Source organism: Triticum urartu, chromosome 3, assembly GCF_003073215.2.
Source record: "Triticum urartu cultivar G1812 chromosome 3, Tu2.1, whole genome shotgun sequence".
Classification (NCBI taxonomy): Eukaryota; Viridiplantae; Streptophyta; class Magnoliopsida; order Poales; family Poaceae; genus Triticum; species Triticum urartu.
In genome coordinates, this window is record NC_053024.1 from 673,293,274 (window position 1) to 673,365,362 (window position 72,089).

The window sequence follows — 72,089 nt, forward strand, 5'->3', positions numbered from 1 at the left end:
GGATCTATCGTAGTCCTTTCGATAAGTAAGAGTGTCGAATCCAACGAGGAGCAGAGGGAAATGATAAGCGGTTTTCAGCAAGGTATTCTCTGCAAGTACTGAAATAAGTGGTAATAGATAGTTTTGTGATAAGATAAATTGTAACGAGCAACAAGTAACAAAAGTAAATAAAGTGCAGCAAGGTGGCCCAATCCTTTTGTAGCAAAGGACAAGCCGGAACAAACTCTTATAATAGGAAAAGCGCTCCCGAGGACACATGGGAATATCGTTAAGCTAGTTTTCATCATGTTCATATGATTCACGTTTGATACTTTGATAATTTGATATGTGGGTGGACCGGTGCTTGGGTGCTGTTCTTACTTGAACAAGCATCCCACTTATGATTAACCTCTATTGCAAGCATCCGCAACTACAACAAAAGTATTAAGGTAAACCTAACCATAGCATGAAACATGTGGATCCAAATCAGCCCCTTACGAAGCAACGCATAAACTAGGGTTTAAGCTTCTGTCACTCTAGCAACCCATCATCTACTTATTACTTCCCAATGCCTTCCTCTAGGCCCAAATAATGGTGAAGTGTTATGTAGTCGACGTTCACATAACACCACTAGAGGCTAGACAACATACATCTTATCAAAATATCAAACGAATACCAAATTCACATGACTACTAATAGCAAGACTTCTCCCTTGTCCTCAGGAACAAACGTAATTACTCACAAAGCATATTCATGTTCATAATCAGAGGGGTAATAATATGCATATAGGATCTGAACATATGATCTTCCACCAAATAAACCAACTAGCATCAACTACAAGGAGTAATCAACACTACTAGCAACCTACTAGCACCAATCCCGGACTTTGAGACAAGAATTGGATACAAGAGATGAACTAGGGTTTGGAGATGAGATGGTGCTGGTGAAGATGTTGATGGAGATTGCCCTCTCCCGGTGAGAGGAGCGTGGTGATGACGATGGTGATGATTTCCCCCTCCCGGAGGGAAGTTTCCCCGGCAGAACAGCTCTGCCGGAGCTCTAGATTGGATCCGCCAAGGTTCCGCCTCGTGGCGGCGGAGTCTCATCCCGAAAAGTTCCTCCTTATTTTTTTCTCATCGAAAGACTTCATATAGGAGAAGATGGACGTCGGAGAGCCACCAGGGGGCCCACGAGGTAGGGGGCGCGCCCTAGGGGGGGCGCCCCCCACCCTCGTGAGGAGGGTGTGGGCCCCCTGGCCTTCATCTTTGGCAAGGATTTTTCTTTATTTATTCTAAGATGTTCCGTGGAGTTTCAAGACTTTTGGAGTTGCGCAGAATAGGTCTCTAATATTTGCTCCTTTTCCAGCCCAGAATTCCAGCTGCCGGCATTCTCCCTCCTTATGTAATCCTTGTAAAATAAGAGAGAATAGCCATACACTACTAGGGAAAACCCTAGCAGTAGCGCTGGTTTTGTGCTCACTAGTAGCGCGGGTAGGCGCGCTACTAATAAGGCGCTACAGCTATTGCTTAGCAGTAACACGTGCCGCGCGCGCTACTGCTAGGACAAATAGCTGCAGCGCTTGTTCACTCCCACGCTGCTGCTAATGTAACTACTGGCAGCATGTTTTCTTTCCATCGCTACTAGTATTGTTTTTTTTATTTTTTTATTTTTTTATTTTTAGTGTATTTATGCGCCATCGTACAAATATTGGTACAATACCAGTTATGAGGTTTACATCATTATGTCCATAACAGTGTGTCAAATGAAGGTGGATTAGGTTCAAGTGGAGGCAATATGTGGTGCATGTCAAAAGTATACTACTAATCCAAACTTGATCTAGTTTGGACTAGTAGTACTTTCGATGTGCACCACGTGTTGCCTCCACTTGAATCTAATCCGCCAGCACAAGCTATTTAATCATCATCATAATCATTATCACCAACAATATTTATTTAATCACCACTAACACTAGCTAATAATAATCATCAGTCATTACCACCAACACTAGCTATTTTATCATCATAGTAATAGTGTAGCACATCATCATCCTCAAACTCATTTCTAGCTAATCACTCCTGCTACTCTCTCTTAGGTAAAACAACATAAAACATGTGTAGCTCTCCTCCTTGATCAAGTTGGAGCATGCAGATGAACCTGTCTCCTAATTTTGGGTAGCACATCTGTTTGTTGCCCCCTAGTACTTGTCTGCGCTCCCCCATCACATATCTGGTCCAGTCTTGCACTATTAAGCATTCATCGCTGATCTTGAATGCACTAAAGTAACATGTAGGATATCTTGGCCGTAAGCTAATAATACTCATGGTACCTTTAGTCTCGATCCCATAAGGCACAACATTCATCGGGAGTCCCTGTTGAAGAACATCATATGGTCACATACTTAGCAATGAAGTTTAGCTTCACAAATAATGTATGGAAAAGATGCACTGAGGACAAATAGTAAAAATCTTACCATCCTTCCTAAATAGATGTGACCGTAGTTCATGACGAACACTATTGGTCGCACGTTTTCAGTACTAAGATTTCTAAGTCCAGGAACAAAATTTGTCTTGACGGTATCAAGATCCTCAAGCCATGAAACATAATGACTTAGCTCCTCGCAGTTTAGTTCAGCCCCGGGACAGTAGTAGGTCCTGTCTACCAAGCACTGGACATGTTTGCTTGCACCGAAATAAGCTGACAATACAAATTAGTTGTTAACTATTTTTGAATAAACAATATCAAAGACATAAATATGGTTGAGAAACTTACATTTTGGTGTAACTGGAGGCGTCTGCACATCGACCCAGATGTCGGTATTACCTTCAATATCATCTTCCGGACGAATATCAAAGGTGATAACCATATCAGGCTCAAATGCATAAGTCTTGCATAGTGCTCGCCATGTTTTGCATCCAAAATAGGTGTAGTCGTCTGAATTGTATAATTTTGCATGGAAAATATAACCATGTTCGGTCTTCAAATAAACTTTCTTTACCTCCATAGTATGACTGAGACCTATCTTATCCAATACAAAAACTCTTGCATGGCAGGGGATACGCTAGTAGAATAGTAAAAAAATATAAGTTGAAGCAAATGAAGCAGATGTCATGCTTAATTATGAAAAAAGACTTGTCGTTGTGACTTACTGTATCCACTTCGAAGTTCTCGTCCAGCTTGATGCTGAAGCGCCTATCATCATCTAGGAAGATTCCGTCGCACAGGCCGCGCTCGTCTTCGCAGTATTTGCAAATACCGAAATCCTTTTTGTCGTCAGACATTTCCTATGTTCATAGTTAAAACATTAATTGAAAATCGATAAAAGACAACTACCAGGATACTCAACACACAAATCCGGGGCACTCGATATTTCCTACATATTCTGGCAAAAGTCATGCCAAAATTCACGGAAAAAATCCGGCATGACCTTTGCTAAAATAGTATATATCGAGCGCCTGAAATTTGCCGGAACGGAAATGAATCAACACTCCGGCAAAACATAGGCCACTCGGAGGTGTAACCTGCAAACATGACCGACCACTTGGATATTGAGCAACACAAGATATACATTTCAAAATATCTTATAAGACTCAAATTAGCATGCATTCAATAAGCAAAAGTAAATCATCTCATGCGTCCGTACATCGTCGAATAATATCACTAATACATCCCGAATAGTGTCATACATATAACATCACTAGTACAACTAAAACCCTAGCACACGACGGGTATCGGCGCGGGCGGTGGACACCCACAGAGAAGGAACCATCACGGGATCATAGCTCCAGTGAGATCCCTGGAGAACCTGCCAGGTATTGGAGAACCTGTGCTCCAACGCAAACAAGTAGCGACGGACGTGCGCGTCCTCCTCACTGACACGGTGACGCACCACCTCCGCGGAGTCCTCGAGCCTCTGGATCGTCACTGGCCCACGCGACCGCCACCAAAGAAGGTTCGGGTCAATGACAGGCTGGCTCCTCACCAACCTGCGCCCCCCGGTAGGTAGCGCCTCCCAGTACCACCCCGGCGGAGCCCAGTCCCGGACATGGCCCATCTGGTCAAGCAGGTGTCGTCCTCCGCCGACTCGACGACGAGGATGCGGGATAGGCATCGTCCACGTCGATGCGGGAAAATTGCTTTAACTAAAAAAATAGCAACAAGTTCTTACTAACTAGTTCTATTAATTCAACTAGTTCTTACTAAAAATAAACTTACTATAAATAAAAATATTCTAGTACCTAGTTCTTACTAACTAATTAGTACCTAAGAACTACTGCCCTAATTACCATCTAATTTGATGAACCTATAGGGGTGGAAAGTGGTAGAAACCCTAACTAATTTGATGGAGGTAGAAACCCTAGGCAGAGGTAGGGGAGAGGGAGGAGCAGGCGTGCTCACCTCGGGTGCTTGCGACGAGGGAGGGGCAGGCGGCGTCGAGGTCGTGATCGGGGCTCCGGGGCGGCGTTGAGGTCGGGGGGGCGGGGGCGGCGTCCGGGGCGGCATTGAGGTCGGGGGCGGGGCCGGCGTTGAATCTGGGATCGGGGGCAGCGTGGGGAGAGCGCGCGGCGGCCGAGGGGCGACGGCGGCGGCGAGAGTGGAGTTGATTTGGGGGATGAAGTGGCCGGGGAAGGACGAACCGCGTGGTTAAGTCAGGAGTACCAGCAGCGCGTTCCAGAAAGGGTGCTACTGCTACGTTAGCTACAACGCGTTCTGGAATACACGTTGCAGCTAAGGAGATTAGCAGTAGCGCTGGGCCATTATACGCGCTACTGCTAGGTTGGGCTAGGCATGTGCGCGCAGTTCAAACGTAGCAGCAGCGCTTTTCGCTAGTACGCGCTACTACTAAAGTCATAGCAGTAGCGCGGTTTATTTACGCGCGCTGCTACTAAGTAGCAGCAGCGCTTGATTTTGTACAGTGCTACTGGTAAAATTTTGTGTATAGGCTTTTCCCTAGTAGTGATAAGTATTGTGACATAAAGTGAAATAACAGTCCATAATGCAATAAATATTGATATAAAAGCATGATGCAAAATGGACGTATCACATGTCAGATATTGTACACAGTTATGCTGAACATGTAGAGAAAAAGAGAAGAGTTTTGCGCGGCAATACAATGTCATGCAGACATCGCTCCATGGTGGGTTCAATGGCAAACCCTCCCCACCCCTCTCCAGATTGTAATCTAGAGGAAGATATCTGTTCTGAGGCGGATTCGGATGCCGCTGACCACTCCTTTTTACCCCCCAAGGTGTTTGCTCTACCTTGGCATGATGATGTTAGTCATATCATGCATATGTTGCCTTGCAGTGCCTACTTTTGACATCATATATGTCATCTGCTTAGTTTAGACATGTTCTGTAATGCCACCTGTTTAGTTTCTATATCATATATGGGAATTATGCAGTCTCATGTCTTTTAGCCAGCCATAATATATGTGAAATGTGCAATGCCATCCTGTTTAACCAGGCATCATATATTTGAATGATATCTTGCCCATCCTTTTCTTCATTACATTTCCATTTGTCGACAATGTTTGTACATTAAACTACTCTTCCTATGAATCAGCCATTTGGGTGGGAGATGGAAAAATCTGGAGTGAAAACAAGGCCTTCAGAGCAGACAGTGCTACCTGTCGAAGCAGATCTCTTGTTGGGTCCTGATAGCTCCTCAGAGATGGATTCAGAGACAGATGGCCAGTCCTATTCCCCCACTGAGGTGTATGCTCTAACTTGGCACGGTTATACTGCTCATATCATGCATACGGTGTCTTGCATTGCATAGTTTAGACATCATATACACAATATTCAACACCATGTTCTTAGTTCAGACATCATATCGAATGCCCTCTGTTTAGCATATAAATCACATATGTGAATTAAATGATGTGATCCTGATTACTTAGATAACATGTAGGTGAATTATGTCATGCGATCCTGTTTAGTTATTCATCATATCTTTGAATTATGTTATGCTATGCTATCCAATTTAGATAGACATCATATATGTGAAATTATGTCATGATATCCGTTTTAGTTAAACAATATACATGTCAACTATTTCATGCCCTCTTTTTTTCACACTATCTATTGCATCTGTCTCTCATACAATGTTTGTACATTCAACTATGTTTCCTGTTTATCAGCCATTTGAATTGAAGCGGCTGATGCCAGTATCTAGCGGACTAAAAACACGGTCTTCAAATAAAACAGTGCTACCTCTTGGTGGAGATAGCACCCCGGTTGTACATGCACAAGAACCAGCCCTACACACATAACCCAAACTCTCGCAGATTGTACCCCTACTACGATGGACAGAGAACCAGCTTCACCCAATCTAACCCCAACCCCAGCCGATAGTAACCCAGTTCCTGTTGACACAGCACCATCTCCACCACAGAGCTCCCAAACAAGAGTAGTTAGTACGGCAGCTCCAGTGCCCAAAGGGCCAGTACTATCACGGCGAACCCCAACTCCACCGGTTAGTACGCCTATTCCTGTGGAGGAAGCACAACCAGCTAGTCGTAGTTTAGCATCTATCGCATTTGATGTTGTTAAATCGTATGTGTGTATCTTCCCATCTTGGAAATATTATACTGAAGATGAAGGAAAATGCCAGTTGCAGGTGTTTGTCCAGGAGTTATGTGTAAGTAATGTTATTCATGGCAATTACTTTGCTTCGTCACATACATCCTACCTCCATGATGGTTATAATACAGCAAATTTCCCATTTTTCTCTATAGAGAAGGACCGATTTGGAAACTCAGGATGAGGTAACCTGTGCTAATACCTCTGCTATCTTCAAGAATGCTTGGTGGTAGTATCGGGATTACCTGAAGAAAACGTACTTCACCGGCAAAGAAACTCATCAAATTCCCTTACGTTCTCCTGAGACACATTTACTGGACGATGACTGGGGATGCCTTGTTCTGTACTGGTCCCGAACCAAGAATGTGGTAAGGTCTATGAGCTCATTTTTTATTTTTTAAGTATTATATTCTTGCGTCTTACTGTACTCTGTTCATGTAGAACAAGTGCCTAAACCTGAAGAACAACTGTTCTAATTTAAGATTCCATTGCTACCATAGGACATAGATATATGTTTGTTTGATGCTTTTATTATGTACTAGTACTTGGCAATAGAAGACTTGGTAGTTTAATCCTGTCCACCTTACTAATGAACTGGTTCACCGAAATGAGTTTCATATACTAGTACATGCTAAACTTGTTATGTGTCTGCTTGTTTCTTCTTTTAGAATGCTGACAGAATATTGGGGAAGAGTGCCTTATTAAGCAACGGTAAAGGAAGTAATGCAAATAAGGTTCAGGATAGTGACACATCCTGTCTTGGTTTAGTGTTGGAGTTACTGGCCACTACCGCTTGCACAAGCTATTCAAACTCACTGTCTGAATCAGTTCGGTTTCTTGAGTCTCAACTACAAGCTGAAAGACATCGATCAGCTGTGCTGCGACAAGAAGCGGAAGGACTGCGGAAGTCCCTGGAGCATTCAGATGCATACTTTCTGGTGCAACAGCAAGCGTTGGAGGATTTTAGCGCCAAACAGGACAAAGCTAATCAGCTTGTTAAGCTTATTGCCAGCATGGTGGATACCCAGGATAACGTTTCTTGAGCTCTTCTGAAGTTGTTTCAGTTATGCTCTTGTTTTGCTGCCGCGTTTATTTGCACTGGTGGCCAATTTTGACGGCCAGTGTATATGATATGCTGCTTTGTTCCCTATATTTGCACTGGTGGCAAACTTTGATGCCCAGTGGACGTAATATGTGTAATAGCCGTGATAGCCTAGCGTTAGTTGCTTGCTTATTTATTTCCTTGTTGTCTTGTTTATTTGTTTGCTTGTAGTCATTGCAGTTATTTTTCACGGTTAACTAGTGGCTGCAATAACCTATTTTTTAAAACTAGGCCACAATAACCATGGGCTAATATTTACTGTAGTGACACTGGGCCTCCTATGGGCCGTAGAAACAGTGGGCCTTCTACGGGCCGTAGAAACAGTAGGCCTTCTATGGGCCGTAGAAACAATGGGCCTTCTACGGGCCGTATCATCAATGGGCCTTATACGGGTCGTATGATCGATTGGCCAAACATGGGCCAATAACAGGCCGCATTATGGCCGTAAATGGGCTAGAGTTGGAATCGTCCGTTCATGGGCCGACCGTAATGGGCCATCGTTAATAGGCCGTATTTGATGATGCTATGAAAACGGCCCAACGTATTAACGGACCACAAATGGGCCGACTGTAACCACGGGCTGAATTTGGCCCACAAGCAGAAAATGACAGTAACGGGCCGTAAGTAAACGAATGCTGGAAATGAGCCCAAGAACAAATGGGCTCTGAGAAGGCCGAAAGATAACATGGGTTGGAAACGGCCCAACGGAATAACGGGTCGTTAATGAGTATAAAGTGATACACTGTTCATTACAGGCCAGTTTCACCACGGGCCGTTAATGGGTGTAAAGTGATACACTGTTCATTACAGGCCAGTTTCACCACGGGCCGTTAATAGGCCAAGAGTTACATAGGGCCTCATATGGGCCGAAAGACGTCATGGGCCATACATGGCCCAGATGACGCTACTGAGCCTAATTCGGATAGGGCGTAACGGGCCTTGGGTTAGTGGGCTGTAAATGGGCTATATGCGAACAGGCCGTTAACAGGCTTTACATGGGCCGACCCGCCACCTTTTGACCAAGTCAAATGGGTCGGCCTTTTCACAGGAATGGGCCTCTATTGGGCCATGCCACGTGTCGACGTATCATAGGCGCCTATCTGACCCACTGACGAGCTGACACGTGTTTCGTCCGGCCAATAAGAATTTTACACGTGGAAATTTCCCATTGGTCGGGGCTGTTAACGGGTTATCGGATCCAAAACCCGACCCGATAGCTTAACGGCGTTCCGTTACGGTGGATGCCACGTGTCGGTCACCCTTGACGAAAGCACTTCTGTGATGCGCGATTTATCGTCATGGAAGTGGACACTTCCGTGATGATAATTTTGGTAATGTCATGGAACACTTCTACGACAGCACATGTATGACTATCTTGATTCTGTCATAAATTTATCATGGATGTACATGCATGACAAAAAACGCGACCTACTGTGACAAACACGTATCATCACGGAAGTGTATTTTTTGTAGTGGATGATATGAAAGGGATAAATCCTGCTGTCTGCTCTCACAGGATTTATTTGAAAGGAAGCAGTGTGCCAATTAGAGAAAGTCAAAGAAGGTTAAATCCCCATTTACAAGAGGTTGTCAAAAAGGAGATTCTTAAATTGCTCTCTCCTAATATCATATACCCAATTTCAGACAACGAGTGGGTGAGCCTGATACGTCTCCAACGTATCTATAATTTTTGATTGCTCCATGCTATATTACCTACTGTTTTGGACTATATTGGGCTTTATTTTCCACTTTTATATTATTTTTGGGACTAACCTATTAACCGGAGGCCCGGCCCAGAATTGCTGTTTTTTGCCTATTTCAGTGTTTCAGAGAAACAGAATATCAAACGGAGTCCAAACAGAATGAAACCTTCGGGAACGTGATTTTCTCATCAGATAAGACCCAGGAGACTTGGACCCTCCGTCAAGAAAGCCACGAGGCGGTCACGAGGGTGGAGGGCGCCCCCCCCAGGGCACGCCCCCTGCCTCGTGGGCCCCTCGAAGCTCCACCGACGTACTCCTTCCTCCTATATATACCTACGTACCCCAAAACGATCAGATACGGAGCCAAAAACCTAATTCCACCGCTGCAACTTTCTGTATCCATGAGATCCCTTCTTGGGGCCTGTTCCGGAGCTCCGCCGGAGGGGGCATCGATCACGGAGGGCTTCTACATCATCATCCAAGCCCCTCCGATGAAGTGTGAGTAGTTTACTTCAGACCTACGGGTCCATAGTTAGTAGCTAGATGGCTTCTTCTCTCTTTTTGGATCTCAATACAATGTTCTCCCCCTCTCTCGTGGAGATCTATTCGATGTAATCTTCTTTTTGCGGTGTGTTTGTTGAGACCGATGAATTGTGGGTTTATGATCCAGTCTATCTATGAATAATATTTGAATCTTCTCTGAATTCTTTTATGTATGTGGTTATCTTTGCAAGTCTCTTCGAATTATCAGTTTGGTTTGGCCTACTAGATTGGATTTTCTTGCCATGGGAGAAGTGCTTAGCTTTGGCTTCGATCTTGCGGTGTCCTTTCCCAGTGACAGAAGGGGCAGCAAGGCACGTATTGTATTGTTGCCATCGAGGATAACAAGATGGGGTTTTTATCATATTGCCTGAAACTATCCCTCTACATCATGTCATCTTGCTTAAGGCGTTACTCTGTTTTTAAGTTAATACTCTAGATGCATGCTGGATAGCGGTCGATGAGTGGAGTAATAGTAGTAGATGCAGGCAGGAGTCGGTCTACTTGTCTCGGACGTGATGCCTATATACATGATCATACCTAGATATTCTCATAACTATGCTCAATTCTGTCAATTGCTCAACAGTAATTTGTTCACCCACCGTAGAATACTTATGCTCTTGAGAGAAGCCACTAGTGAAACCTATGGCCCCCGGGTCTCTTTCTCATCATATCAATCTCCATCACTTTATTATTGCTTTGCCTTTTACTTTTCACTTTGCATCTCTATACCAAAAATACCAAAAATATTATTTATCATCTCTATCAGATCTCACTTTCGTAAGTGACCGTGAAGGGATTGATAACCCCTAAGCGTGTTGGTTGCGTTGAGCTATTGTTTTTGTGTAGGTATGAGGGACTCGCGCGTAGCCTCCTACTGGATTGATACCTTGGTTCTCAAAAACTGAGGGAAATACTTACGCTACTTTGCTGCATCATCCTCTCCTCTTCGGGGAAATCCAACGCAGTGCTCAAGAGGTAGCAGAGCCCCATTCATATGGTGCCCAAAAAAGGAGGAATAACTGTCATTGAAAACGAACAAGGGCAAACGATTCCTAGTAGGACTGTCACCATCATTTTCCTTTACTTGAGGACAAGCAAAGATCTGGGTGTGGGGGAAATTGGTAGCACATTTATGCATATAGTATTTTAAGCCCTTTTTGCATCTCAAATTAAACATATGATCACAGTAATTACTTATAAAGTACTCATGCTTGTAGAAATATTCATATTATGATATTTCTTACAACACTTCTTCATATTTTGCAGAACCGGTGCGTTTAGGCACCCAAACTTCTTCGAAAGTGGTCTCCACACTTAACCAGGGATCAACTTGGAGAAGAATTCAGCTCTGGAGGGGGCAAACTGAAAAGTGCTAGAAGAGGTCTTGCGCACTCTGTCAGACAGAGTGGAGGGAGCGTCTGATTGCGTGCGTGAGAAGGGGCTGGTCTGGTGCGACCAACCAGACTCCTGTCTGATCCCACGCACGAGGCCACGAGAGAGCAGAGGAGTAGAGGGGGTCGAAGGAAAGAAAACCAGGATTGCCGACTGCCTTTTTCTCCCCTCCTCCTCTCTATCCACCACCAGATCGACCAAGGGGATTGAGGGGAACTAACAGAAGAACAAGATCGAAGGGGAGAGAGAGGTGAGAAGAGGGCACCGGGAGGCTAGCGGTGGCGCCAGATCCACCATGAAGCTGCCTCTTCCTCACGGAGTGCTCTACTTCCCTGCCGCTCTTGACCGGTGATCCACTGCTCCTCTTCAACGACGACATCGACCTGTTGCACTTCTTCATCACCAACCTCAAGAAACGGCGGCTGATCTAGCGCGAGGCCCTCCTCCCCGACCGACGACCTCTACCACTCCTTCCCTCTTCCTCTTCGCTGCTGAGAGGGAGAGGATCGACCAGAGGCCAGGGGCGTCGGGCTTTCTGGTGCTCCACGCGAGATTCTCTGCTGCTGATCTTCACCAAGTCTTCTTCACCTCGCTGCAGCTCTACCCCAAGGATCCTATGCTACTACCCTTCTTTGTCTGCAACATCTACAGCTTCGAATCGAAGATCATCAAGACCCATAGGCTCTGAACCTCTCCCTTCTCTTGGTCCTGTTCTCTGAATATATGCACGGTTGGATCTGAAAAGTACTCTGTTATCTTCGTACCTTTGCTGAAACCTCATGTATCCTTGCTGAATTCTTGTGACACTTCCTGGATATTAAGTTAGTAGCTATTCTCCTGTGATATGTTGTCACTTAAATTGGTTGCATGAGTTGTGTTTGATGTCTGAGCCATCCACCATGTGCTAGTTTTACTTGTCTGTTTGATTACAAGCAAACCACTAAAAAAGAGACAGTCCTATTTCTGAACCCTTTACCTTTGCTGCAAATTATTTTGTTTTACCTTGTGTCGGTGTCAAAACCGGTGGATCTCGAGTAGGGGGTCCCGAACTGTGCGTCTAGGCCGGATGGTAATAGGAGACAAGGGACACAATGTTTTACCCAGGTTCGGGCCCTCTTGATGGAGGTAAAACCCTACGTCCTGCTTGATTAATATTGATGATATGGGTAGTACAAGAGTAGATCTACCACGAGATCGAGGAGGATAAACCCTAAAAGCTAGCCTATGGTATGATTGTTGTATGATGAAGTTGTCCTACGGACTAAAACCCTCCGGTTTATATAGACATCGGAGAGGGTTAGGGTTACACAAAGTCGGTTACAATGGTAGGAGATCTTGAATATCCACGTCGCCAAGCTTGCCTTCCACGCCAAGGAAAGTCCCATCCGGACACGGGACGGAGTCTTCAATCTTGTATCTTCATAGTCCTGGAGTTCGGCTGGAGGTATAGTCCGGCTACCCGAACACCCCCTAATCCAGGACTCCCTCAGTAGCCCCCGAACCAGGCTTCAATGACGACGAGTCCGGCGCGCAAATTGTCTTCGGCATTGCAAGGCGGGTTCTCCTCCAAATTCCGTGTACCTGCTGAATAATGTCCGATTTTCGTAATGTAGCGCACTTTGGCTTCCACGCCCAATAATGGCCGTCTTCCACGTGCCAAACGAATGTGGAAAGTCGGGGTGTTTTTACATTCACACCCCTAGCCGCATAAATAAGCCACCTATTTAATGGGATGGGGATTCAGATCCAAACCACACCTTCTCCTCTCCGCGAGTAATCATCAGAGCGCCTCCAGCAAAGGTTCATTCCAACATGGCCAGCCGTCGCAGCTCCTCCTCTCGCCCTTCCAGTCCTAAACCTGGAGACTGGGAGAGGTGCTCCATCCCGCACAGCAAGCTAGTGTCGCTTTAGGCCAAGGGATTTCTTCCTCAGGCCTATATGGTCCCGGTCCGAGCCGGACTCGCCACCTATAATGGCGGAGAGCAAGCGGAGAGCACCCCCAGTCCCTCCAAAGGAGAGCGGGTGTGCCTCGTCCCTTATCTAGTAAGAGGACTTGGATTTCCAATCCATCCATTTCTCCGTGGGCTTCTGGAGTTCTACGGCCTCCAGCTGCACGATCTCACGCCCGCCTCTATATTGCATATCACGGGCTTCGTCGCTCTTTGCGAGCTATTCTTGGGTGTTGAGGCTCATTTCGCGTTGTGGAAGAGATTATTCTGTCTGGTGCCCCGCTCTCAAGAGGGGTCTATATATCAAGTGGGCGGAGCCGAAGTGTGGCGTATCGCCGGGACCAGATATCTATCCGGAACCCCAAAGAAGGCGTCCGAGGACTGGCCTTCGGAATGGTTTTATATAGATGATGTCCCACTACCGGACCCTATCCGGGTCGGTCTCCCCGAATTCAACAGTGCTCCCTTAAAGAAACGCCTAAGCTGGCGTCCGCGGAGCTCCCAGAGAGAAAGCGACAGGGACGTCCTTCACCTGATGGGCCGAATAAGACTATTGGCTCATTCCGGACTAACCATGTTTGGAGTCATGGCCGCATGCATTATGCGGGGGGTGCAGCCGCTTCAATATAGAGGCCACCCCATGTGGGATTTTAACGGGGAGGATGACACCACTCGTTACGGTCATAAGGGGTCAGCCTCAGCTGCCGCTCTAGTAAAGATCTTATCCTCTTTGTACAAGGGAGAAGAGGAGGAATTCCTCTGCGTCAACCCGCAGGGCGGATTTAGTATGTACAACCCTCCGAGTTGGGTAAGTGAACAATTGTGCCTGCCCATCCGCTTTATATTCCCATGATTAAATATGTAGTCCAACGATTTCAACGCAGGAACTGCGTCAGGAAGTAAAGGATATAAACAGCCGTCCCCCACAACCCGAGGATCCAGAACGGTCCCTCGATCCGGACTTCGAAGAGGATCCAGATATATCGGTGGAGTTGATTGACGGGGTGTTTCATCAGTTAAGCAAGGACAATACCTTGGTGGCCATTACGGCTGATTACCCAGGGTTAATTCCGGCCTCCCAGGTAACAGAGAGCTGAGTCTCATCCCTTTGAGAAGGAATTCATTCTCACGCATTTCAGTTTTCCTGACAACGACCATGTTTTGCAGGGGAGGTTTCCAAGGCGGGAGGCCGAACCTGCGGCGGCTAGCAAACGAGGGGCCACAGGGCCCCGTGGGGCAAAAAGGAATGTAGTCCGGACTGGGATGCCGGCGCAAAGGTATAGCGCATCCTCTTTTTCCCTGGTGTTATTTCTTCAGGGCATATTAACGTTCACGCTATCTTCAGGACGAAGAGACCTCGCCGGACTACATCCGGAGAGGTTGCCAACCACGCCTCCACCAGCCAGGCTCCAACGCCTGGCCCGGAAGCGGGAGCGAACACGAGGCGCGCACTGGACGCTCCTCCGACAAAGGATGTGGACAGGCTGTCTGCCACCAATTCCGAGGTGGAGAGTGCCATGAACCACAGGCGTCGCCGGACAGTTCTTCGCGATGCTTGTTTCTCCCGAGAGGCATTAGATGCCTTCAATTCGGGAGATGCGTACCTCCGTGCCGCTCAAAATGGTTTAACCAGAGCCACGGAGCAATATGTAAAAGACATACGGGTAAGAAAATTTTGGTAAATATATATGTATATACCAGTAGCCCCCGAGACTTGAAACAGTTAGAGTAACTGGTTTAAGGATCATTTGTTATGCAGGTTCTTACAGAGAAGAATACCGCACTGTCCCAGGAGCTAAAAAAGTGCAAAGCCCAACTGGAGGCCGCACTTGTTGGGTTTCGTAGTAATTTCAAAAAAATTCCTACGCACACGCAAGATCATGTGATGCATAGCAACGAGGGGGGGAGTGTGATCTACATACCTAGTAGATCGACAACGGAAGCGTTTGGTTGATGTAGTCGTACGTCTTCACGATCCGACCGATCAAGCACCGAAACTACGGCACCTCCGAGTTCTAGCACATGTTCAGCTCGATGACGATCCCCGGACTCCGATCCAGCAAAGTGTCGGGGAAGAGTTCCGTCAGCACGACGGCGTGGTGACGATCTTGATGCACTACAGCAACAGGGCTTCGCCTAAACTCCGCTATAGTATTATCGAGGACTATGGTGGCTGGGGGCGCCGCACACGGCTAAGGAATAGATCACGTGGATCAACTTGTGTGTTCTAGGGTGCCTCTGCCTCAGTATATAAAGGACCAAAGGGGGGAGGCTGGCCGGCCACATAGGGCGCGCCAGGAGAGTCCTACTCCATCTGGGAGTAGGATCCCCCCCCAATCCTAGTTGGAATAGGACTTGTGGAGGGGGAAAAGAGAGAGAGAGGGGCCGCCCCCCTCTCCTTGTCCAATTCGGACCAAGGGAGGGGAGGGGCACGCGGCCCATGTAGGGCTGCCTCTTCTCTTTTCCACTAAGGCCCATCATGGCCCATTTAGCTCCCGGGGGGTTCCGGTAACCTCCCGGTACTCCGGTAAAATCCCGATTTCACCCGGAACACTTCCGATATCCAAACATAGGCTTCCAATATATCAATCTTTATGTCTCGACCATTTCGAGACTCCTCGTCATGTCCGTGATCATATCCGGGACTCCAAACAACCTTCGGTACATCAAAATGCATAAACTCATAATAAAACTGTCATCGTAACCTTAAGCGTGCGGACCCTATGGGTTCGAGGACAATGTAGACATGACCGAGACATGTCTCCAGTCAATAACCAATAGCGGGACCTGGATGCCCATATTGGCTCCTACATATTCTACGAAGATCTTTATCGGTCAGACCGCATAACAACATACGTCGTTCCCTTTGTCATCGGTATGTTACTTGCCCGAGATTCGATCGTCGGTATTCCAATACCTAGTTCAATCTCGTTGCCGGCAAGTCTCTTTACTCATTCTGTAATACATCATCCCGCAACTAACTCATTTAATTGCAATGCTTGCAAGGCTTAAGTGATGTGCATTACCGAGAGGGCCCAGAGATACCTCTCCGACAATCGGAGTGACAAAACCTAATCTCGAAATACGCCAACCCAACATGTACCTTTGGAGACACCTGTAGTACTCCTTTATAATCACCCAGTTACGTTGTGACGTTTGGTAGTACCCAAAGTGTTCCTCCGGGAAACGGGAGTTGCATAATCTCATAGTTATAGGAACATGTATAAGTCATGAAGAAAGCAATAGCAACATACTAAACGATCGGGTGCTAAGCTAATGGAATGGGTCATGTCAATTAGATCATTCTCTTAATGATGTGATCCCGTTAATCAAATAACAACTCATTGTTCATGGTTAGGAAACATAACCATCTTTGATTAACGAGCTAGTCAAGTAGAGGCATACTAGTGAGGCTTTGTTTGTCTATGTATTCACACATGTATTATGTTTCCGGTTAATACAATTCTAGCATGAATAATAAACATTTATCATGATTATAAGGAAATAAATAATAACTTTATTATTGCCTCTAGGGCATATTTCCTTCAGCACTAGCCGCGACAGGGGAGCCTAAAGAGACCCCCTCTGGTAAGATACACTTCGAAAGATTAATATCTTGCGAAGTGCGGCGTGGGTATGAATCTGCCAAATCATATTGCAGATGGCGCCGGACTGGATCCGGAGAGGCAACAACTCTTACGCCGGCTAAAGGCCGGTGAGAGTATGTTGACAAGGGTGAGGCGGGAGAAGAATGAGCTTCAGGATGCCAACACCAAGCTGGACGTTGAACTTAAAGATGTTCGTGGCCAGCTGTCGGACTCTACTAAGGAGAATCAGCGGCTTCGACGTGGCATATTTAGTAAGTGCTTAAGAGAATCTTTGAAAGAAAAAGAGTTCGGCGAGGAAGTCGACTAACAGAGTAATGTCTGTAGGTATGCTAACGGGTCGTCCTGCAGAGGAGATGCCCAGTTCTACGGGTGACCTTCTTCCCGAGCTCTCGCAACTGCACGAGCGAGTTCGACAGGCGATGCGAGGCGTTACCCAAGTGTAATGGCCTTCCCACTCCATGCCCGAGGGCCTTGGAGAGCTTTCGGAGAAGCTTAAGGGAGCTCGGCGACGCTTCCGGTTGTGGAAGATATCGGCCTGCCGACAAGGCGCTAGGGAGGCCTGGGCCATGGTGAAGACGCGGTACACGAAGTCTGACCCAAACCACATGGCCGAGGTCGGACCTGTGGGGCCTGACGGGAAGGAGATCCCTGTAAGCTTAGTGTACGGCCAAGTAGAATTGGCCGCAAAGTATTCCCAGCAGGACTGTAAGTTAGACAGCCTGTTAGATGGTATTGAAGAGGAATACAATCAGTCAGAGTGACTATGTAATTTTTAATTGACATGTGTAATGCCTTCTAGCCGGATTGTAGATCATTTGTCGTTGCCGACCTTTTCGCTTCAACCTCAGGACCTGACGGTCCGGAGTGTGTCCGAATACCCTACCGGTTATGTAAGAACTGGGGTATGCATGGAGACCAGGCGTAGGGGTCATTAGTGCTTTATCAGACAAGTGCCCAACTAGTTATGTTATATTACATGGTTAGTAAGAAACATCTTCCAGAGAGAATAGTTCCGTTAGGGGTTCCTTTCTCTGGGAGGCATGCCCTAAAGTGCATGTCCGGACTGCAAACGCAGGAAAATCATCTGGGGGCATATACGTAAATAAGTAAAAAAGGTCATCTTTTAGTTCACCGACCGAATATTCCCTTAAGAACGCTAGCTTTTGGCTTCACCCAGTCTGAGGTACACATCCGGCTGATCCGGCAATAACAATCGCAGAGGTGCTCCCTTTACCACCTAGCCGAACAATCGGGAACGTAGGGGTAAGCACAGGAGCCAGGCAACCCAGCTTGGCCAAAACTTAAGTCATATCGATGCATATAATGGTGAAGAAAAGGTACATGCGAAAGTTTGACACATGTGGTGGGCGTGAAGCCCGTATAAATAAGCTTCTGTTAAAGAAGCCCCCAGGTTTAATGAGCGCGAGTAGCACTTCACTTGAGGAGCCTTTAAGGGCTATAAAAGAGAAGAGGGGAAGGAGAGAAATGTAAGACAGAAAATGTAAAAAATGGACAGAGGAAGGAGACAAACACAGAGTCTGGCGCTAGGCATAGAATCTTCGGAGACGGGCTGCGTTCCATGGGTTCGGCTCGAGTCGGTTATCCGACGCATCTCGCAGGCGGTATGCTCCACCAGTCAGGACTTGGTCGATTATGAAGGGACCTTCCCACTTGGGCTTCAGCTTGTCCTTTTTCTTGTTCGGCAGGTGTAGAACTAATTCGCCAACGTTGTAGCTTTTGGCCCGCACTTCTCTGCTTTGATATCTTCGAGCCTGCTGTTGATAGAATGCGGAACGGGCTTTTGCCATGTCGCGCTCCTCCTCTAAGGCGTCCAAACTGTCCTGCTGATCGAGCTCGGCCTCCCTTTCTTCGTACATGCGCACTCGAGGTGAGTCATGAATTATGTCGCAGGGCAAGACTGCCTCTGCGCCGTACACCATAAAAAATGGTGTGTATCCGGTGGTGCGGTTCGGCGTGGTCCGCAGCCCCCAGAGTACGGAGTTGAGCTCCTCTACCCAGTGCATGTTAGATTCCTTGAGGGACCGCACTAATCTGGGTTTGATGCCGCTCATGATGAGACCATTTGCATGTTCGACCTGACCGTTAGTTTGTGGGTGATAGACGGAAGCATAATCGAGCTTGATGCCCATGTTTTTGCACTAGAGTTTTACCTCATCGGCCGTAAAGTTCATGCCGTTATCGGTGATGATGCTGTGGGGGATGCCATAATGGTGTACGACCCCGGATATAAAGTCTATCACAGGTCCGGATTCGGCCGTCTTAACAGGCTTGGCTTCTATCCATTTGGTGAACTTATCCACCATGACCAGTAAGTATTTTTTCTTGTGGGTTCCGCCTTTAAGGGGTCCCACCATGTCAAGCCCCCAGACCGCGAAAGGCCAAGTGATGGGGATAGTTTGGAGGGCGGTGGGTGGCATATGGCTTTGGTTTGCAAAAAGCTGGCAACCGACGCATTTATGGACCAAGTCCTGAGCGTCCGCCCGGGCCGTCGGCCAATAAAAGCCTGTATAGAAAGCCTTGCTTACAAGGGTTCGGGCTGCTGCGTGATGTCCACCAAGTCCGGCATGAATTTCAGTCAGCAGGTTCCGCCCTTCCTCTTCGGATATGCACCTTTGAAGGACTCCGGTAGTGCTTTTCTTGTAAAGTTCTCCCTCATGGACTTTATAGGCTTTAGATCGCCGCACTATACAGCGTGCCTCGTTTTGGTCCTCTGGGAGTTCCTGCCTAGTAAGGTAGGCTAGGAATGGTTCTGTCCACGGGGCAATAACGGCCATTAGTACGTGGGCTGAGGTTGTTATTTCATTGGCAGAGCCTCCGATTATGTCAGATTGTTCGGTGTCGGACAGTGCGGTTGGGTCCGGACTGATATTGCCATGTTCCCCTTCCCATACTACGGATGGCTTGAACAGCCTTTCCAGGAAGATGTTGGGGGGACCGCATCGCGTTTTGCGCCGATGCGTGCCAGGACGTCTGCCGCCTGATTGTTTTCTCGGGCTATATGGTGAAATTCGAGCCCTTCAAACCGAGCTGACATTTTGAGGACGGCGTTGCGGTAAGCTGCCATTTTTGGATCCTTGGCATCGAAGTCTCCATTTATTTGGGATATCGCGAGGTTCGAATCCCCGCGCACCTCTAGGCGTTGAATGCCCATGGATACTGCCATCCGGAGACCATGTAAAAGGGCCTCATATTCGGCTGCATTGTTGGAGTCCGTGTACATAATCTGGAGTACATATTGAACTATGTCTCCTGTGGGGGACGTCAAAACGACGCCGACCCCTAGTCCGGCCAACATTTTGGAACCGTCGAAGTGCATTATCCAATTTGAATATGTGACGTACTCTTTAGGGAGTTCGGCCTCCGTCCATTCTATGACGAAGTCGGCCAAAACTTGCTACTTGATAGCTCGCCGTGGCCTATAAGTTATGTCGAACGGGAGGAGCTCGATGGCCCATTTTGCAATCCGGCCCATTGCGTCACGGTTGTTTATAATATCATTGAGTGGTACTTCCGATGCTACTGTGATTGAACACTCTTGAAAGTAGTGTCGTAGCTTCCGGGATGCCATGAATACCGCATATGCAATCTTTTGATAATGTGGGTACCGCGATTTGCATCGGGTGAGGACAGTGGACACATAGTAAACCGGCTTTTGAAGGGGGAATTTGTGTCCGTCCGTTTCCCGCTCGACGACGAGTACTGCGCTGACAACTTGATGGGTTGCTGCAATGTACAATAGCATTGGTTCGCCGATGTTTGGCGCGGCCAGGACGGGGTTTGTTGCCAATAAGGCTTTTATTTCCTCGAGTCCGGCCGTGGCGGCATCCGTCCACTCGAAGTGTTCCGTGCGCCGAAGGAGGCGATAGAGGGGTAGCGCCTTTTCTCCCAACCAGGAGATAAAGCGGCTTAGAGCCGCCACGCATCCGGTTAATTTTTGTATTTGTTTGAGGTCCTTTGGGATATCTAATTGTGACAAAGCTCGGATCTTGGCTGGATTTGCTTCGATTCCCCTACCGGATACAATGAAGCCCAAGAGCTTCCGGCTGGAACACCGAAAACGCATTTTTCCGGATTTAGCTTGATGTCATATGCTTGGAGGTTGTCAAATGTAAGCCTCAAGTCGTCTACTAGAGATTCGACATGTCTTGTTTTTACGACCACATCATCCACGTATGCCTCTACTGTTTTGCCGATCTGGTTTGCCAGACATGTCTGAATCATGCGCTGATATGTTGCGCCGGCGTTTTTGAGCCCGAAAGGCATTGTGTTGAAGCAGAATGGGCCGTATGGGGCGATGAATGCCGTTGCGGCTTGGTCTGACTCAGCCATCTTGATTTGATGGTAACCGGAGTATGCGTCGAGGAAGCACAACGAATTGTGTCCTGCAGTGGCGTCGATAATTTGATCGATGCGGGGGAGGGGGAAGGGATCCTTTGGGCAGGCCTTGTTGAGATCTTTGAAGTCAACGCACAGGCACCAGGATTTGTCCTTCTTTGGTACCATCACCAAGTTTGCTAGCCAGTCCGGATGTTTTATATCTCTGATGAATCCAGCCTCCAATAGTTTGGCTAGCTCTTCTCCCATTGCCTGTCTCTTGGGTTCAGAGAAACACTGAAGGGCTTGTTTGACAGGTTTGAATCCTTTTAGGATATTTAAGCTATGTTCGGCCAGCCTGCGTGGGATTCCTGGCATGTCCGAAGGGTGCCATGCAAAAATGTCCCAGTTCTACCAGAATTCCCGCAGTGCGGCGTCTACACCAGGGTTTAATTGTGCCCCGATGGAAGCTGTTTTATTGGGGTCCGTTGGATGGACCTGGAATTTGACTATTTCATCCGCTGGTTTAAAGGAGGTGGACTTGGATCTTTTATCGAGTATCACATCGTCCCTGTTTACCATGGAGCGCAGTGTAGTCAGTTCCTCAGCCGCTAGGGCTTCGGACAGTGCCTCAAGGGCTAGTGCGGCTGTCTTGTTTTCGGCGCGGAGTGCTATGTCCGGATCACTAGCGAGAGTGATGATTCCGTTCGGCCCGGGCATCTTGAGCTTCATGTACCCGTAATGGGGTATTGCTTGGAAGATTGTAAACGCTTCCCACCCCAGCAGAGCGTGGTATCCGCTGCTGAACGGGGCCACTTGGAATGTGACCTCTTCGGACCTATAATTATCCGGCGTGCCGAACACCACATCTAGTGTGATTTTTCCTGTACAGCGTGCTTCCCGACTGGGGATTATTCCTCTAAAGGTTGTGCTGCTTCGCTCAATGCGGTTCCAGTCTATTTCCATTTTTTGAAGGGTTTCCTCATAAATGAGGTTCAATCCGCTGCCTCCATCCATGAGTACCTTGGTGAGGCGAAAGCCGTCCACTATAGGACTGAGTACCAATGCGGCTGGTGCTCGAGCTATTCAGAATTTAGGTTCGTCGCTAGCATTAAAGGTAATAGCCGTGTCACTCCATGGGTTTATTGTTGCTACTTGATAGACTTCGGCGAAGCTGCGGAGTGTTCTTTTTCGCCTTTTATTTGATGTAAAAGTCTCGAAGACTGTTAAGACTGTACTGGAGTCCCTGAGGTGGCTTTCTGCGGCCTCCGGAATTAGGAGATCTTCGCCCCTTTTGGCCACCTGCCGGAGTATCCAACATGCTCTAAGGCTATGAGTTGGTGTGGCGTCCTCTGTACTATGAATTTTACAGGGTCCATTAAGCCATCCCTCCAGTACGGTTCCATGCCCTATAGAGGGTTTTGGTTTTTTGGTTTTTAACCTGGGTGTCTAATGATGATGCACCCTTTTATTTCGGACGAGGTTTCTATTCAGGGCCGGATTGTCCCAAAATTTAGTTTCGGTTTTCCGGGCGCTTTCCATCGCACAGTACTTTTGTACTATGGACGCCAAGTCAGCGAAGCGTGTAAGATCACGACGACCTGTGGCATTGAGGATTCCCTTGTCCGTGCAATTATTGCAGAAGATTGAGATTGCGTTTTCCTCGCGGCAGTCCTTTATCCTGTTCATAACCAGTAGGAATCTTGCCCAGTAATGATGTACTATTTCTTCAGGCTTTTGCCTGATTTGGGATAGATCGCTTATGTTCGGGTGGGTGGGTGGAATTAAATCCGGAACTTCACCCAATCTCAGACTCAGAGGCCAAGGAGTTTCCGAACTCTGAGGTTCGGATTCTTGGATGTTGTCCAGTGAATCTAGCCCGTTGCCTGATTCTAAGTTCAGGTCTTGAGTTACATCCTCCTCTCCGCGGGTATCCGGCTTGGAGGGATCTGGAATCTGGACGTAGCTAGTCCTTAAGATAGATGAAGAGTCGCCGCACTGTGCCTCTACTACGGCAACGTGATGGGTGACTTGGGGAGAATTAATTTCTCTTAGATCGGGTTTAAGCCCAACCTGGTCATAATCCGTAGTGACCCCCAAGGCGGTGATGCGATCCAAGAGCTCATTTACGGAAGAGAGCTCCATTGGATCTAACTGCTCGACGAGTTCTGAGCTGACGTGAAGATTGCTTTTGATGACCCGAGAGGTCACCGTCGGCGCAACGGCCGAACGGGCAGTCATGAGAAAACCGCCTAGCCGGAGAGTTTGGCCGACAGCCAAGGCTCCCTTAGTAACGGCGCTGTCTTTAAAGACGGGAAGAGGCATCCTTGCTGATTGCGACGACACAGAGGAACTCTCAATGAAAGCACCAATGTTGGTGTCAAAACCGGCGGATCTCGGGTAGGGGGTCCCGAACTGTGCGTCTAGGCTGGATGGTAACAGGAGACAAGGGACACAATGTTTTACCCAGGTTCGGGCCCTCTTGATGGAGGTAAAACCCTACGTCCTGCTTGATTAATATTGATGATATGGGTAGTACAAGAGTAGATCTACCACGAGATCGAGGAGGCTAAACCCTAAAAGCTAGCCTATGGTATGATTGTTGTATGATGAAGTTGTCCTACGGACTAAAACCCTTCGGTTTATATAGACACCGGAGAGGGTTAGGGTTACACAAAGTCGGTTACAATGGTAGGAGATCTTGAATATCCGCGTCGCCAAGCTTGCCTTCCACGCCAAGGAAAGTCCCATCCGGACACGGGACGGAGTCTTCAATCTTGTATCTTCATAGTCCTGGAGTTCGGCTGGAGGTATAGTCCGGCTACCCGAACACCCCCTAATCCAGGACTCCCTCACCTTGCTCTAGTAGCTGCTTGTTGTCACTACAGTTTGATTCATCTGTTTTGTTGTTTTGAATGTTTCGAATGTGTGCTTCGAAGTTCTAGATCCCTGTGGAGAACACGACATCCGTAGTTTGGGCACAAAAAACCCTGCTATATTACATATGATCATTACTATACGCGATGTTCTTCAACAGGGACTGCCGATGACAGTTGTGCCTCAGTGGATCGAGATTAAAGGTCGCATGTCAATGGTTAGATTACGGCCAATATATCCTACATTGCACATGAGTGCATTCAAGATTTCTAGAACCGAGGAATGCTTAATAGTGAAAGACTGGAGCAAAATTATGAAGGATCGCAGAGAAGTACTAGGGGGCAGCAAACAGAAGCGCGGCCCACGATTAGGAGACAGGTTTATCTGCATGCTCAAATATGATGAATCAAGAGAGCTATACATGTTCTATGCTATTTTACCTGAGAGAGAGCAGCAGGAGTGATTAGCATGCTCTTAGTACTTGTCCTCTCATGTCCGTGTTCTTCGTCGATCCTGAACTTAATCTCATGACCATGTTGAACTCGATGATATCTTTGCTTTTGGTACAAGTGAATGTTTCTTCTTTAAGCTAGTGTTGGTGGTGATTAGATAGCGGTAACGACTATGATGATTAAATAGTGGTAATGACAACTATTATGATGATTTTTAGCTAGCTAGTATACTGTTGTTGGTGATGGTATGATGCAAGAATTTTTATATTAATACGATGATGATGAGTTATTATTTCATTTATGAAAGAAACCACAGATTAGTTTCAACTTGATGCATGGAGCTAGCTAAGTGATCAAGTGTATGCTATATCCATATTACTTGAATGGATATGGCATATACTTGATCACTTAGCTAGCTAGCTCTGCATCCAGTTGAAACTAATTTGCGGTACTTTCACCTAATGATTTAACAACTCATTATAATGTAAAGACAATCTCTGAATTAAATTGAAAACATAAAATTAAAGGAAAAATAAAACCAAAACCACCACAAACATTTAGTATCGGTTGGTGGTACCAACCGATACTAAAGGTCTCCCCGCACCCGGCCCTGGCATGTGCCACGTGGTGACACTTTAGTGGCGGTTCGTGCCGAACCGGTACTAAAAGGGGGGACCTTTAGTCCCCACCCTTTAGTGTCGGTTACAGAACCGGCACTAAAGGCCCTTACGAACTGGTGCTAAATCCTGGTTCTGCACTGGTGACAGCGGAGCTATAGCAGGGCTATAGCCGGCTGTTTAAAACTATGGTTGAAGATGAACAACTGGTCGCAGTCCAGCTTTGGCGGGGAGACGAGGCGGTGCTGCTCGCGGGCGACGGGGTCCCACACAAATAGGTGGCACGGCAGTCGACGATGCGGTTGCCCTTGTGGAGAGGCATGGTGAAGCGAGCGCGGGGGATGCGATCTGGTCGATCCAGCATTGAAACAAATGGACAGGAGCCATAGTTGTTGATGAAGAAGCCAAGGAGAGGAGGCTTGCCGTGGTGGTCGCGAAAGAGGCATTGGAATTGGGGGTCGGCGACGAGGCTGCACCAACGCTTGCAGACAAGAGAGGCCCGGGGGAGGAAGGAAGGCCGCGGGGGCAGGCGGAGGAGAATCTCCCCGAGCAGGTCGTCGGAGCCATCTCCCCTCCCGTGCTCATTGGAGGGCTTAGTAGTACAGGTCGGTGATTTGGTCGGTACGGAAGACGCCGCCGGCAGATCATGCTCGTGGTAGCGACTAGAGAGGGGATTTGGGGGTTTGGTCAACTAGTCAGCTAGTCGATTTATTTATAACCAAAGAAAAAACATGTTCCCGGTCAATATCTTAAATCATCATAGATGTTCGTATTTGTTTTTTAATTGGCTCCCGGTCAACAATAACAAAACTTTATTAATTGCAAATCACGGTTACATTGTCTATAAGGAGAGATACAATCTCATCCAAGGGCTCCTCAAACCAGTCCCTTGTCGCTAAAAATATTGCTAACCTAGCAAGTTCATGGGCGACCTTATTCGTTTCCCTATTACAATGTTCAAAACTATTAAGAGAAAAATCACAAGTCAAAAAAGAGTAGTCGTCGAAAATTGCCGCCGCCGCTCCCGCAGGTTGTCCTCCATTCTTCATTGTATCAATGACTTTCATATTATCCGAATAATAACAAGGCGATTGCAACCCACTTTTTATGCAAGAGATAAGCCAAATCTTAGAGCCAACGCTTCAGCTGTCAGAACATCAGAATATCAATCAATCTTCCAATTTCCACCAGCGGTGAGTTTTTCTTTGTCATCTCTGAGTACAACGCCCGTTGTTACCCTAAGCAGATCATGATCGAAAGAAGCATCTACATTTAACTTGACAAAACCCATAGGAGGTCTGCTTCGTCCCATTTTTCTACTGATAGCATTAGGGGACTGAGCATTGACAAAATTTGTTGTTATAGCACGAACCCCCATAGACGTCTGGATTGCATCTTGGGACTTTCCTTCATGAACCAGCTTATGTCTATCCCACCACAAGTACCAAGTGGTTATGGCAATAAATTCACAAACATAATGGATACCAAACTAGGCAACTCTTGATCTGGCATAATGAGTAAGAATTCGAGGACTGCCTCACCCGCATGATCAACGGCAGAAGCTTTGTTAATCACCTCATGCAAACCTAACTTGCTCCAAACCTCCTTTGCTTTCTAGCAAAGAAACAATACATGCTCTTTATCTTCCACCCCATTTGAACATGATGGGCAAGTGGACGAAACTTTCATGTGTCTATTAGCAAATGTAGCACTACACCGGAGTGTTCTATGTAACATTTGCCAAATAAAAAAAATTAGCTTCGCTGAACAATATAATTTTCAAATCTCACCCAAATATGATTGACATCGATTCGCCTCATACCATCACTAGTGAATTTTGAATATGTTGAATACAAATACTAGCAATTTTTAATATGTTTTTTAAGGGAATGCCACATGGTTTACTTTATTGATCAAATAAAAACACTTACATCATTCACAAGACACACATTAATAAAAGACGGAGGATCATCTACTCAACTACAAGATAAATGGTTCTCTTAGATTTTTTAGGGGTACAAGCCAAGTTTATTCATCAAAGTCCACAAATTGTGAGAGACGTCTTAGGTCGTGGGGTTGGCCAAACCAGACGTGGTGTCCCGGACCCCTCGAAAGAGCGAACTTGGCTAGACTATGTGCTTCCACATTGGCCACACGACTCTCAAAAGTAAAATCACATTGAAATTGAGCCACCTCAAGATTAATCTCACTAACTATAGCAGCATAACTACCTCTACCTCTATTAGCGAGTTTCAGCCAGTGCAAGTCCTTCTCTACATGTTATAGCTTCAAGGGCCGTTGGATCCTCTAATCCATCAATGACAAGAGCCGAACTGCCCAGGTACTATCCATTATTGTTCTGGTACACCACTGCAGCCGATAACAGGGCTTTGGTCACAACGCAATATACACATTAGTCCCGGTTGCATTACGAACCGGGACTAATGCTCACATTAGTCCCGGTTCGAGCGACTAAAGGCATTAGTCCCGGTTCAAATGGGCCCTTTAGTCCTGGTTTGAGACACGAACCGGGACAAAAGGGCATCACACCCTTTAGTCCCGGTTCATATCTCGAACCGGGACTGAACCGGGACTAAAGGGTGCGATGCCCTTTTGTCCCGGTTCGTGTCTCAAACTCGGACTAAAGGGCCCATTTCTCAAACTCTACCCCCGGTGTATCGCCATTTCAGTTTTGAAAAAATAAAAGAGAATGATAAAAACTTCAAAAAATAAAACCCTTTGAGATGTAGTTATATTACTACATCTACTAGTTAGGAAAATTTAAAAACTTATATTTGGACATGTTTTTGCAAAAAAGTGTCATGAAAAAGTAAAACGGCTATAACTTTTGCATACGATGTCGAAAAAAGTATAATATATCAAAATATTCAGCACAAAAATCCGCATCCGATTTTGACAGCCTACGGTCTGTTTGCAAATTTTTAGAATCCTCAAATTCTAAAAGGAAAAAAATATGCTCAAATTTCAGTTTTTTTGAATTTTGGTTAAATCTGGTCAAACTATGGTCAAACTACTTATTCAAGAAGTATTAGTGTTACTATATAATTATTCAAGAATATTAGTGTTATTAAATAATTATTTCAATTTTTTGAATTTTGGTCAAATCCGGTCAAACTACTTATTCAAGAAATATTAGTGTTACTAAATAATTATTGTTTTTTAGAATCACAGTTTCAAACTCAAACAGTGAAACATGTGACTTCATGCTCAAGCTAAACTCCTGAGGGTTAATAGGATTGACATCTTACTATTGTCAGGAAAACAACAAGTGCAAACTTGGAAATGAGGGGGAATAGAACCCGAAAGTTAAGCGTGCTCAAGCTGGAGTAGTGATAGGATGGGATGGGTGACCGGTCGGGAAGTTAGATGATTTGGAATGATGAGGGGTGATTAAATATTAGAGGTTAAATTGATCAGGGGTGATTAGAGATTAAATTGTAAAATAATTCAGAAATTTTAAAATACGAAAAAATTCAAAAAAAATCGTAAAATTTCCTTTAGTCCCGGTTGGTGTTACCAACCAGGACTAAAGGTGGAGCTCCAGACAACAACCACGTGGAGGGCCTTTAGTCCCGGTTCCAGAACCGAGACTAAAGACCCTCTAAACCGGGACAAATGGCCCTTTTTCTACTAGTGCTAGCGAACACCTGCGTCTACGTGAATTTTTGCGAAACCCGCCGGTGGAGCCTTCGGTCATTGTTGCTGGATATTAGGTGCTGCTCTCTGTATGCCAGGTGAGGGTGTTACCTTAAGGACACCATGCTCCCCTATGAATCCCGTGATGAAGGATGACTGAAAAATCCCCTCGTGGATGGCTCTGCACCGAGCAGACCAAATTACCCAAAGAGTTACTTTAAGAAGTACAAATTTCTCATGCGATAATGATTCCAGCACAATAAAAAGCCATAGTTTGGCACTTGGTTCAGCTATATAAACCAAGGCCCGAGCCATTTCCTCATCAACTATAGCCCAAATGCATCTCGCCGTTGTGCAATTGATCAAGGAGTGTCTCCAGGAGTCCAGTGAGCCACACAATCCACAAGAAGAAGAATCAGACATGTGCCTATGAGCTCGCCATCTTCTGTAGGTAACGAATGTTTAGAGAGCCTCCATAAGAACATTCGTACTTACTTAATTTCACTAAGAAAACTCTATGCTTATCAAAGTGCCAGCTCTAGAAATCTTCGATTGATCTCGTAAATATGGTTCTCATAGCTATGCTTGGCAATTTCATGTGTGACTCGATTGGCTTCCCGAGGATAATTTTTGAATATGTTGCACATCACGCTTACTAGTTTTTTTTTGAGACAACGTCACGCTTACTAGTAATCTCTAAAAAAAGTTGACTTTTTAAAGTAGAAAAAGTGTCCGGATGGCAGAGGCACGCGTAAGTGGTGAATGACCTGGCCAGATGATTAGAGGTTGTGCGTTGCTGATCAAACTCGGATCTGACGGCTGCCCATGTGGCGAAACTTAATGCGTGATTGGCCGGCTGATTGTAACTGTTTCCCCTTTTTTAATGATTTGCTTTTTTAGAAGAATTTTATTTTTTTTGAGAATTTTAATTTTTTGAGGGGTTTTTGAGAATTTTAATGCTCTGCTGAACCACCCCCTCCCGCTTGTGGGCCGCGGCCTATGGTTGAGACGGTATCCAAAGTCGGGGCGCACAGCCCGGCCCAATCCCTCCATAAGCGGGGGCCTCTCGTGCGAGACAAGGCCTGCCGCAAGAAAGGAAGGGGGAGACCTACGCGAGGAGGAAAAGAGAAGAAATCTCAATTGATCGCCGCCTCCGCCGCTAGACATCCACGCCGTCGACGCGATGATTCCCAACCTCTCCGGTCTCCGCCGTCGAGAACCACTAAGGCACCGCCGCGGCCGGCAGCGAAGACTTCGGCGGCCTCTTCTCCGCCGACACCGACGACCAGCTCGCCCTCGAATTCACAACCTCTTCGGCGCCGCCGCGGCCGGCAGCGACGACTTCGGCGACCTCTTCTCCGCCGACCAGCTCGCCCTCGAGTTCCCCACCTGCAACCACGTGCGTGAGCCTTCCCCTCCCTCAGTCCCCCTTTCTCTCCGCCGGCCTCTGATCCGTTTGCGCCCCTTTTTCGTTTCCCGGTAGTTCGATGTGTTCCAGAAGGCGACCAAGGAGATGGTGAACAACAAGAAGGGGACGGCCACGCTCTCCTTCATCTTCGACAAGACGTCATCGTCGCTGCCGACTCCCGGGCCAGCATGGGCGGGTACACATGTTAGTCCCCTGTCCCTTGGCCTCGCATTCCAGTGCTAGGGTTTGGTGCCGCGGGGATTCGATTTGCTGGCGTGGATGCGCGATTTAGGGTCGGGATGTTTATAGATCTCCTAGCGAAATCTGGTTCCTTTGTCCGTTGATTATCTCTGGGAGGACAATTTGGTGGTCAGGGGTGTGTTTCTTTACTCTTGCGTACCAGGGCTGTACATTTTTATATCTAGTAATTCAGGGCAGTGATTCATACATCTATGAAATCTCAAACCAACTTGATTTGGGTGTGAAGAACTTGTGCTTAGGTTCTAGTGTACAACAGAGGAAAACATATCACACAACCTCACAATAGCTGAGCCACCAATTGCAGTGCTATAATCTCACACCAGTTGTGGTGACCATGCTTGGATATGGCGGTTCATTTGGATTACGTGGTGAATACAAAGATACTGATTGAGTTTGGATGCTACTCCCTCCGTCCGATAATGTAAGATATTTTTTGACACTAGTCTTCAAAAAACGTCCTACATTATGGGACGGAGGGAGTAATTATCTGTAGGAACTGAGAAGGGAGGTAATCTGTCGTGGGATTGGTAATGATAGAGTTGTGAATTGATGTGATACTGATATCACACACACAAAAAAGATAGTTTTGCTAATACTTACTATTGAATTCAAGTCTGCTTATCTGAAGGTCCAACATTTATGCATATTGATTTGTGTCTGTGGTTCGGAGAATCCAATAGAAAGCTGCCGTTATTGTATAATGTCTATTTTTCCACAAGTGCTGATCCTTCTGTAAAATTGCCCTTGCATGTTTGTTAGTCGTTGTAGAAGGCTCTTGCTTGATGCAAAGGATCATCACTTAAACATTCATCAGAATGTATTTCTGTCCTTACATGATTCTGTGTTTTCTGTTCTGCAGCTTTAATCCCTACATGCAGAACCATGGCTTGTGGGGCTGCTGATTGCCAATTTTGGCATAGAAACTTGAGTTAAGGTAAAATATCACCTGCTTGTCTACTTGCATCTCATATTTTGCATAGTACTAGTTGAGTGCCGTGTGTTGCAACGGGATATTATATTTATCTTCTTCAGCGTCTACTATGTTATCCGTCTGTCTATCCACGTCCCATAGGAATACAAGCTTCATTCTCCCTCCTTTTTTTACTCTTGCATGTCCATGAATTTTATCACAGCTCCATCTTTTATGTGTTTCCACTTTGCTCACCATTGCTCATGGGTGTTGTCACTTGATACGGAACAAGAAATTTATGTATATAGAAAACAAGTTCTCAGGATTGTAACTATACAAAACACCATTTTCCTTCTCCATTATCCGCCTCTGCCATCACTCACTTTGTTGCAAAATTTTAACTGTAACCATAAACTTCTTGCAGTGAAAGTTTATTGAATATCGTAATTACCAAGTTGCAACTACCACAAAATGATTTTTACTACTAATATAAGACCTTTTGTCAATTATATTTCAACCTACACTATTTAAGTATTATTTCTCTGTGCTCTTACTAAGTCTACAAAAACAAAATACACAAATAGCAAATCTAAGTATGCTCTAGATATTCATCATGTGAGACAATAGGTGAAAAAGACCAGCAAAGTGAAGTATCATTCCGGAAAGAAAAGATATCAACATCGGATTTGAATCTTTCAAATTTTATCACAAAGAAAGACAGCTAAAAACTCACTTCCAATGGATGTGGCACAAACAAAAGGGACCAAGCAGGACTGAGTGCAAGTCTTGTCTTCTTCATCTGCATAGATTGATAATGTACGGTCTATGTACAGTTGATTACACTTGAACTATTTTGTATGGGAAAAAACATTATTCAGATCTTTTTATTTTATAATTAGCGTGTGAATTTTCTTGGGGTGGGCTGTTAGTATAGGTATATATTCTGTAAGGATTGGGTTGCAAATGATGCAAATTCACATGAAGTTTAATATAATGCAAGTAAAAGTTGTATAGACTCACAAAATAATGGAACTTTTTGTTCTTCAGGCAAGCTGGAATGTTCTTGCATCAGCAGTGAATGTGCTGCTACCCATAATATTGATTTTAATTTTAAAAAAAAATTAGACATCAAAATAAACTCATGAAATAATAGCACGGCCAATACCACAATTGAGAAGTACGCTAGATGGTCTTTCCTAAAATAATTTTGTGATATTAAGTGAGCTAAACCATGAGTTTCACATATCTCTCTCTTGGTCAGAAATAGTTTTGTACTCCCTCCGTCCCATAATATAAAAGATCATTTTGCAAGGTGTTTTAGCTTGCAAAATGATCTTATATTATGAGACTGAGGGAATAATTTACAGGACATGATAAATCTAAAATAACATTTATCTTACAAATGTGAACATCTTTTATATTGTAATAGTCAAACTTACATCTTTTTTACTGCATGTTTGGTAGTTGGACATCTGTTTACGAAAGGGAAGGTAGCATACTTGTGGCTGCACAAACAATTATATTGTTTACATCAAGCTAAAAGAATGATGGATTTTTTTTTACTTGCTAGACTAAAAGATCGATGGAAAAAATATTTCTCGAGTTGAACTCTTATCAGTTTTACCTCGACAAAGAGGCAGATCATTAATTTTGCAACCAACATTTCATTTGCATGGTACTCGGCAATCTGCACCGATGTGAATCCTATATCCCATCAATTGAGTTTTCCACGACAATCTATCTGTGACTATAAGTCCCGCATTGCTATCTGAACTGTGTGCTACCACAAGTGAAATCCACCTCGAATTACCTATTTTTGGATCGCATTGATGCGCATAATCCAGTCTTCTACTGACAAAATATCGAAACAATGTTAGTAACTCTGTTAATGTTAAATACGCATAAGCAAAATATCTATCTAAACTTCAGTGACGACATGCCTGCAACATTCTTGAATTTGCATTACTAAGTACTACCTTCATCCCAAAATAATTGTCACCAACTTTGTACTAAATCAGCGGCACTTACTTTGGGACGGAGGGAGTATATACAGAACTGAAGTTTAACCAAGAACATTACATCATTGCATTTCTTTACAGAATTAGCCCACCGCTGTGATTACAATGCTAATTGTAGTAAATTTTAGATTCAACTATGTTATACTCCCCCCCCCCCCCCCCCCCCGGTCCCAAAAAGCTTGTCTTGGATTTGTCTAAATACAAATGTATCTAGACATGTTTTAGTGTTAGATTCATCCGTATCTACATAAATCTAAGACATACTTTTTGGGATGGACGTAATAGAACTGAAGGTGCCTACACCAAATTTCTCCAAGGTTTCTGAAGACAGCAAAAATAAGAAAATATTTGCCCTAAGATTTCTCCAAGAAATGCATACCAGGAGCAAATTTAATATATTGATGTAGATGACTTTAATCTTCATGTAAGGTGGATCAACTGCCATACAGGAGGGTACAGGTACATGCTCATAAACTTGGTTGATGTTGCCGTGTCTCTAGCCTTATTTCTTGCCGCTGGTTTCTATGAACAAGAAACCAACAAAACTAAAGCTTACTTTAATATAAAGTTTTAGCTGCAGCTAGAAAAGAGCCGCCAAGCTCTTGTATATTTAGTCGACGGACTTTAAAGAAAAATCATGGATAAATGAAGAAGTTAGATCTGGCCATATAGTGCAAGAAACAATTAGTGAGGGAGAGAAAAGCTTAGTGATGAGAAAGAATACGTTGGTATTGAAGACAAACACCATGGAAGCCTTAACAGATCTACTCTTCCACCCTTTCGTCGGCCGTGCAAGCACAGACCATGAGAACTCCAAGAATCTTGACCCCATGGCCCATGTACAACTGGAGTAGCTGCTGCACTCGGAGTCCTGCTGCGGTGCCACTATTCGATGCGCTAGGAAGCAGGTATAAATGAAGGTCGTACATGACATAGAAGATGGCAAGCTACATCTTGCATGTACAAACGAGGGCGACCTAGGCTTGTGTTCGACAATGCAGTTCTTGGTTGGTGTGTCCGTTAGCGACCAGGGTAGTGATGCGAGGCGGCGATGACTGAACGAGATAGTAACCCTAGCTGGTCGCGCTCGCTCTTCACGAGAGGAAGAATAAATCAGATTGGGTCGAGCGAGTCGATGAGGCTGGGAAGAGAGCGGGCGGGTCCACTTGTTGGCGAGAATTTGGTTGAGAGAGGAGGAAGTGACACACGAACATGCGAATAGACGTACCATGACCTACCATCACAACCGTACTCCCCTTTGATAGTAAAAGATAGTAAGCATAACAGTAGTTTCTTCCTTCAGAGGTTCATGAGCTCCATGAGCTCGTGAACAAGCGAAGAATCTCTATTGCTGGTTCTTTGAAGACGTTGGTTAATATCCTTTATTTTCATATATGGCGGATGATACTTCCAATTGGTACAATGATTGTTGGATTTGATGGAATCGTGAGTGGCCCTTTGACATATTTTAGTGTCGTTAAGATGTACTTAGGTATATGCTTAACAATTCTGCCCTTTTTCTAGGGTCCGGACTTGATACTATGTTGATAAGCGAGGGTGCAAGGCTCAAGGGAAGCCGGTTCTCTAACTCTCTGTATGCTTATGGTATCTTGGATGAGGGGTATGTTCTTTTATACCTCTATACGTTGCTTTCTCACTGTTCATATTATCTTGAAGTTGCACCCCTTATGTTTGTGTTTTAAATTTCAGTTACAAATTCAACGTGTTAGTTGAGGAAGCTACTGAGTTAGCATGGCGGGCTTTTATCACGCAACATTTCGTGATGGAGCAAGTGGTGGTTGTATTCGTATTGGTATGCATTCTATTTCGTAGTATCTATCCTAATATTTGTTTTGTTCACTCGATAAGCATGATACAACATGCATGCATACTTGTTAAACACCTTATCATTATATCTTTTTAAATCTCAAACACAATTGTTTATTGAGTTACATTTACTTCTGTAAGTTTTTGACAAAGTTCAGAGATTATTGTATTTTCCATCATGTAATGCACAAATAGAGATTACCGTCTAGATGATGGTGATAAATTAAACCACACCCTTCTGTTTACAAATGTACAGGGTTGTAGAGTATAGACATGGGTCTAGACATCTTGTGAGACCTACCTAGGATTTCTAAAACAATATAATATAATGGTTACATGTAAATTACATGCCTAGATTTATTCCTTTTTTATACGACTTACATGTTAGTAGATTCTAAAAATATGGTGTGATGTATAAAAAAATATGGTCAATGCTATGTCTAGTGTTTGGGTCAAATTATTATCTGAAAGTCGGGTTAAAGTTTATTGAGAAAAGAAGATTATCATTTGGGTTTGATAGAGTATTATGACTATATCCCACTTGGTTGTGTTATGCAAACGTGGCCCACTTTGGAGAAGAATACACCAACCATTTTGGTAGTGAGCCCAACTCATCTCAGCATGGCCCACTTTGGAGAAGAATACACCAACCATTTTGGTAGTGAGCCTAACTCATCTCAACCATTTTGGCCTCATTCCCCTAATACGCTAGACTATTTCACTTATTCACTTTATGATTCGAGAGAGGGAATGCCAGCGGCCATGGCACCATTGTACCCCCGGCCATTCATGCCACTTGAGAGGATGAAGGCTCTTGCGACATTGTCCGAGAGGCATTAGCGCTAGCGAGTTTGCCACCATCTGAGCCGTGGCAGCAATGCCATAGAGCATATAGTGGAGGGTAGAGCTGGATGGTGGCGTGCCGACGTTGCAGGAGGAGGTGCACTCGTACGGGCATTGCAGTCTGGTTCTTCTTCCAAGCAATCAGAGAACCACTAGAAATGCACAGTAAGCAGAAAGTGAACAACGATCCAAGGGATCACTAGCCCACATAGCATCTCAATATGCCTGGGAGCTGTAATGATCAGTAATGGGGAAAGACTATACAATAAGGGATCGTGCCACGAATAATCAAAAAACACGAAGAAGATAACTATAATGAACCGAGGTGGGGGCAGAGACCGAACTGACTCAAAATATGGACATGATAGGAGATATGCGGGAGAGTGATAGTTAGAAAAAGACTCCCAACAAGATGATGATAACGTGTCGGAGCTGACAAAGGGTCACCATCAATAGCACGGAGGTGAACATTGAGCTACATGGGAGTCAACGTGCGCTCATCAGTAAGAGCAACATGAGCAAGATCCTGGATTACTTTTCTTCACCAAGAAGAGACCTTACTCCTAACAAAGTAGCAAAGTGGGCCAAGATCAGACATAAGAAAGTGCTCACTAAGACGTGCCTTCACAAAGGCAATATACTCTGCATCTTTGCTAGTGGTGAACATGTCATCAACTTATAGAATAAGAGTCCGAGAAAGGTGGACAAACAACGCAGGATCATGAGCACTCGCTGGTTGCAGCCATCGTAGATGCAAAACGCTCAAACCAGTCTCGTGGGCTTGCTTCAGGCCATGGAGAGCGACGAAGACGACAAAGCATGTCGAAAGGAACAAAATAGCGGTGGTGGCTGCATGTAAACCTCCTCGCGTAGCTCACCATTAAGAAATACATTCTTAACATCAAGTTGAGATACAGATAAGTGGCGAATGTGCGAACAGTGGTCATATGGTTCACATGAGCAAAAAGTCTTTTTGTAATCAAGACCATGGTCCTCCTGAAAGCCACTAGCCACAAGACGAGTTTTTTAATGCTCAACGGAACCATTGAGCCATCAGAGTGAGTCTTAACCTTGTAGACCCCTTACAAGTGACAGGACGAACAAGAAGAGGAAGAGAAACAAGATCCCACGTGTCGCTGTGCTTAAGAGCAACAATCTCCTTTGCCATCGCAAATTGCCATTTCGTATAAGCAACAACATCACGACAAGAAATCGGCTCAAGAACAACAGTGTGAGCGCTTGAAAATCAGGGCGGTCAATTGGCAGAAACGGATGAGAAGGCAAGCCGTAAGTAGGGTGAGACGGGGAAGATGGCACATCAGTTGACACATGCACAACACGCGGTCAACGAGAATAGAAGTGAGGAAAAGATGGATGACCATGAGGAGGAATCATTGGGGTAAACTCAGGTGCTGGAGACGGTGATGGTGTAAAATCCTGTGATAAGTGAGGTCAGGAAATCATAGGAGATGATGACGTTGGATCTATTATAATCGGAGAAGCGAATGGATAAGGGATCAATAGGAATGATAGGAGGGTCGAGAAAATTGTAGAAAGAGATCCTTCACTGAAAAGGTCGAGGAAGATGAATGCGTGTAGAAGGGACGAGACTAGTCGAAAGTCGTATACCGAGAAATAGGCATTCATCGATTGGCATGATCTCAACAACGATATCCCTTATGCTCATTGTAATATCCTAAGAAGACCCTTAAAAAACCGAGCAGTTAGTTTGGTGTGTTCATGAGGGGAAAGAAGAACATAGCAAACACAACCAAACAATTGAAGCGCTAAATAATTAGAAAACAATCAAAGTGACGCTCCAAAGGAGCGCCACCCTGTAGGGAAATGGATTGTTGAAGATTGATGACATAGATGGAAGTGGAGACAGACTTGACTGAGAAATGTGGCGAAAGATAGAGCAGTGACCATCAATTAACGTATCGTCTCAAGAAGGCGACGATGCTTGCGCTCAACCATGCCATTCTGCTCAACCACTCCATTCTGAGCATGAGCACCAGGATAAGAGAATGGAGCAAGAGTACCCTGCTCAGCAAGGACTCAAAGCAACAACTTGGAGATGTATTCTCCACCAGAGTCAATCACATAACTTAGTGTGAACCATGGCATCAAAACACTTATATAGATAAGACATCACTACGAGAAGAAATAAAGTATATCCAGGTGTGTTGAGAGAAGTCATCTATAAAGGTCGTATACTAGCGATGACCTCCTTTCGAGGCAAAGGGAGATGGACCCCAGACATAAAAGAGAACAATGTCGAAAGGATGCTGAGACACTGTCTCGCTATGAGCATAAGATAACTGTACCTCTTTACCAAGCTGACAACCGTGGTGGTTTAGAGACACCCTTGGAGACGGATCGAAGATGACCACGTCAAACTAAGGATGAGAGATGAGAGCCACACAAGTGACTCCTGGCGATGATGCCACCGCTGAAAACAGGTGGTAGACAAGGCAACAGAGGTGGAGAGACCGGCGGCAGTGGCAGCAGAGTTACTTGCTGCAGCATCCCACGTGCCTGTGCACTCTTCGTTACCTGCGGATCTGGCTTGGTGTGCTTCTCCTGTTTGCTGGTTGTGTGGCACGCACTTGATTAAGCACCCCATGTTCTCCTACTGTGCGCCCTTGGCCCTGGCTTTAGGTAGCGCCTGTTCTCGGCCTGCCGTGCATAATCCAGGTACGCGTCGACTGTCCAAGCTCTTGCTCACCATTGGTGTTGCTCGAGCGTGCGGTTATGGTGTCGCCCAGCAAGGGAGCATGGGATGTGGGATTGAGACAGTTCACATAGCAACCCACAACAAGGCAAAGGATGCCCATCCAGACTGGCAGGGAGCGGAGGTGGACATAAAGGTGGACGTTGATTCTCAATAGTGCGCTCGTCAGTAAGAGCAGCACGAGCACGAAGATCCTGGATATACTTCTCTTAGAAAACAAAGAAGCCATCAGAGGTAGAAGAAACCTCATTCTCAACGAAGTAGCGAAGAGGACCAAGATCATACATGAGAAAGTCATTATGACGAGCCTTCACGAAGGCAATGTAAGAGTTGTCCCTAGTGATGATCGACTTATGGATCAAGTGTCAGACACAAGTTGGTTGGTGGACAGAATGTGCAGGATCATGAGCAATCACTAAAAACAGCCGCATTCATTGCTGAGATGAAGCGCTCAAACCAGGCACGCGAGGAGTTTGCTTAAGACCATATAGGGAGCGACGAAGACGAGACACCATGCCATCCGGAAGAAATACCCAGGTGGTGGCTACATGTAGGCATTGTTGACATCAAGTTGAGAGATAGGCTAGTGGCGAACGGAAGCCACAACGGAAAGTGTGCGAAGAGTGGTCATCTGGACCATACAGGAGCAAGTTTCTAATTGTAGTCATGACTTTGTTCTCACCACTAGAAGAGCTTTGTAAAGCTCAAGAGAAACATCAGTCTTACCCTTGTATGCCCACTTACAAGTGATGTGACGAGCAAGAGGAAGGGAAATGAGATTTCACTAGCCAACGTGGGGAAGAGCATTCAGTGTCATTATATGCTGCCATTCTGGATGAACAAAAATGTCACGATAAGAAGTCTTCTTGGGAAGAGTAGCGCAATAAGCATAGCAGTTAATAGGTAGAAGTTAACGAGCTCAAAAGCCATTAGTAGGCTGTAGGCTGATCTGGAGGCGATGTGTTGCCAACAGAAGAAGACATACTAGTCGAGGAAGATGACTCATTAGAAGAATCCACAACACGCGAACAATTATTGTAGTGAAGTCAAGGAAGATAAGCAAAAGAAGGAAGATGAAAAGACGAAGTGCCAAGAATAACTCGACTAACAACTAGTAGGAAGTTCCATTTGACAGTAAAAACATGAAAAGGGAAATCTAGATGTGGAATACCCAAGTGGCGGCTGCATGTAAACCTCCTTACACAGCTCACCATTAATAAAGACATTCTTAACATCAAGCCGAGACGTAGACCCGTGACGAATAGGGGCCACAACAAGAAGTGCGTGAACAGTGGTCATATGGCCCGCAGGAGCAAAAAGTCTCATCGTAATCAAGGCCATGCTACTGCTGAAAGGCATGAGTCACAAGATGAGCTTTGTAATGCTCAAGAGAACCATTAGAGCGAGTCTTAACCTTGTAGACCCACCAAGTAATGGGAAGAACACGAGGAAGAGAAACAATATCCCACGTGTTGATGCGCTCAACAATAGCAATATCCTCTATCTATCATGGCAAGGTGCCATTTGGTATTAACAACATCAAGATAAGAAGTTTGCTCAAGAACAACAGCGCCAGTGTTTGAAAGACTAAGGCGATCAGCAGGCGAAAGAGGACGAGGACGCAGGCCATAAGTTGGTTGAGACAGGGAAGATAGCGCATCAGTAGACGCATCCACAACACATGAATAATGTGTATAAAAGTGAGGCAAGAGGCAAATATGAAAGAATATGAGCAAGAATTATCGAGATAAACTTAGGTGATGAAGATAAGGAAGCCACCGGTGATAAATGTGTTGAATCTTGTGATAAGCAGGTGAGGAAATCATAGGAGATGATGGTGTTGAATGTTTAATAATCGGAGAAGCAAGAGCAGTATGAGGAATGGATTAGGGCTCAATACGAGTGATAGGAGTGTCGGGAAAAGTGTGGAAATAGGTGTCCTCCACTGAAAAGGTCGGGGAAGATGGACGTGGGTAGAAGGGCCGAGACTCATAAAAAGTGATATCCCGAGAAATAGTCATCCAACGACCAACATGATCCTAGCAATGATATCCCTTATGCTCATTGTTGTATCCTAATAAGACACACTCAACGGATCGAGCAATAAGTTTGGTGCGCTCATGAGGGGCAAGGATGACACAACAAACACAACCAAACAATTGAAGCACCGAACAATCAGGAAATGATCAAATAGACGCTCGAAAGGAGACCACCCTACAGAGCAGTGGATTGGATTGTCGAAGGTTGATGAGTTAGATGGAAGTGGAGATAGACTCGGCCCAAAAGTGTGGCAGAAGAGAGGTAATGTCCATCAATAGATGAGCCTTAAGAAAGTGATGATGCTTGCGCTCAGCCACGCCATTCTGAGCATGAGCACCAGGATAAGAGAACTGAGTAAGAGCACCCTGCTCAACAAGGACTCCACGCAACAGCTTGGAGATATACACTCCATCGGAGTCATCACAGAACACAGGAATTAGCGTAGAGAACTGAGTGCAACCAAGGCGACAAAACACTTATATAGATAAGACCTCACTATCACTACTAGAAGAAATAAAAGATATCCAGCTGTCTAGAGAAGTCATCTATAAAGATAGTATTACTAGCAATGGCCTTCTTTTGAGGCAAAAGCAGATGGACCCCAGACATTAAAGAGAACAAGGTCGAAATGACCTCCTTTTGAGGCAAAGGCAGATGGACCCCAGACATCAATGAGAACAAGGTCTAAAGGACGCTGAGACACTGTCTTGCTATGAGTATGAGGTAACTCTAACTGCTTACCGACAACCCTCGTGGTTTAGAGACATCGTCGGAGATGGACTCAAGAAGACCACATTGAACTAATGATGAGGGATGAGACCCACACAAGTGTCCTAAGGCAATGATGCCACTGCTGAAAATAACTGGTAAACAAGGCAACAGAGGTGAAGAGACTGGCAGCGAAGGCAGCAGAGGGACTTGATAGCATCCCATCTGCATGTGCACTCTTCGTTCCTGCCGATCTAGCTTGGTGTGCTTCTCCTGTTTGCAGGTTGTGTGGCACACACTTGATTAAGCACCCCACGTTTTCCTATTGTGCGCCCTCGGCCCCGTCCTTAGGTAGCGTCGTGTCCTCGGCTTACCGTGTATAATCCAGGTATGCACCGACTGTCCGTGCTCGTGCTCGCCATTGGTGTTGCTCGAGTGTCCGGTCTTGGTGTCGCCCAACAAGGGAACACGAGATGTGGGATTGAGACAGTTCACATAGCAACCAACAGCAAGGCGAAGGATGCCCATGTAGACTGGTAGGGAGCAAAGGTGGACACAAAGGTGGATGTTGACACCATAGGAGTCTCGGCAGTGCACTCGTTAATAAGGGCAGCACGCGCAAGAAGATCCTAGATATACTTCTCTTATGAAATAAAGAAGCCATTAGAGGTAGACGAAACCTCAGTCTCAAGGAAGTAGTGACGAGGACCAAGATCAGACATAAGAAGTTCACTCTGACGAGCCTTTACAAAGGTTGGTTAGAGTTGTTGCCACTGATGATCGACATATAGAACAAATGTTCGACCATGAGTTGAATGGTGACAAAATGTGAAGGATCATGAGCATCCAAAAAACCAGCCATAGTCACCACCGAGATGAAGCGCTCAAACCAGACATGAGGGGTTTGCTTTAGACCATATACAGAGCAACAAAGACGATAGACCATGCCATTAAAAAGAGAATACCTACGCGGTGGCTACATGTGGGCATTCTTGACAACAAGGTGAGAGACTAGTGGCAAACAGAAGCCACATCGAAAAGTGTGTGAAGAGTGGTCATCTGGGCCATACAGGAGCAAGTTTCTAATTGTAGTCATGACTTTGTTCTCACCACTAGAAGAGCTTCATAAAGCTCAAGAGAAACATCAGCCTTATCCTTGTAGGCCCACTTACAAGTGATGTGATAAGCAAGAGGAAGGGAAATGAGATTTCACTAGCCGATGTGGGGAAGAGCATTCAATGCATGCTGCCATTCTGGATGAACAAAAATGTCACGGTAAGAAGTCTTCTTGGGAAGAGTAGCGCAATAAACATAGTAGTTACTAGGCAGAAGTTAGCGAGCTCAGAAGCCATTAGTAGGTTGTAAGCTGATCTGGAGGCGATGTGTTGCCAACAGAAGAAGACATACTAGTTGAGGAAGTTGACTCATTAGAAGAATCCACAACACGTGGACAATTATTGTAGTGAAGTCAAGGAAGATGAGCAAAAGAAGGAAGATGAAAAGAAGAAGTGCCAAGAGTGACTCGACTATCAACTGGTAGGAAGTTCCATTTGATAGTAAAAACATGAATAGGGAAATCTAGATGTGGAATACCCAAGTGGCGGCTGCACGTAAACCTCCTCACACAGCTCACCATTAAGGAAGACATTCTTAGCATCAAGCCGAGACGCAGACCCGTGACGAATAGAGGCCACACCAAGAAGTGTGCGAACAGTGGTCATATGGCCCGCAGGAGCAAAAAGTCTCATCGTAATCAAGGCCATGCTACCGCTGAAAGCCACGAGTCACAAGATGAGCTTTGTAATGCTCAAGAGAACCATTAGAGCGAGTCTTAACCTTGTAGACCCACCAAGTAATGGGAAGAACACGAGGAAGAGAAACAATATCCCGCTGTGTGGATGCGCTCAACAATAGCAATATCCTCTATCTATCATGGCAAGGTGCCATTTTGTATGAACAACATCAAGATAAGAAGTCTACTCAAGAACAACAGTGCCAGTGTTTGAAAGACTAAGGCGATCAGCAGGCGAAAGAGGACGAGGACGCAGAGGTGGATGTTGACACCGTAGGAGTCTCGGCAATACGCTCGTCAATAAGAGCAGCACGCGCAAGAAGATCCTGGATATACTTCTCTTAGAAAATAAAGAAGCCAATAGAGGTAGACGAAACCTCAGTCTCTAGGAAGTAGCGACGAGGACCAAGATCAGACATAAGAAGCTCACTATGACGAGCCTTTACAAAGGCAATGTACAGTTGTTGCCATTGATGATCGACATATAGAACAAATGTTCGACCATGAGCATCCAAAAAATCAGCCATAGTCACCACTGAGACGAAGCGCTCAAACCAGACATGAGGGGTTTGCTTAAGACCATATAGAGAGCGACGAAGATGATAGACCATGCCATCAAAAAGAGAATACCTAGGCGGTGGCTACATGTGGGCATTCTTGACATCAAGGTGAGAGACTAGTGGCAAACAGAAGCCACATCGAAAAGTGTGTGAAGAGTGGTCATCTCGGTCGTATAGGAGCAAATGTCTCATCCTAGTCATGACCATGTTCTCACAACTAGACGAGCTTTGTAATGCTCAAGAGAACCATTAGTCTTAACCTTGTAGACCCACTTACAAGTGATGAGACGAACACGATGAGGAAGGGAAATGAGATTCCACATGCCGATGCGGGCAAGAGCATCATTCCTCAATGCCATCACATATTGTCATACGTTATAAGTCATCTTGGAAAGAGCGGTGCAATAACAATAGCGGTCAATAGGTAGAAGCGGGCGAGCTCGGAAGCCATAAGTAGGCTGAGCTAGAGGTGGTGCGTTGCCAACAGAAGATGTAGTAGTCAAGGGAGATGGCCCCTGAGAAGAATGACAACATTTTTGAAATTTGTGAACATTGTTCTAGAATCTGCGAACATATTTTGAATTTGACGCGGACATTTTATGAGTTCACGTATTCTTGTATATGCGAATGGTTTTCTGTATTCATGTGCATTTTTTGAATTCATGAACTTGTTTTGAATGTGTGAAAATTTTGAATATGTGATCATTTTTTGAATATGTGAACAATTTTGGAATTCACAAGTTTTTTGGAATTCGTGAATATTTTTGAATTAGTGAACATTTTTTACATCCACAATCTTTTATTTTGAATTTGTGAACATTTATTGAATTTCTAACTCTTTTGTCAAATTCGCCTTATATGTTATTAGATTCTAAGTGTTGAAATGTATATGTAGATTGCCTAGCCCTTTTCATTAGTTCGGACTTTTGGTTGCATGAATTGTCTAGCCTTTAACATTATTTTGGACTTTTGTTTTGCATTGGCTGGTTCATGAAGCTTAACACTAAGGATATGGTGTGATGTATAAAGAATTATGGTCAATGAAATATTTAGTGTCAGGGTCAAATTATTTTTTTAAGCAAGGCCATGCGATCCTGTTTGCATCAAAAGCATGGCCTACTTTGGAGAAGAATGCACCAATCATTTTGGTAGCTATGATTCATCTCAACAATTATGTTTAGGCCTCATTCCCCTAATACGCTAGCCATTATCTCATTTCCCATATTTCTCTTAGTCTCACTCCAAAACACTTCACGATCACCATGTGCCACATGTGGTAAGCAATTCAAAAATAAAAAAAACACTTCACGATCCGAGAGAGTCATGGCGGCATTATCCCTTTCGTCCGTTCATGGCACTTTAGAGGATGAAGGCTCTTGCAACATCGTGCGAGAGGCATCGCCGCTAGCAAGTTTGCCACCATCCTGGACACGACGGCGATGCTGCAGAGCATATAGTAGAGGGTGTAGGATGGTGGAGCAACGACGCTTCGGGAGGAGTTGCACTCGAACAAGGGCAATGAAGTCTATTTCTTCTTCTTGGCGAGTGGCAGCCAGATTGACAAGACTCCCAACAAGATGACAATAAAGTGTAGATCCGACAAAGATTCATCCTCAATAGCACAGAGGCGAACACTGAGCTCCATGGGAGTCTCAACAGTGCGCTCATCAGTAAGAGCGGCACAACCAAGAAGATCGTGGATTATATTTCTTGAAAGAGGGCAAAGATCAGACATAAGAAACTGCTTACTAAGACGTGCCTTCACAAAGGCAATATACTCGGGGTCTTTGCCAGTGATGATCATGTCATCGACATATGGCAGAAGAGTCCTACCAAGAGCAAAAAGGTGGACAAACAACGTAGGATCATGAGCACTCACTCAGAGGCAGCCACCGCAGAGGCAGAACACTCAAATCGGGCATGAGGGGCTTGCTTAAAGCCATAGAGAGAGCGATGAAGATGACAAAGCAAGTCACCAGGAGCAGAATAACCAGGTCGTGGGTGCATGTAAACCTCCTCACGCAGTTCACCATTAAGGAAGGCATTCATAACATCAAGTCGGGACACAAACTAGTCGCGAACAGAGATCATATGGTTTGCAGGAGCAAAAAGTCTCATCGTAATCAGCACCATGCTTTTGCTGAAAGCCACAAGCCACAGTACGAGCTTTGACCCTCAAGAGAACCATCATAGCGAGTCTTAATCTTGTAGACCCACTAGGTGATGGGACGAACACGAGGAGGAACATAAATAATATCCAACGTGCCGATGCGCTCAAGAGCAGCAATCTCCTCTACCATCGCAAGGTTCCATTTGGTATGAGCAACATCACAATGAGAAGCCGACTCAAGAAAAGCAGCGCCAACAACCAAGGCAGTCAACACACGGAAGCGGAGGAGTATGCAAGCCATAAGTAGGCTGAGATGGGGAAGATGGCACAACTCATAGATGGCGTGTATCGAAGTGAGGAAAAGATGGAAGAATATGAGTATGAATCGTTGGAACAAACTCAGGTGATGGAACTAGGAAGTCACCGGCGATGAATGTGTAGAATCCTATGATAAACGAGGTGAGGAAATCATCGGGGATGATGCTGTTGGATCTGCAATAATCGGAGAAGCGGGAGCAGTACGACGAGTGGATAAGGGCTCAACTGGAGTGATAGGAGTGTTGGAAAAATTGTGGAAAGATATATCCTCCACTAAAAAAAGGTCGAAGTGGATGCGGCTAGAAGGGACGAGACTCATCAAAAGCCATATCCTGAGAAATAGGCATCTGGCGACCAACATGATCCCAACAATGATATCCCTTATGCTTATCGTTGTATCCCGAGAAGACACACTTAAGGGACTTTGCAGTCAGTTTGGTGTGTTCACGAGGGGCAAGAAGGACATAGTAACACAATAACAATTGAAGCGTCGAATAATCAGGAAACGATCAAAGAGACGCTCGAAAGCAGCGCCACCTGACAAGGTAGTGGATGGAGGTTGATGAGATAGATGGAAGTGGAGACAGACTCGACCCAAAAGTGCGGTGGATGAGCGGTGGTGACCATCAAAGCACGAGCCGTCTTCAAGAAGCTTATGATGCTTAGCGCTTAGCCACGCCATCTAAGCATGAGCACCAGGACAAGATAACTGAGCATGAGTACCTCTCAACAAGGACTCCATGCAAAATGCACATAGAGAAGTGAGTGTGAACTATGGCAGATATACTCTCGACTCGAGTCGTCATAGAACACACGAATAGGCGTAGAGAAGTGAGTGTGAACAGCAAAACACACATACATAGATAAGACCTCACTACGAGAATAAATAAAGTATATCCAGGTGTGTCGAGAGAAGTCATCTATAAAGATAATATTCAGGCAAAGGGAGATGGACCCCACACATCAGAGTGAACAAGGTCAAAAGGACGCTGAGACACTGTCTCAATATGAGTATAAGGAAACTAGATCTGTGTATCAAGGCGACAACTCGATGGTTTAAATACGTTGTTTGAGACGTATCCAAGAAGACCAGTCGAACTAATGATGAGAGATGAGAGCCACACAAGTGACCCAAGGTGATGATGTCACTACTGAAAATAACTCGTAGATAATACAACAAAGGCGGAGAGACTGGTGGCGGTGGCAAAGGAACTTGATCCAGCATCCCATGTGCCTGTGCACTCTCTGTTCATCGTTGATCCGGCTTGGTATTATTCTCTTGTTTGCGAGTTTTGTGCCACACACTTAATTAAGCACCCCACATCTACTACTATGCGCCCTTAGGCCCTAACTTTAGGTTGCGTTGTGTCCTCTGCTCCGACTGTTCGAGCTCCTTCTTGCCATTGGTGCTGCTCCACAGCAAAGCAAAGGATGCCCATCCAGATTCATAGGGAGCGGATGTGGACATAATGGTGGACGTTGACTCCATTGGAGTCTCAACAGTGCGCCATCAGTAAGAGCAGCACGAGCAAGATCCTGGATATATTTCTCTTATAGGAAATAAAGAAGCCATTAGAGGTAGAAGAAACCTCAATCTTAAGTAGCGAAGAGGACTAAGATCATACATAAGAAACTCACTATGACGAGTCTTCACATACGCAACGTACTTAGTCGTCACCAGTGATGATCGACATAAGTTTTTGGCCATGAGTTGAATGGTGGATAGAATGTGCAGGATCATGAGCTCTCATCGAAAAACTAGCCACATTCACCACTAAGGCGAAGCGCTCAAATTAGGCACGAGGGGTTTTCTTAGGTCCATATATGTAGAGAGAGACGAAGATGACAAAACAATGTCCTCAGGAAGAGACCCAGGTGGTGGCTACATGTAGCCATTCTTGACATCAAGCTGAGAGACAGACCAGGAGGAAGAGAAACAATATCCCACGTGCCGATGCGCTCAATAGTAGCAATATCCTTTACCATGATAAGGTGCCATTTGGTATGAACAACATCAAGATAAGAAGTCGGCCCAAGAACAACAACGCCAACGCTTGAAAGACTAAGGCGGTCAACAGGCAAAAGCGGACGAGGACACATGCCATAAGTAGGATGAGACGGGGAAGATGGCAATCAGTAGACGCATCCACAACACGCGAATGGCATGTATAAAAGCGAGGCAAATATGGAAGAATACGAGCAAGAATCATCGAGATAAACTCTATTGATGAAGACAAGCAAGCCATCGGTGATGAAGGTGTAGAATCCTATGACAAGCGATGTGAGGAAATCATAGGTGCTGATGGTGCTGAATCTGGAATAATTATAGAAGCAGGAGTAGTAAGCAGGAGTAGTATGAGGAATGGATTAGGGCTCAACAAGAGTGACAGGAGTGTCGGGAAAAGTGAGGAAACGGACATCGTCAACTGAAAAGGTCGGGGAAGATGGACGTGGTAGAAGGGATGAGACTCATCAAAAGCCATATCCCGAGAAATAGTCATCCGACGACCAACATGATCCTAACAACGATATCCCTTATGCTCATTGTTGTAAGTTTGGTGCGTTCACAAGGGGCAAGGACACAACAAACACAACCAAACAATTGAAGCGTCGAACAATCAGGAAACGATCAAATAGACGCTGAAAAGGAGACCCCCACTCTACAGAGCAGTGGATTGGATTGCCGAAGGTCGATGAGATAGATGAAGTGGAGACAGACTCGGCCCAAAAGTGTGGCGGAAGAGAGGCAGTGACCATCAACGGATGAGCCTTCTCAAGAAGGTGATGATGCTTGCGCTCAACCACGCCATTCTGAGCATGAGCACCAGGATAAGAGAACTGAGCAGGAGTAGCAAGGATTCCACGCAATAGCTTGGAGATTTATTCCCCACTAGAGTCATCACAGAATACAAGACTATGCGTAGAGAACTTAGTGTGAACCATGACATCACTACGAGAAGAAATAAAGTATATCCAGGTGTGTTGAGAGAAGTCGTCTATGAAGATGGTATAGTGGCGATGACCTCCTTTTGACGCACAGGGAGATGGTCCCCAAACTTTAAGAGAACAATGTCTCCAAGAGAACCATAGGAGTCTCAATAGTGCGCTCATCAGTAAGAGCAACACGAGCAAGAAGATCCTAGATATACTTCTCTTTAGGAAATAAAGAAGCCATTAGAGGTAGAACAAATCTCAGTCTCAAGGAAGTAGTGAAGAAGACCAATATCAGACATAAGAAACTCACTATGATGAGCCTTCACAAATGCAATGTAGTTAGAGTTGTCGCCAATGATGATTGGCATATAGAACAAGTGTTCGACCACGAGTTGAATGGTGGACAGAACTTGAAGGATCATGAGCGCTGGCCGAAAAACCAGGCATAGTCACTACTGAGACAAAGCGCTCAAACCAGGCACGAATGGTTTGCTTAAGTCCATATACAGTGACGAAGATGACAGACCATGCCATTACGAAGAGAATACCTGGGTGGTGGCTACGTGTAGGCATTCTTGACATGAAGCTGAGAGAGGGAGGGAGGGAGCGAGAGAGAGACTAGTGGCGAACAGAAGCTACATCAAAAAGTGTGCGAAGAGTAACCATGTTCTCACCACTAGACGAGCTTTGTAATGCTCAAGAGAACCATAAGAGGTTTAACCTTGTAGACCCACTTATAAGTCATGAAATGAGCACGAGGATGAAGGGAAATGAGATCCTTCGTGTCGATGCGCGCAGGAGCATCAATCTCTGATGTCGTCGCATGCTGCCATTTGGCATGAACAACGCTGTCAAGATAAGAAGTCGTCTCAAGAAGTGCGGCCCCAGCCTAACCATAAGCGTCAATAAGAGGAAGTGGGCGAGCTTGGAAGCCATAAGTAGGCTGAGCTAGAGGCAGTGTGTTGCCAACAGAAGAAGATAGTAGTCGAGGGAGATGGCTCATCAGAAGAACCCAGAACACGCGGATGACCAATGAAGTAAAGAAGATGAGGGGGAATCAATAGGGAGGCCTTAGGGGATGAGCTAGGGGAGGTAGCCTCAAGTAATGAATGGGGTGGGGAAGCCGCAGGTGACGATGGTGTGGGGTCTACAACAGTACTACGGGAAGACACGGTGGGATTGGTGGACGAGGGAAAATACTTTAGTGATAGGTGTATTGGAAAAAGTGAGGAAACAAATATCCTCATTGGGGGAGGCCAAAGGAGAGGATGGACGAGTGAACGCAGGTCCTTCAGGTTTTGAGGACGAGGCATTTCGAGTATGGCCTTGATTTTATTCGGGTCGATTTCTATTGCCCGATGTCGAATGACAAACCCTTAGGAATGCCTTACGAGACCATGAAGGCACACTTCAATAGGTTTAACATGTTGCCTTAGGCGGTCAAGTACGATTTCAAGATGTTGAAGATTTTCTTCATAGGATACCACCTTTACAATGAGATCATCTACATAACACTCGACAATCTTATGTATTATCTCATCAAAGATCTTAGCCATTGCGCGTCGATATGTAGCACCGGCATATAAAGGGTGAGACTCATCAAAAGTCACACCCTAAGAAATGTGTATCTGACGCTGACAGAATCCCAACTCGATAGCCCTTGCTAATCACTGTAACCTAAGAAGACGCATTCAACAGACTAAGCAGTTAGTTTGCTGCATTCGGCGGCGGGGGTGGGGGGTGGGCAAGAAGAATGTAGCAAATGTAGGCAAACAAAGGAATCATTGAGTTGTTAGGAGAACGACAAAAAAAGCTCGAGAGGAATGTCACCTTGTAGAGTAGAGGAAGGATGAATGTTGATGACATAGGTGGAAGTAGAAACTACCTCAACCCAAAAGTGAGGTAGAAGAGAGGCGACAATCATCAACGCACGAGCCACCTCAAGGTGACCATGCTTGCGCTCAACAACACCATTTTGAGCATGAGCACCAGGACAAGAGAACTGAGGAAGTGTGCCCTGCTCAACAAGGAATCTGCCCAACAAATGAGAGATACACTCAAAGATTTCGAAGCCGCTGAGTTCCACATGGAGCACACCTTGCTCCAGCAACGATGCATTGCCCATTGTTGACTATGTCGGTCCTGCTCCCAAGGAAAGCGCGAATGCACTTCTCGATCTTTGCAAGTAACCATACATGGACCAACAAGACGTCGAGCATCACCAACGCAAAAGAAGAAACAACAAGGACAAAAGGTGGTCATGTTGCCACATGCCACGACAGTGAAGAATATGCCTTCCGTGCACCTTGTTGAGGATGACTTTTGAGGATGCCCATGGTAGAATCATTCAGACCCACTTGGTGAATTTGTCGCCAATGTTAGCGTGCCACGCGATCATAGGAGGAAGGGCCATGAGACTGAACCGAATGCCTTCGCAGTGTCAACCTTGAGCATGAGGGTTGCGATCTGGCGTGCAAGCCCTTGTCAGTGAGCATGAAGGAGCTCGTTGCTCCAACTGTAGTTCCGACCAACGAGGTTGATCTCGCGAAGCTCAAGGTCATCAAGGAAACAGTGAAATTTGACCATCTATCTTTTTTAGGTTAGCGTCAATCTTATCCCTTGCCTACTAGATAAAGTAGTCACCGGTAACGACCCGAGGACCATGGTGCAAGGAGCGGAACTCATAGCTCTTGGAGCAAAGCGAAGCGATCTGCATCAGCAAAAGGACCATATACAGTTGACAATCACCAAGGGGGTGCCTGAGACGAACACAGAGGGCAATGGTTCGCGTCAGTACATTAAGGCCCCACACGTTTCAAGAAGACCACGCCGAACGAAGGACAAGAGACGAGAGTCACACAAGTGACCAAGGCGATTCGCAATGCTGAAAAGAGTTGGTAGACAAGGAAACAAATGTGGAGAGACTTGTGATGGTGGCAATGGAGGGAAGGTGAAGCCAGTCAAGCTCCTAGAGGCCCTAAGAGTCAAGGCACCGGGGGCCAGCACCTAGGAGAGCACTAGTGTGACGTTCTGGAACAAAGCATGAGTCAAAGTTGAGAATTACCCGACAACCAAAGTCAACAATTTGACCACCAGAAAGGAGCTGCATGGTAAATCGAGGAACATGAAAAGACGAAATGCTAAGAAGTCCTTGGCCATTAACCTGGAGGGATTACCTGTTAGGAAATATGCAACTTGTATTTCTAGGTGGCCATATGCCGTTACACACAAAGTGCAAGTGTGTTACAATATGCAAAAAAACATGATAGAACGGGCAAAATACAAAGGGGTACACGGCTAAATATATAATTCTTAAGCCCCCCTCCCCCCAAACTCATAATGGATCAACACCAAGTTTGGAGAGATAGAAGTCATGTTGTGCTCTAGTCTAGGCCTATCTAAAGAAATCTGCCAACTATAACTCGGAAGGCACATATTGAGGAGCAATAACCTGAATCTTGCACAACAACATGCACAAAGGAAGCATCAATATGCTTGGTGAGCTCATTCTTCACAGAGTCGCTCACAATATAAGAGCACATGTAATGTCAGACAAGAGCAGAGTGTAGTGACAGAAACACCAAACTTCTTAAGTAAGCACCGTAACCAAGTCACCTGTGCCGTCAAAAGAGCCATAGCTCGCGACTCAGCCTCTACACTTGAACGTGAAACAACAGTCTGTTTCTTTGTCTTAGAGGCAATGAGAGAACCACCAAAAAAACACAGTAAACAGAAAGTGAACAACAATCCCAGGGATCACTAGCCCACGTAGCATTTGAATAGGCTTGAAGCTGTAATGAACTGGAGCAGGGAAAGAATAGATAGTGAGAGATCATGCCACGAAGATCACGAAGGAGGTGACTATAGTGAACCAATGTGGCCGTAGAGACAAACTGACTGAAAATATGGACATAATTGGAGATACCTGGATGAGTGACATCTGATAGACAAGACTCCCATCAAGATGGCGATAACGTGTCAGATCAGACACGGTCACCATCAGTAGCACAAAGGTGAACATTGAGCTCCATGGGAGTCTCAATAGTGCACTCATCAGTAAGAGTAGCACGAGCAAGAATATTCTGGATATATTTGTCTTGGGAAATACTCCCTAAAATTTCTCCAACAAGTATTTCCGGACGGAGGGAGTAAAGCCATTAGCGGTAGAACAGACCTCTATCCCAAGAAAGTATGGAAGATGGCCAAGATCAGACATACGAAAAAGAAACTGCTCACTAAGAAGTGCCTTCTCAAAGGCAATATACTCAGGGTCGTCCCAATTGATGATATGTCATCAACACATAGAAAAGAAGAAGAGTTTGACCATGATTAGAAAAATATATCCAAAAGAAGAGGCTGACAACAATAGACCTGGCCATGGGCAGCCCGGTCGGCCCGACCCGGCCCGACCTTGTCCACGTGCGGGCTCGGGCCTAGATTTCAAGCCCCACGGCTGGGCCAGGCCTGGGCCCGTCATATTCGCGCATTAACGAAGAGGCCTGGCTCGAGGCCCGTCGGGCTTTTAGCGTCATGGGCCGGGCTCGGGCCCGATTTTTAGGCCTGGCGGCCGGGCCGGGCTTGGGCCTAAGTTTTTTGCATTGGGCTTTGGTAGGCCCGGCTCGATAGATGGCCAGGTATAGACAACGACGAGAAAAATATATCCACCAGAAGTAGAAGAGACCTTTATCTAAAGAAAGTAGCGAAGGGTGCGAAGATTAGATATAAGAAACTACTCACTAAGACGTGCCTTCACAAAGGCAATATACTCAGGGTCGTCGCCATTCATGATCATGTCATCAACATTCTAACCTATAATGAGGCTGGCCAACTCAGCCTCCCAGGGCTCCCCCAGATTGAAGCTTCGTTGGCCGTTCGATACAGTTGCTTTTGGCCAACTGGTTCGTCTCGGAGATTTGTTATGCTAGTTTTCACCGCGCGGTTAATTTTCAATATCCCTGACCGGTGGGTTCGTTCTTCCTCCCTAATGGCCGGGTGAGCCCTTCGTGGGTTGGAGCGACCCTATCCTCACACGCTGCATGTTGTGCCGCCCGTATTTGGCGTCTCCGCTTTTGCGTGCAACCCCATATGAACCCTACCAATCACGTATATGTCCCTCCATCCCTCGTCTGTCGCCGTCCATCTCCATCTCCTATCCGGCCTCCTCTTGTACCTCCCGTTTTCCTCATCCTTGCCTCCCCATTGCTTGCCCTTTGCCTGGATCGGGCGCAGGTCGTCATCGTGGAAGACCAAGGCGACAGGGTCTTCACTGTGGGGGTGGAGGAGCAGGGGTGGTCATTAAGCTAGCGGCAGGGGATGAAGCAGCGAGGCCCGAGCTCTAGGCGTTGCACACATCGCGGGGTGGAGGAGAGGCTGGCGTGGGGCGCAAGGAGCAACAGGTGGGGAATGGTAGGGCTATATCTCCCATTGTCCAGCACAGGCCACTGAAGAAGATGAAGGGAAGCCAGGGCTCCTCAAATGGCAGCTGCTCCTCTCTGGCTTGGACCAGAAGCCAGGCAGCTGCGTAAGTGCAGAGAAGCAAGCAGAGCAACTCGCGCAGCCGCCTCCCCCCCTCGCTTGATTCCTCCTCTTGGAGCCCCTGTTCCAGTTCTCTCTCTCTCTCTCTCTAGATTTGCATATGAATTGGCTCGTGTTGTTGATTGCTTTTCAGGTTTGGGTTCAGATAGAAGAGCTCCATGCTTACAAACTTTAGGGATAACCGAGTTTATCAATGCCAAAGTATATGATGGTTTCTCCACTTCCACCCCATGATTTGCAATTTCCCCGTATGATGCATTGATACCATTCCATTGTGATTTTTCTGCAGAAAATAATCATCGGGTTTTCAAGTGTAGGCATCATGTGAAAGCCCAGTTAGTGTTCCTGGTTTATGAATTTAAGAATACATTCTCATCTCCCTTCTGTCTATATTCCATTATTTTAGATTTATAAGTGCTTTAGATGATTCTTGAGTGCCTTGTGCAACCTTTCCATTTCAGGCATCATTTCTAAGTTGTATGGCATCCATCCTGATAATTTGTTCTGCACCATGCTGCCTCATGTAGGATTTTGGTGCTCGTGGTCTACTTTGCTTAGGTGACCTGCTCCCAATCCTTCTTCCCCTCCCCTCTGACCTCTCTCTTTGTATGATGTTTGATATGTGTTTTGGTTCAAATTTGACATGACTTTTTGGTTGATGCTTGGTTCAAAAAGGAACAAGTTCTAGAATTGGTAGTAGAGTCCTATGTCATCCTTTGTTTTTTTTTGTCAGGATGAATGCTTCATAACAGGTGTATGGAAGCACAAAAGTAGACTCATATAAACTACAGTTGCAGTATCAGCAATAAGCATGGGACGCCTCACATGTTTCTATCAAAATTGTGTATAAATTTAAGAGCTTAGCAAGAGAATAGCATCTCTGTTCCGGGAGAAGAAATTTAAGAGCTTAGTAACAGAATAGCATCTCTATAAATTTTAGAGCTTAGTTTTTTGCATATGCATGTAACAGCAACTCTTTTGTGTTCTGGTCTTAAATATCCTATTCATGATACAATAATCTGCACCAAGCTTACTATGATGAATTTCGGGCAAGGGAACCCCATTGTTTATGCATCTTCTGTAACAGAAGAACGATATTTGGGGTATAGTTTCGTAATGTTTCGCCTGGAATCCATCTATCCAGTCTGCTTTTTCTTTGTTCGGTTCATCAAGGTTTGCTCCCTTCTTTTAATGCATTAGCTCTGTTTTCATTATACTCTTGTGATGCTTGTTAGTTAAGTGATGATTTTACATTCTGGATTAGGCCGACGTGTCGTGTTCTATTTTGCGTCATGTTATATTTCGCGTCGTGCTGCTTATATTTCGTAATTGCCTGTGGACAGGATACGTGCACTTGTTTTCGTAATTGCTTGTGTTGTAGACCCCGGCCTGTAAATATATTGATTTTTGATCCCATTGCTGGTAGGGTCCTACAGGAGCACGGCGCTTTGCTGACCAAGAAGATTGAGAGGGGGAGCCAATTGCTAGAGAACGAGAAGGCCCGAACTGCTGCGTTGGAGGCCGGTCTCCGTATCCGATTGCATCTGTGAGTACCTTCTGCTTACTGGCATTTAATTGGTTTAGACTTGTTTTTTGCTGATATAGCCTGTTATTGCCGTGAAGCAGCCGAGGAGCAATATTACGAGATGTGTCGTCGTCTTAGCTTGGTTTGGAAGGAGGCCAGCAATTATCGGAGCATCGCCGAGTTGGGTGCTTTGGAGGCCCGTTACTGCCAGGAATTATTGTTGAAAACGCGAGACACTTGGGGATTCAAACCAAAACATTACCTCCGGTCTCTGGGCAATGGTGCAAAATCAGAGAGAGAGAGAGAGAGACTGTCCTGCGGCAACAAATCCAGTCCGTCCGGGATGAGATTGAAGCTTCAGGGAAGGGTGAGGGCCCTTCGATTGCCGAGGAGACTGCCCTGCTGAGAGGTCGGTCAACGCATGTCGGTGGAACTGTCAGATCAATACGGCCAAATAGCCAAGCTCCAGGAGGCCGCCCGAGGTGGATGCCCTTTCTTTGTCCCTTTGTGACGTGCTTTTTGTCTGGCGTCTTGCCATGTTTGCTAATTGTGGTTAATTGTTGCAGGTATTCTTCCGTAAATGTATATTGTGCCGGATCAAGGCAAACTTGGACAAGCATCCCACTTATGATTAACCTCTATTGCAAGCATCCGCAACTAAACAAAAGTATTAAGGTAAATCTAACCATAGCATGAAACATGTGGATCCAAATCAGCCCCTTACGAAGCAACGCATAAACTAGGGTTTAAGCTTCTGTCACTCTAGCAACCCATCATCTACTTATTACTTCCCAATGCCTTCCTCTAGGCCCAAATAATGGTGAAGTGTCATGTAGTCGACGTTCACATAACACCACTAGAGGAGAGACAACATATATCTCATCAAAATATCGAACGAATACCAAATTCACATGACTACTAATAGCAAGACTTCTCCCTTATCCTTAGGAACAAACGTAATTACTCACAAAGCATATTCATGGTCATAATCAGAGGGGTATTAATATGCATATAGGATCTGAACATATGATCTTCCACCAAATAAACCAACTAGCATCAACTACAAGGAGTAATCAACACTACTAGCAACCCACATGTACCAATCCCAGACTTGGAGACAAGAATTGGATACAAGAGATGAACTAGGGTTTGAGAGGAGATGGTGCTGGTGAAGATGTTGATGGAGATTGACCCCCCTCCCGATGAGAGGATTGTTGGTGATGACGATGACGATGATTTCCCCCTCTCGGAGGGAAGTGTCCCCGGCAGAACAGCTCCGCCGGAGCCCTAGATTGGTTCCGCCAAGGTTCCGCCTCGTGGCGGCGGAGTCTTGTCCCGAAAGCTTGCTTATGATTTTTTTTCTCATCGAAAGACTCCATATAGCAGAAGATGAGCATCGGAGGGCCACCAGGGGGCCCACGAGGCAGGGGGACGCGCCCAAGGGGTAGGGCACGCCCCCACCCTCGTGGCCAGGGTGTGGCCCTCCTCTGGAACTTCTTGCACTTAGTATTTTTTATATATTTTGAAAATGACTTCCATGAAGTTTCAGGACTTTTGGAGCTTTAAGAATAGGTCTCTAATATTTGCTCCTTTTCCAGCCCAGAATCCCAGCAGCCGGCATTCTCCCTCTTTATATAAACCTTGTGAAATAAGAGAGAATAGGCATAAGTATTGTGACATAATGTGTAATAACAACCCATAATGCAATAAATATCGATATAAAAGCATGATGCAAAATGGACGTATCAACTCCCCCAATCTTAGACCTCGCTTGTCCTTAAGCGAAAGCCGAAATTGAAAAATATGTCCACATGTTTAGAGATAAAGGTGTCGATAAAAATAAAATACGGACATGAGGGCATCATGATCATTCTTAGAACATCAACTTATATAATTCTTGTCATATGATCTCTTATGCAAGAGTAACAATTCAATCACAATTTCAAGTATGAATCATAAACTTCATTGAAAAGTAACAAACTATAATCTCAGTCATTGGAGCAATTGCAATTTATCATAACATAGGAAAGAGTCAATATAAGAGCTTTTCAACAAGTCCACATACTCAACTATCATATAGTCTTTCACAATTGCTAACACTCATGCAATACTTATGGGTATGGAGTTTTAATCAGACACACAGAAAGATAGGGGCTTATAGTTTTGCCTCCCAACGTTTTACCTCAAGGGTAATGTCAACAATAATAGTTCATGAAAACTCACATCCAATTAGACATATATACCAGGATCTTTCCAACATGTTGTGCTTGCCAAAAGATAAAATGTAAAAAGGAAGGCTGAAGATCACCCTGACTCTTATGCAAGGTAGGAGATAAAAGTAAAAGATAGGACCTCTTCGCAGAGGGAGGCAGAGGTTGTCATGCGCTTTTATGGTTGGATGCACAAAATCTTAATGCGAAAGAACGTCACTTTATATTGCCACTTGTGATATGGACCTTTATTATGCACTCCATCGCTTTTATTTCTTCCGTATCACACGATCGTATAAAGCTTATTTTCTCCCACACTAATAAGTCATACATATTTAGAGGACAATTTTTATTGCTTGCACCGATGACAACTTACTTGAGGGATCTTACTCAATCCATAGGTAGGTATGGTGGACTCTCATGGCAAAACTGGTTTAAGGGTGTTTGGAAGCACAAGTAGTATCTCTACTTGGTGCAAAGAATTTGGCTAGCATGAGGGGAAAAGGCAAGCTCAATCATGATGGATGATCCATGACAATATAATTTATCTCAGATGTAAGAAAACATAACCCATTACGTTGTCTTCCTTGTCCAACATCAACTCTTTAGCATGTCATATTTTAATGAGTGCTCACAATCATAAAAGATGTCCAAGATAGTGTATTTATATGTGAAGACCTCTCTTTCTTTATTACTTCCTATTAATTGCAACGATGACCAAAACTATGTTTGTCAACTCTCAACAACTTTTATTGATCATACTCTTTCTATGTGAGCTTATTACTCTTCATAAGACCCATATGATCTCTTTTATTTTCTTTTTATTCTTTCTCTTTTTTTATTCACTCAAGATTATGGCAAAATAATCAAGCCCTTGACTCAACACTAATCTTTATTCTATATAGCTCACAGACTCGATTACATAGAAGGATCATAAAGCAAAACTCACAACTAGATCATACTAAAACTTTATGCTACTAGATCAAGATATTACCAAAAGGATCGAACTAAGAAAAACGGTAAAGATAGAAGTGATGGTGATACGATACCGGGGCACCTCCCCCAAGCTTGGCAGTTGCCAAAGGGAGTGCCCATACCAGATACTCAATTCTTCTTTGTTGGTGGAGAGGGTGGAGTTGTTGATGATGTAGGCTTGTTGTCCCACTTCCAAGGCATAGGCTCGCCATCATAAAAGGATGACCGAGTCTCCTGAATCCTCAAATCTGCAGCCAAACTCATCCTCTTGAATCTATACTCATACTCACAGTTTTGATTTTGCAGGTCATAAATCTGGGCTTGGAGGTGCTCGATTTTCTCATGAAGCTTGAAGATGGCCTCCCCAATGTCCTTGGCGTCCAGCTTGTGGTTGTTGGTTAACTCCGTGATCATAATGTGATTGGAGTCAAGTCCACGCTCCACCATCTCCTGGCACCTGAAAACTTGTTGCTCCATTGCCTCGAGCCTTGTCTCCACGCTTCCGGTCCTCCTTGGTCCCTCAACATCACGGATGTGTAGCACCCCCTCATGCATCTCAATGGTTTGAGGGTGTTGCAGCACTTCCGCGAGGTAGGGGTTGATGACCTTATCGAAGAACTTGTCCTTGGGGGCACTTGGAGACGTCATGATGATCTAGATCTGTCAGAAAAACAACTCGAAACAAGAACAGAGGATATTTGCATGATACGGTGGTCAAAACCTTCGGAAGGTTATATAATGAATTTTTACCGACCAAAATACGTAACGTGCAAGAAAACGGAGTCCGGAGAGCACACGAGGTGCCCACAAGGCAGGGGGCGCGCCCAGGGGGTAGGGCGCGCCCTCCACCCTCGTGGAGCCCTCGTGTCCTTCCCGGACTACTTCTTATTTATCTATTTTTCTAAATATTCCAAAATGGAGAAAAATTGCCATTAGAACTGTTTTGGAGTCGGTTTACTTACCGTACCACATGCCTATTCCTTTTCGGAGTCTGAAACGTTCCGCAAAGTGTCCCTTATGTATTCCTCCGGGATTATGGTTTCAATAACATTGGTTTCAACATTTATAGGATTACCTGAGATATAATGTTTGATTCTTTGACCGTTCACCACCTTCGGATTTGTGCCTTTGAAGTTGTTGATTTTTATGGCACCGGAACGATAGACCTCCTCGATAACGTAAGGACCTTCCCATTTAGAGAGAAGCTTTCCTGTAAAAAATCTTAAACGAGAGTTGTATAGCAATACATAGTCACCTACATTGAACTCACGCTTTTGTATCCTTTTGTCATGCCACCTTTTAACCTTTTCTTTAAACAATTTGGCATTCTCATAGGCTTGGGTTCTCCATTCATCAAGTGAGCTAATGTCAAATAACCTTTTTATCACCGGTAAGTTTGAAATCATAATTGAGCTCTTTAATAGCCCAATAAGCCTTATGTTCCAGTTCGAGAGGTAAATGACATGCTTTTCCATAGACCATTTTATACGGAGACATACCCCTAGGATTTTTATATGCAGTTCTATAGGCCCATAATGCATCATCAATTTTCTTGGACCAATTCTTTCTAGATCTATTAACAGTATTTTGCAAAATTAATTTGAGTTCTCTATTACTCAATTCTACTTGACCACTAGACTGTGGGTGATAAGGAGATGCAATTCTATGATTAATATCATACTTAGCAAGCATCTTACGAAAAGCACCATGAATAAAATGTGAACCACCATCAGTCATTAGATATCTAGGGACTCCAAACCTCGGAAAATAACTTCTTTAAGGATCTTAATAGAGGTGTTATGATGAGCACTACTAGTTGGAATAGCTTCTACCAACTTAGTAACGTAATCAACAACAACTAAAATATGTGTATATCCATTAGAGGAAGGAAACAACCCCATATAATAAAAGCCCCAAACATCAAATGGTTCAATAACAAGTGAATAATTCATAGGCATTTCTTGACGTCTACTAATATTATCAATTCTTTGACATTCATCACAAGATAAGACAAACTTACGGGCATCCTTGAAGAGAGTAGGCCAATAAAAACCGGATTGCAATACCTTATGTGCAGTTCCATCTCCAGCGTGGTGTCCTCCATAAGCTTCGGAGTGACACTTGCGTAGGATCTATTCCTGTTCATGCTCAGGTACACAACGTCTAATAACACCATCTACTCCTTCTTTATAAAGATGTGGGTCATCCCAAAAGTAATGTCTTAAATCATAGAAAAACTTTTTCTTTTGCTGGTATGTGAAACTAGGTGGTATAAACTTAGCAAAAATGTAATTAGCATAATCAACATACCATGGAGCAGTGTGAGAAGCATTTATGACATTTAATGTTTCATCAAGAAAGCTATCATCAATAGGTAGTGGGTCATCAAGAACATTTTCTAACCTAGACAAGTTGTCTGCAACGGGGTTCTCAGCTCCCTTTCTATCAATAATATGCAAATCAAATTCTTGTAGCAAGAGAACCCATCTAATAAGTCTAGGTTTAGCATCTTTCTTTTCCATAAGATATTTAATAGCAACATGATCCGTGTAAATAGTTACTTTGGAATCAACAATATAAGGTCTGAACTTATCACAAGTAAATACAACTGCTAAAAATTCTTTTTCAGTAGTGGCATAATTTCTCTGAGCATTGTCTAGAGTTTTACTAGCATACTGAATAGCATTTAATTTCTTATCAACTCTTTGCCCTAGAACAACACCTACAACATAATCACTAGCATCACACATAATTTCAAAAGGTAAATTCCAATCAGGTGGCTGAACAATAGGTGCTGAGATTAATGCTTTCTTAAGTATTTCAAAGGCTTCTACACAATCACCATCAAAGACGAATGGTATATATTTTTGTAATAAATTAGTCAGAGGCCGAGAAATTTTTGAGAAGTCCTTAATGAACCTCCTATAAAAACCAGCATGACCAAGGAAACTTCTTATACCTTCGATGTCCTTGGGACACGGCATCTTTTCAATAGCATCAACTTTAGCTTTATCAACTTCAATGCCTCTTTTAGAAATTTTGTGCCCCAAGACAATACCTTAATTAACCATAAAGTGGCATTTCTCCCAATTCAAGACAAGGTTAGTTTCTTCACATCTCTGCAAAACTCGATCAAGGTTGCTTAAGCAATCATCAAAAGAGGATCCATAAACAGAGAAATCATCCATGAATACCTCACATATCTTTTCACAAAAATCAGAAAATATAGCCATCATGCATCTTTGAAAGGTAGCCGGTGCATTACATAAACCAAAAGGCATACATCTATAAGAAAAAGTACCGAAAGGGCAAGTAAAAGTGGTCTTAGATTGATCATCAGCTGACACAGGTATTTGAGAGAAACCAGAATAACCATCTAGAAAGCAAAAATGTGTATGTTTGGATAATCTTTCTAGCATTTGATCAATAAAAGGTAAGGGGTAATGATCTTTTTAGTAGCCTTATTTAATTTGCGGAAATTAATTACCATCCTATAACTTGTAATAATTCTTTGTGGAATCAATTCATCTTTATCATTAGGAACGACAGTAATACCTCCCTTCTTAGGAACACAATGGACATGACTTACCCACTGACTATCAGCAACGGGATAAATTATACCTGCCTCAAGGAGCTTTAGTATTTCTTTTCTTACCACTTCTTTCATCTTAGGATTCAGTCGTCGTTGGTGATCAATAGCTGGTTTGGCATCTTTTTCCAAATTTATTTTGTGTTGACATAGAGTGGGACTAATGCCCTTAAGACCATCAAGAGTATATCCAATAGCAGCACGGTGCTTCTTCAGAGTTTTCAATAATTTTTCTTCCTCCTTCTATGAAAGGTTAGCACTAATAATAATAATAGGATATATCTTCTTTTCATCAAGATAAGCATATTTAAGAGTATCAGGCAATGGTTTAAGCTCAAACACGGGATCACCCTTGGGTGGAGGAGGATCCCCTAAGATTTCAACAGGCAAGTTGTGTTTCAGAATAGGTCCCTGTTTAAAGAACACTTCATCTATTTCCCTTCTTTCATTCATATACATATCATTTTCATGGTCTAGCAAATATTGTTCTAAAGGATCACTAGGAGGTACGGCAATAGAAGTAAGACCAATAATTTCATCTTTACTAGGCAATTCTTCTTCACGGTGTTGTCTACGAAATTTAGAAAAGTTGAACTCATGAGACATATCACCTAAACCAATAGTAATAACATCCTTTTTGCAGTCTATCCTAGCATTAACAGTGTTTAAGAAGGGTCTACCAAATATAATGGGACAAAAGCTATCTTGTGGGAAACCAAGAACAAGAAAATCAGCAGGATATTTAGTTTTCCCACACAAGACTTCAACATCTCTAACAATTCCCATTGGTGAAATAGTATCTCTATTGGCAAGTTTAATGGTGACATCAATTTCTTCTAACTCAGCAGGTGCAATATCATGCATAATTTCTTTGTATAAGTCAATAGGTATTGCACTAGCACTAGCACCCATATCACACAAGCCATGATAACAATGATCTCCTATTTTAACAGAAATAACAAGCATGCCTACCACAAGTCTATGTTTATCTTTAGCACAAGGTTTAGCAATTCTAGTAGTTTCATCACAGAAATAAATAACATGCCCATCAATATTATCAGCCAAGAGATCCTTAATAATAGCAATATTAGGTTCAACTTTAACTTGCTCAGGAGGTGTATAGGTTCTAATATTGCTTTTACGAACCACAGTTGAAGCTTTAGCATGATCTTTTATCCTAACAGGAAAAGGTGGTTTCTCAACATAAGCAGTAGGAATAATATGATCATTATAAGTGACAATATTTTCTTCAACTTTAATAGGTGTAGCTACTTTTACTTCAATGGGGGGATGATATTTAAACCACTTCTCCTTAGGGAGATCAACATGAGTAGCAAAAGATTCATAGAAAGAAGCTACTATCGCAGAGTCAAGTCCATATTTAGTGCTAAATTTACGGAAAACATCGGTATCCATAAAAGATTTAACACAATCAAACTTAGGTGTCATACCTGACTCCTTACCTTCTTCGAGATCCCAATCTTCAGAGTTGCGTTTAATTCTTTCCAATAAATCCCATTTGAATTCAATAGTCTTCATCATAAAAGAGCCAGCACAAGAAGTATCGAGCATGGTGCGGTTGTTATCAGAAAGCCGAGCATAAAAATTTTGAATAATCATTTCTCTTGAGAGCTCATGATTGGGGCATGAATATAACATTGAATTAATCCTCCCCCAAGCTTGAGCGATGCTTTCTCCTTTGCGAGGACAAAAATTATATATATAATTATGATCACGATGAACAAGATGCATATGATAAAACTTCTGATGAAATTCCAATTTCAATCGTTTGTAGTTCCATGATCCCATATCATCACATAGCCTATACCATGTCAATGCGTCTCCCTCCAAAGATAAAGGGAAGACCTTCTTCTTGATAACATCATCGGGCATACCTGCAAGCTTAAATAATCCACAAACTTCATCCACATATATTAGGTGCTCATCAGGATGTAATGTTCCATCTCCTACAAAAGGATTAGCTAGCAGTTTTTCTATCATACCCGAAGGAATTTCAAAGCAGACATTTTCATATTCAGTAGGTTCAGTAGGTTGAGTAGCAACTCTTTTCTCTACTGGTCGGGGTGAAGATACCCCGAACAAGCCCCTCAGAGGATTACTTTCCATAGTAACAAGTGACAGTAAATTTCAGCACACTATATAAATTTTTCCTTACCAAATTCCACCTACCAAAGGCGCTTCACTCCCCGGAAACGGCGCCAGAAAAGAGTCTTGATGACCCACATGTATAGGGGATTTATCGTAGTCCTTTCGATAAGTAAGAGTGTCGAACCCAATGAGGAGCAGAAGGAAATGATAAGCGGTTTTCAGCAAGGTATTCTCTGCAAGCACTGAAATTATAGGTAACGGATAGTTTTGTGATAAGATAATTTGTAACGAGCAACAAGTAACAAAAGTAAATAAAGTGCAGCAAGGTGGCCCAATCCTTTTTGTAGCAAAGGACAAGCCTGGACAAATTCTTATATAGAGAAAAGCGCTCCCGAGGACACATGGGAATTATCGTCAAGCTAGGTTTCATCATGATCATATGATTCGCGTTCGGTACTTTGATAATTTGGTATGTGGGTGGACCGGTGCTTGGGTGCTGTCCTTACTTGGACAAGCATCTCACTTATGATTAACCTCTATTGCAAGCATCCTCAACTACAACAAAAGTATTAAGGCAAACCTAACCATAGCATGAAACATGTGGATCCAAATCAGCCCCTTACGAAGCAACGCATAAACAAGGGTTTAAGCTTCTGTCACTCTAGCAACCCATCATCTACTTATTACTTCCCAAATGCCTTCCTCTAGGTCCAAATAATGGTGAAGTGTCATGTAGTCAACGTTCACATAACACCACTAGAGGAGAGACAACATACATCTCATCAAAATATCGAACAAATACCAAATTCACACGACTACTAATAGCAAGACTTCTCCCATGTCCCCAGGAACAAACGTAACAACTCACAAAGCATATTCACGTTCATAATCAGAGGGGTATTAATATGCATATAGGATCTGAACATATGATCTTCCACCAAATAAACCAACTAGCATCAACTACAAGGAGTAATCAACACTACTAGCAACCCACAGGTATCAATCCCATACTTGGAGACAAGAATTGGATACAAGAGATGAACTAGGGTTTGAGAGGAGATGGTGCTGGTGAAGATGTTGATGGAGATTGACCCCCTCCCGATGAGAGGATTGTTGGTGATGACGATGGCGATGATTTCCCCCTCCCGGAGGGAAGTGTCCCAGGCAGAACAGCTCCGCCGGATCCCTAGATTGGTTCCGCCAAGGTTCCGCCTCGTGGCGGTGGAGTCTCGTCCCAAAAGCTTGCTTATGATTTTTTTCTCATTGAAAGACTCCATATAGCAGAAGATGGGCATCGGAGGGCCACCAGGGGGCCTACGAGGCAGGGGGTGCCCAGGGGGGTAGGGCACGCCCCCACCCTCGTGGCCAGGGTGTGTCCCCCCTCTGGAACTTCTTGCGCTCAGTATTTTTTATATATTCTGAAAATGACTTCCGTGAAGTTTCAGGACTTTTGGAGCTGTGCAGAATAGGTCTCTAATATTTGCTCCTTTTCCAGCTCAGAATCCCAGCTGTCGGCATTCTCCCTCTTTATGTAAACCTTGTAAAATAAGAGAGAATAGGCATAAGTATTGTGACATAATGTGTAATAACAGCCCATAATGCAATAAATATCGATATAAAAGCATGATGCAAAATGGACGTATCAGTGCACCAGGGCGAGAATGCGAGCTTCTTCCTTAGCAACTATGTCGTCCTTGCAGCCTCCTCTTCGTAATCACGCACCCGCGGGTAGTCATACTCAATGTCAGAGGGTAGTAGTGCCTCTGCCTTGTATTACTCATATAAAGGATGTTGGAGTACCTGCTTTCCTGGGCTCATCGAGGGCGAGAGCTCTTCCTGGCCTTCTGTTTTGGGCAGGCTTGCCGCCGGAGCCTTTCGGGACTAAGGCAAGCCGTCTAATCTGCCTGGATGGCTCGTGCCCAGGTGAGTTGGCTGGAAGGTCCATGATGGGTGGACCACCTCACACGCCCGGCGCCATCATCATTGGATGACATCCGGCGAGGTCGCACCCACACGCGAGAGCCTAGTCGGCATCATCTGGCGGCCTTCGAGTCAAACGTCTCACGGTGGCGTGCCGCGGGGGCCTCTAAGGGGTGCCCCGAGCCGTCAGATCGTCGGACGGCTCAGACCTGGGCGACCAACCTCGAAGGTCCACGACGGGTGGACTGCGGTTGGGCGATGGGGCCACCAACATCGGGGTGGTCAGCGGCGCTAGCCGCATGTGGCAGACTCAGAGTCGAAAGTCTCGTGGTGGTGTGCCGCGGGGGCCTCTGAGGGGCACTCGTCTCGAACTCGGGCGACCATGCTAGGAGGTCCATGATGGGTGGACCATAGTTTGATGCCCTGGGCCACCGTCATCCAGCGGCTCGGCAGTGCCTATGATGGTCCGCTTGTCTCCCACTTGGCTGGTGAGGTTACCGAGGTTGGTTTGGATGAACGAAAACCTTGGTTCATGTTCTGTGATTTCACAGCGTCTTTGTGGAAATCCAGATCGCATTCCTCTAAGAAGAAACAAAAACCACCCAAGAAGTTGAAATGTTCCACACCGACCCGAGTTTCCACATGAGAGGCATGTTTTGGAATAGAAGAGGTCTCTCAGACTTGGTAAACATAAACACGTCGGTGATTATGTGCGCGAACATGGGTTGGATTTTTGCGGAAATTTCTTAGGCTGGTAAACGTGACTTCCGTCCGCATGTCCTTGATCACCTATCAGATGGTTTTTTCTACACATGGCATAGTCTACTTGATTGTGGAAGGTATGGAGGAATCCTTCTTGGAATAAAGACCACAACCATGGACTTGTTGGCTTTTTCGGCTGGTGAATTGAAGGAAATATGCCCTAGAGGCAATAATAAAGTTGTTATTTTATATTTCTTAATTCATGATAAAGGTTTATTATTCATGCTAGAATTGTATTGATCAAAACCTAAATACATGTGTGAATATATAAACAAACACCGTGTCCCTAGTGAGCCTCTACTTGACTAGCTTGTTGATCAAAGATGGTTAAGGTTTCTTAACCATGGACATGAGTTGTCATTTGATAACAAGATCACATCATTAGGAGAATGATGTCATGGACAATACCCATCCGTTAGCTTAGCATTATGATCGTTCAGTTTTATTGCTATTGCTTTCTTCATGTCAAATACATATTCCTTTGACTATGTGATTATGCAACTCCCGGATACCGGAGGAATGCCTTGTGTGCTATCAAAGGTCACAACGTAACTGAGTGATATAAAGATGCTCTACAGGTATCTCCGAAGGTGTTTGTTGAGTTGGCATAGATCGAGATTAGGATTTGTCACTCCGAGTATCGGAGAGGTATCTCTGGGCCCTCTCGGTAATACACATCATAAGCTTGCAAGAAAAACGACTAAGGAGTTAGTCATGAGGTGATGTATTATGGAACGAGTAAAGAGACTTGCCGGTAACGAGATTGAACTAGGTATGAAGATACCGACGATTGAATCTTGGGTATCCAAGTTTGACCGATGAAGATCTTCGTAGAATATGTAGGAGCCAATATGGGCATCCAGGTTCCGCTATTGGTTATTGACCAGAGAGGTGTCTCGGTCATGTCTACATAGTTCTTGAACCCGTAGGGTCCGCATGCTTAACGTTCATTGATGATATAGTATTATATGAGTTATGTGATTTGGTGACCGAATGTTGTTCGGAGTCCCGGATGAGATCACGGACATGACGAGGAGTCTCAAAATGGTCGAGAGGTAAAGATTGATATATAGGACGATGGTATTCAAACACTGGAAGTGTTTCCGAGAAAAACCGGATAGTCATCGGAGTACCGGAGGGGTTACCGGTCAACCCCGGGAGAGTATTGGACCTATTGGGCCACAAGAGGGGAGCACACCAGCCCAAAAGGGACTGTCGCGCCCCCCATGGCAGCCGGCCAAGTGGGGAAGGAAAGGGGGGAGGATTCGGCCTCCCCTTCCTTCTCTCTTCCCCCTTTCCTTTCTTCTCTGGCAATTAAGGAAAGGGGGCGCCACTTGGGGAGGACCCCAAGTAGGATTCGACCTACTTGGGGCACCCTCCTGGCTGCTCCCTCCCCCCTCGCACCAATATATATGTGGGGGGGGGGGCTAGCACACGACAGACAATTGCCTAGCCGTGTGCGGCGCCCCCTCCACCGTTTACACCCCCGGTCATATTTTTGTAGTGCTTAGACGAAGCCCTGCGAGGATCACTTCACCGTCACCGTCACCACACCGTCGTACTGACGGAACTCATCTACTACCTCGATGTCTTGCTGGATCAACAACGTGAGAGACGTCACCGAGCTGAACTTGTGCAAAACGCGGAGGTGCCGTGCGTTCGGTACTTGATCGGTTGAAGCGCGAAGAAGTTCGACTACATCAACCGCGTTGAGAAACGCTTCCGCTTACGGTCTATGAGGGTACATAGACACACTCTCCCCTTGTTTCTATGCATCTCCATGGATAGATCATTGCACGTGCGTAGAATTTTTTTTGTTTTCCATGCAACGATTCCCAACAGTGGCATCATGAGTCAGGTCTATGCGTGATATGCAGAAGTAAAACACAAAGAGTTGTGGGCAGTGGTAGTCATACTGCTTACCACCAACGTCTTATTTTGATTCGACGGTATTGTGGGATGGAGCGGCCCATACCAACCTTACATGTCCACGCACATGAGACCGGTTCCACCGACGGACATGCAACTAGTTTTGCATAAAGGTGTCTGCCGGGTGTCTGTTTCTCCTATTTTAGTTGAATCGAATTTGACTACGACCGGTCCTTGAAGAAGGTTAAAACAGCAAAATTGACGAAACACCGTGGTGGTTTTATGCGTAGGTAAGAACGGTTCTTGCTAGAAGCCTGTAGCAGCCACGTAAAACTTACAACAACAAAGTAGAGGACACCTAACTTGTTTCTGCAAGGCATGTTGTGATGTGATATGGTCAAGACATGATGTGATATACGTTATTGTATGAGATGATCATGTTTTGTAAGTTATCAGCAACTGGCAGGAGCCTTATGGTTGTCTCTTTATTGTATGAAATGCAAACGCCATGTAATTGCTTTACTTTATCACTATGCGTTAGCGATAGTTGTAGAAGCAATAGTTGGCGAGACGACCATGACGCAACGATGGAGATCAAGGTGTCGAGACCGGTGACGATGGAGATGATGACGATGCTTTGGAGATGGACATCAAAAGCACAAGATGATGATGGCCATATCATGTCGCATATTTTGATTGCATGTGATGTTTATCTTTTATGCATCTTATTTTGCTTAGTACGACAGTAGCATTATAAGAAGATCCCTTCACTAAATTTTAAGGTAAAAGTGTTCTCCATGAGTATGCACTGTTGCTACAGTTCGTCATGTTGAGACACCACATGATGATCGGGTGTGATAGACTCTACATTCACATACAATGGGTGCAAGACAGTTTTGCACATGCGAAATACTTGGGTTAAACTTGACGAGCCTAGCATGTACATACATGGCCTCGGAACACTAGAGACCAAAAGGTAGAACGTGAATCCTATAGTATATATGATCAACATAGAGATTTTCACCATTGATGACTCCTCCATCTCACGTGATGATCAAACATGGATTAGTTGATTTGGATCACGTATCACTTAGATGACTCGAGGGATGTCTATTTAAGTGAGAGTTCTTAAGTAATTTGATTAATTGAACTTCATTTATCATGAACTTAGTCCCGATAGTATTTTCATATCTATGTTGTAGATCAATGGCCCGTGCCACTGTTCCCCTGAATTTTAATGCATTCCAAGAGAAAGCTAAGTTGAAAGATGATGGTAGCAACTACATGGAATGGGCCCGTAACTTGAGGATTATCCTCATTGCTGCACAGAAGAATTATGTCCTTGATGCACTGCTAGGTGAAAGGCCTGCTGCACGAGCAGATGATGATGTTTTGAACGTCTGGCAAGCTTGATCTGATGACTACTCGACAGTTCAGTGTGCCATGCTTTACGGCTTAAAATCGGGTCTTCAAAGACGTTTTGAACGTCATGGAGCATATGAGATGTTCCAGGAGTTGAAGTTAATATTTCAAGCAAATGCCCGGGTTGAGAGATATGAAGTCTACAACAAGTTTTATAACTGCAAAAATGAAGGAGAACAGTTTTGTCAGTGAACACATACTCAAAATGTCTGGGTATCATAATCACTTGACTCGGCTGGGACTTAATCTTCCACATGATAGTGTTATTGATAGAGTTCTCCAATCACTACTACCAAGCTACAAAGGCTTCGTGATGAACTATAATATGCAAGGGATGGGGAAGACAATTCACGAGTTCTTCACAATGCTCAAAGCTGCGGAGGTAGAAATCAAGAAGGAGCATCAAGTGTTGATGGTTAACAAGACCACTAGTTTCAAGAAAAAGGGCAAGGGAAAGAAAGTGAACTTCAAGAAGAATGGAAAGCAAGTTGCCACTCCCGTAGAATATGTAGGAGACAATATGGGCATCTAGGTTCCGCTATTGGTTATTGACCAGAGAGGTGTCTCGGTCATGTCTACATAGTTCTCGAACCCGTAGGGTCCGCACGCTTAATGTTCATCGACGATATAGGAATATACACTACAAAAAAATACACTTCCGTGATGATACGTGTTTGTCACAGTAGGTCGCTTTTTTTGTCATGCATGTACATCCACGACAAATTTATGACAGAATCAAGATAGTCATATCTGCGCTGTCATAGAAGTGTTCCATGACATTACCAAAATTATCATCACGGAAGTGTCCACTTCCATGACGATAAATCGCGCGCCACAAAAGTGCTTTCATCAAGGGTGAACGACACGTGGCATCCACCGTAACGGAACGCCGTTAAGCTATCGGGTCGGGTTTTG

General features: G+C 44.8%; 1 long non-coding RNA gene and 1 pseudogene across 1 annotated transcript; both read left to right on the forward strand.

Annotated features, from left to right (window-relative positions):
* Positions 1-29,877: 29,877 nt before the first annotated feature.
* Positions 29,878-31,366, forward strand: LOC125547142 (annotated as a pseudogene).
* Positions 31,367-34,772: 3,406 nt separating this feature from the next.
* LOC125545846 lies at positions 34,773-57,001 on the forward strand. Its single transcript, XR_007300307.1, has 7 exons — positions 34,773-34,838; positions 34,917-35,013; positions 35,103-35,205; positions 54,927-54,994; positions 55,083-55,351; positions 56,220-56,800; positions 56,885-57,001. It is a non-coding gene; the product is annotated as an uncharacterized LOC125545846 (long non-coding RNA).
* Positions 57,002-72,089: the final 15,088 nt, after the last annotated feature.